At 45.4% G+C, this 71,723-nt stretch overlaps 2 protein-coding genes across 4 annotated transcripts in view; both read right to left on the bottom strand.

Moving 5' to 3' along the window:
- Nucleotides 1-11,243, bottom strand: part of NPDC1 (neural proliferation, differentiation and control 1) — a 70,508-nt gene extending 59,265 nt beyond the window's left edge. The window contains exon 1 of the mRNA XM_048512916.1: nt 11,046-11,243. Within this exon, the coding sequence (XP_048368873.1) occupies nt 11,046-11,145 (100 nt within the window). The 5' untranslated portion in view covers nt 11,146-11,243. The remainder of the gene's footprint in view (nt 1-11,045) is intronic.
- Nucleotides 11,244-16,748: 5,505 nt separating this feature from the next.
- On the bottom strand, nt 16,749-68,973 carry ENTPD2 (ectonucleoside triphosphate diphosphohydrolase 2). Of its 3 annotated transcripts, none has more exons than XM_048513280.1 (9): nt 68,818-68,973; nt 32,203-32,320; nt 28,710-28,860; nt 26,309-26,468; nt 24,285-24,512; nt 23,317-23,586; nt 20,856-20,975; nt 19,948-20,082; nt 16,749-19,336 (listed from the first exon to the last, which is right to left on the bottom strand). In XM_048513280.1, the coding sequence occupies exons 1-9, from the start codon at nt 68,941-68,943 to the stop codon at nt 19,133-19,135; spliced, it is 1,512 nt and encodes a 503-aa protein (XP_048369237.1). In that variant the 5' UTR covers nt 68,944-68,973; the 3' UTR covers nt 16,749-19,132. The 3 variants fall into 3 exon arrangements, with proteins under 3 accessions (XP_048369237.1, XP_048369238.1, XP_048369239.1); XM_048513281.1 differs by lacking the exon at nt 68,818-68,973 and adding an exon at nt 66,576-66,645; XM_048513282.1 differs by lacking the exon at nt 68,818-68,973 and adding an exon at nt 32,425-32,470.
- Between the last annotated feature and the right edge of the window lie 2,750 nt (nt 68,974-71,723).

The following is a 71,723-nucleotide window of genomic DNA, read 5'->3' as shown; positions in this document are numbered from 1 at the left end:
TTCAGATGGTCATTTGCTAGTCAGTTTCACTGCAGAAATTGACATACCCTCTAAGAAACCTAGTTCTATCCCTGAATGCCATCCTTTATATCCATCCTGACCCCTGAGACATACACTGGTTTTCATGAAGCTGGGGTAGGAGAGCCAACAAGACCCCCTTCAATTCCTCTACCCCCTATAATTTTCCTTACCCCTCCTTTCATAGCCCTCCCTTGACATATTCCAGAGAAGAGATGGAAAACACCAGTGCCTAATTTATTGACACAACACTTTCTGATCACCGCACAACAATCCTCCACATATATATCTGTCATTCTTGTGACAATCCTGTAAGGTAGGCAAGTACCCTCACAGCCTGCTGGGAGAGAGGGAAGGGGGCTGGGAAAATCTTTTGCCTACGGTGTGCTCATCACTCCAGCTCAATTGATGCAGACCACGCAGCTATGTGGGCGGATGCACAACAGATTGTTCAGAGTTTTTGCTAGGCTGAGCTGATCACTCACCTCCTGTTACGAAGGGGGAATCCGAAATAGGATTTGATTTTTTTCCAGCACAGACAACTTATAATGGTTTCAGTCTTGCTGTACTTGCTGTACTTGGGGCCGATGGGTATAAACATGCTGCAGAGGTCCACTAAATACTTGGAAGTTTTCAGGGCACTGAAATTTGGTTTAATTTTTTTTCTTAACGGTCCTCTAGTGTGAAAAAAATAAGGAGGCCTTGGTGCAGAGTGGTAAGCTGCTGTACTGCAGTCAAAGCTCTGCTCACAACCTGAGTTTGATCCTGATGTAAGCCGGTTTTAGATAGCTGGCTTAAGGTCGACTCAGCCTTCCATCCTTCTGAGGTCAGTAAAATGAGTGCCCAGCTTGCTAGGGGTACAGTGTAGACAACTGGGGAAGGCAATGGCAGACCACGCCATAAACGTAGTCTGTCTAGTAAACCTGGTAATGTGATGTCACCCCATGGGACAGTAATGACCTGGTGCTTGACCAGAGGACCTTTAGTATGAAAATTAAACAACTTCCCTCTAAGATGCTGGCAGAAGCCATAAACAGAACCCAATGAACTAACTGTTTCATGAGACACAGCAGATACGTTGATACTTAAAGCTACACGCAAACAAAAAGGAGGCTATTCTAGTGGGAAAGTGTTGGTAGGACACACTTGAAAGACAAGAACCCGTAACTCAACTGCATCTTCAGCTAGAAGCCTTCAGGCAGCAGATGCTGAAGAAAACCTTGCTCTGCTTGGGACTGTCTAAGCTAGACCAGTGATACTCCCTCTGTGGCTTGGGAGTCACATGTGGCTTTTGTGGCCATTCTTCCCAATTGACAGAGAGAAATTTTTCTCTTTCTCACAATACTAGAACCAGGGGGCATCCATTGAAAATGCTGGGGGGAAGAATTAGGACCAATAAAAGGAAACACTTCTTCACGCAACGTGTGATTGGTGTTTGGAATATGCTGCCACAGGAGGTGGTGATGGCCACTAACCTGGATAGCTTTAAAAGGGGCTTGGACAGATTTATGGAGGAGAAGTCGATTTATGGCTACCAATCTTGATTCTCTTTGATCTGAGATTGCAAATGCCTTAACAGACCAGGTGATCGGGAGCAACAGCCGCAGAAGGCCATTGCTCTCACCTCCTGCAGGTGAGCTCCCAAAGGCACCTGGTGGGCCACTGCGAGTAGCAGAGAGCTGGACTAGATGGACTCTGCTCTGATCCAGCTGGCTTGTTCTTATGTTCTTAATGTGACACTTGTTCCATGTTAAAGAAAAGTGGGCAAGGCCATCTCCTAGTGGGAAAGGCCATCTCCTTGAGTTAGCAGATGGTTTCCGTCATGAAACTGCAGCTGTAGATCATGAGGGGCAGCAGGCTGCATGCCGAGGATGGAAGTAAACATGGCTAAGGCGGCTCTCCACAAGCTGTGGAGTACATACCACTGAATTAGACATAGCGGCCAAGGATCCCCAAACCTTTTTGAGCCTATGGGCACAACACGAAAATGACTATTGCTGGAGGTGAAGCCAATCACAAATTGATGGTAGCAGAGGCAGGGCTCAAGCACAAAGGAAGTCTAAGGGCAGAGAAGAGAGGCAATTTGAAAATACATTGGGAGAATAAAACCAATATTGCGCTAGCAGTTACTACTAAACAATGCTATTTTAATCTGCACATCTAATCAGATCTCTAGTGGTCAATCAGAAGCCTTTCTGGGCAAGAAACTCACATGACCTCATCCACTTTCTAAAAACACTCAGCAAGCAGCAAGAAAGATGTGGCAGAAGCCACGGCGTCCCCGGGTACCATGTTGGGGCCAATGCAGAGCTGAATAAAGCAAAGATCTGAGACTATACACATATTTGCTTAATTTAACAGTGGAGCTTCTGCTCCGCATGCAGAAGGTCTCACGTTCAAGTTCTTGGTACCACCAGTCAAAGAATCTCAGACAGCAAATGTTAGGAAAGATTTTGTGCTGCTTGGGCCCTAGACCAGTGATTCCCAACCAGGGTTCCGTGGTACCCTGGGGTGCCGTGAGCATGTCCCGGGGGTACCGTGGCAACACTACCAGCCCCTCTCACTTTTGTGGTGTCTCCCACCGGCGCCAACAAGGACATGGAACTGGCCCAGGAGGCAGGGCCTGCCACACGGTCAGCAGCCAATTCCTGCACACACACACACACACACACACACACACACACACACACCCCAGTGCTTCCCTTCACCCTGGGAGGGGAATGTGGGGGTGTGTGGCAAGCAGGGGCACTGGGAGGGGAAGGTGGGGGGATGGCAGGGGTACCATGAGATATGAAGAGTGAGGTCAAGGGTACCGTGATGTTGAAAAGGTTGGGAAACACTGCCCTAGACACTGCCAGTCTGAAGACCTGTTATGGGCTAGGTGCACTAATGGTACAGCTTCATGATTCAGCTTCATGCGCGTAAAGCCACCTTGTTCCTCTAAGTATGGTCAGGGACGTCTTCTCCCATCTCTCCCTAAGCCATGAGATCAGGGCTAAGCAGTGAGCACTAAGCGGAAAGCCAGCATTTGAACGGCAGCCATAAAAAATAATTTTCCTTGTCCTCAAATCCTGTTGGGTCACATGCAAGCCCGCGTGCTATCTCTTTGGCTCTAAACGTTTAGCTCCCTGTGAGATGTTTCAGGAAAAGCAGGTTTGCCAGTACTCAAGATCAGAAATCCAGATAAACGAATGAAGAAAAACAGTGACATGTGTCCATGTTTCCTTATGTACAGATATTTTCCACTTCTCTGAGTATAGAACTCGACCAAATAAGGCACTTCTAAATTTCACTGTAAACCTTACAACAGGACTCCAAGGTAGAGCAGTATTATTATCTCCATGTGACAGATCTGTGGGGCTGAACAGTGTGCATGTCTTGACCTTGATCTTCTCCAATTTTGGTACAGGTAACATTCGAACCAGGACCTCCCAAGATCACAGGCCCTTCTGTAAGCTACTACATCAGATACTGAACTTTCCTCTGAAGTTACAAGCAGACCATCAGCTATCTAGCAGTGCTTACCACCTGACCCCAGCAGTCAGATAGACTGTCCCAGATCATGGAGGTTTCATTCCTGCCTATCATGGCTAGATTACTGATGGTTTATCCTCTATGCCTCTGTATCTGTCTAAAGGCATATGACTACATGAAGGAATTTTGCACTGAGTCAGCCCATCGGTGTCTATCACGATCAATAGATCAGTGTCTATCAAGATTTGACTGGCAGCAGCCCTCCAAGCATTCTTGCATGGACGTCTTTCGCACTTCCTGCTACCTGGTTCTTTTAACTGGAGATGCTGGAGATTAAACCTATGGCCTTCAGATGCTCTGCCACCAAGCCCCTGTCCCTTCACAGCATCCCAATAAGAAATTCACATGCTAGTTGTGAGAAGCACCATTGCTTGAAAGAATCAGGGTAAACAGCTTAGACTCTACATGCACACAGAGCCAATACCTCTCAAGTTTCATCCAAACAAGCCAGTGTGATCTAGTGCTTAAAGTATCCAACAAGGATCTGGGAGAACCAGATTCCGATTCCTGCTCTGCATTGGAAGTTTGCTGGCTGAACTTAAACTAGCCACATACTCTCACTCTAACCTACCTCACAGGCTTGTGGTGAAGAGAACAATGTCCCCATTGGAGAGAACAGAGCTCCATAAATGGAATAAGTCCGTGGTGGCGAACCTTTGGCACTCCAGATGTTATGGACCACAATTCCCATCACCCCCTGCCAGCATGGCCAATTGATGGGCTGATGGGAATAGTAGTCCATAACATCTGGAGTGCCAAAGGTTTGCCACCACTGGAATAAGTAAACAGCACTCATGTTCTGAGAGAGCATCTCAGCTGTTCTCTCACTGCACAACGGTCATGATTTCAAAGACCGCAGTCACCTCTTCTTCCCCATCAGTCTGTCCCCTCCACAGATGAAGAAGCCCACACAGCAGAATATGACAGGGCAGAATGAAGAGGACAGCCAGTGCTAACTCCCACTGTTGTGGTTCTGGCTGACCCTCAAAGTTGATCGGAAAGTTCACTGCCCCACAACACCTGTGCACAAAAACACCCACACCTGCAGCCACAGCCTAATCTTGACCAAAAGAATGCACTACCCAGGCAACACACACACACACACACACACCCCAATCCTGACAACATTCCCTTCTTACAAGATGGATTGCAGGGTAGATCAGAAGCTCCAGGAACATTGACTTTGGGCTCACAACCTTTCCTATACTCAACAGGCTGGCAGAAATGTAGGCAAAGCATTACCCACTGCAACATGGGGGTGATGCTACACAGAGTGATTCCCCACTGCAGAGTCTACCTAGGTTCGATCCGGTTCCTTTAACTTGGGAGTGACCCTCGTCACTCCCCACAGCAACCAAGTTCAACTCAGTTCGTCCATCTTGAACCGAGCTCAGAGGGCAGGATCATCTGTGGAACCACTTTCGCTCCTCGTTTCTGACTGGCTCACGTTTTACGGTGGGAAACGTGAACGTGCATCTTTTTTTTAGTTTTTATACGTCACAGCTATATAGAATTGGTTCCAAAACGTAGATAAACACACCAAGGAGTTATGTGATCGCATCATCGTAGCTTCGACAATAATAGCAGGTTTTTTTAAAGGCGCGCTTTTCACTGTCGCGACTCTCCCGTTCTGCACATGCCCAAAACACATATCTTGATTGGCTGAATGGGGGAGTTGCCCCTGACGATTCCGCATTGTCTATCTTACAACTGAGTTCAACCTAGTTTCATGGGAAAAGCTGTACTTCATAACTGGAATCAGAAATTCCAGTTCTGAGGGGGCCAGAACTGAAACAAAACCAGGTTGAACTCAGCGACAGTGGGGAGTTGCTGTGACGACCCTAGGTAGAACCTAGGTTGACTCTGCCAGTGGGGAATCAAGCTCAATTGGGGAAAGCCAGCAGTGCATTTTTTTTCCTGCTGCTTTCTGAAAGTGCTGAACAGATAGCCATTTTTTATTAAATATGTTGCTCGGGAAAGAGAATTTGACTCCCCTTCTGGTTCTGGCTCTTGTAACTTACAGGGATTAAGTTACAAAAATAAAATCAAACAAATACATATTATGTGGTGTACACAAACAGCAAAAGTAAAAACATCTCAAGTCTGACATACAAACTGCTAGCTTTCCAAAAGCTGCAACAAGACAACTATAACACAATACGCAATATAATATGTATTTGTTTGATTTTATTTTTGTAATTTAACCCCCGTGAATAAGTGTGTACTGGATTAGGGTTGGATCTGTTCCCCTTTTCCTTGTTGGTTCCCTTTCTGATTCTGCCACCTGTGCTAACACCATCAACCCCTTAAACCATTTTAAACTAATCATCATGTGTTACAGTTCCCAACCCAAAAAACAAGGTTGTTGCTGAAGAGCTAAGCAGATCTCTAAGCAGGCAATTGCAATTCCCCCTTTGAACAATGATTGCCAAAGCAAGAGGATAGAATGAGGAAGGCATTGCAAACTAAGCACACAAAAGGATCTTATGGTAGCACAGGCCGGACTGGAGATCTCAAATAGCTTCTTTGTTTAGCCTCCACTCAACCACTATGGAAATAATAACCTGGGGAAGAAGCCTTGCTGGAAATCTCTACACCTCTCCAGTGCAAGTAATAGCAGCTTATAATAGCTGAACTTATAACATTTCAGAATGCCATCAACAAAATATGTATGGTATAGGGACTAAATATAGGCCTTTCCAGACTGTGCCATTCCAAGCAACAAGAAGAGAACTGCCTGATCAAAAGCTGCCATGTGCATGAGAGAGTCTCGGCACATTAAAAAAAACTGAGATATCAAGAAGATGTCTAGTCTTTTAAGGTGCTACTGTTCTGATGTTTGCATGCATTCATATAGGTCTTTCACACACAGACCTCCTCTTGAAGTGGCACTGTCCAAGATGGGTGCTACCAAGCCGCCACTCTGAACAAGTGAATTAGCTGTTCGTCTTCACAAAGTCCTTTAACATAATAGATGTGACAACTCCTACTCTCCAGTCATGTAAAACATGAACACTGAGGGTGGGAGGGGAACAGGATGGTCTCAAATATGCACTATCTATAAAAACAAAGATAAGACAGCAATGTCTTGAAGCTACAAGAGCACACACCTGTTACCTCTTCAAGAAAAAATAAATGTAATTCATTCAGATTTAGATTCTTAGTTAAAGGGGGAGGGGAGAGAGAGAGAGGGAGAGAACATTTGCAAGGCCTTGTAAAAAAAGTTGCTAACACTCAGTGATGATGAAATATTGTTTTAAAGCACCCTGGGGTATTGCCTACAGGAGCAATGAGAAGGTCTATAGGCCACCAGTAAATATGAGGGGTTTAAAAGCTCTGCAACTAATTTTTCCTGCTATTGAAAGGAGAAGCCAAATGAGTTATACATAACAAGCCACCCAAATTTGTCCAGATTTTGCATTTGCCCCTTGATGCAGAATTCTAGCTTCCCTATAGCCCTGAGTGCACATAGTCCTACAAAAATGTCAACATAGTCTCTAGATGAAAGTGATTGGTTCTCCCGGAGAAAATGGCCATTTTGGAAGATGGAGTGTACAGAAGTATAACCTGATGAAGACCATCCCCTCCCCAGCTCCACCTCCCCAACTCAGAGCAGGCAACCCCAATTTCACTTTCAGCACCATGATGCACCTCATTGGATCAGGGAGAGCTTAGTTCTTGGGGTGTATGCCTAGGAATGACTGTTGCCTTGCAAGTAATAGCAGAAGGCAGACAAGGAAGGGAGCCCCAGATGAACAAAGTGAAACTCACAGGTATAACAGAACTGTGTCAAGAACTGGCTGAAACAAATGTAAACACCAAGGAAATGAACGGGCATGATACTTGCAAAGGGAAATGATGTTTCTGGCCCTTGTGCCAATTCTACAGAGACGAAAGCAGACTTTAGAAAAGGGCTGTGGCTATTAGCAAAGAAAGGGGGAGGGGGAGAAATCACCCTCCCAAACCACAGATGCCTGAGGATTACAAGGCATTCTTGGTTCTCACAAGCATCCCAAAGAGGCTCTCCTATCCTTTGACACAGCTAACGCTTAAAAGCCTTCTTCCAATTCCTACTCTGAATCAGCGCTGGAGAACAGCGGCTGCAAGCCCCAACTTAAACCTATCCTCGGCCGTAAATTCACTGCATTCTCTCAGACCCATATCTACAGTATGGGGATGATTCCAACCAACCTCACAGGGGTGGTGGAAACTTTACAATGAAATAGGGCGCACAGAACGACTTGAATGCAGAAAGCGCTGTATAAACGCTACGTATTCTCAGTAGGCAGAACTATAACCTAACAGCAACAGGATCTAAGTTACAAGCTCATTTCTTGCCACAGGCAACCAGAGGCCTCCAGGAAGTCCAAAGGCAGGGTTCATGGACAGCAACCACCCCTCAGTGCTGTCCCCTCCCCAGTCACTGGCAATCAGAAGCGAGCCATTTAGTGCTTTCCCCCCCCCCCTTCTCTTCTGCCCCAAACAGCTTGCAATCTAAACATCAAAATGCAGAAAAGTCAGGATCAGTTCTCCTTTTATACTTGGGCACTGATGAGGCCACCATTTCTGGGATACTTATCAGCAAACAACAACTCCCTCAATTAACCTCTGATCCGAAGGGAAAAGTAGAAAAAGAAACCTCTGCTTGCTGCTAGAATTATCTCAGTCTGGCTAAGGATTCCAGTCTAGGGGAAAACGGAGCCTCGTCTCTTCCCTGAAAACAGCAAATTTTTGGGTGACTGCGCACGACATCAACAAAACAGAATTGCCCAAGGGCAAAATTTTATGCTGCATTAATAGCAAGTTTATCTTGCGCAACAATTCCAACTGAGCTTGAGGCCTGCTAGAACACCGCCAGTAAGAAAAAAAATACATCTAAGGTTCAGCTATTCACTGATAGATGAGGCTGCCTGCTGAACCTCTGCATGATGTACTGCTCTGGCCTTGCCTCCTCCTAACCAAGCCCCTGTTGAGAGTAGTTGGTTCTGCCACAGCTGTGCAGGGGATCAATCACTGACAGATTCATCCTCAGAGGAGACAGCTTGTTGTCTCTCTGATTAAGCCATTGAACTGGGCTGCTGATAAACTGATTAGACTATGCCTCTAACTCACAGGTGTCAAACTTGCGGCCCTCCAAATGTTATGGACTACAGTTCCCATCATCCCCTGCCAGCATGATGCTGGCAGAGGATGATGGGAACTGTACTCCATAACATCTGGAGGGTCGCAAGTTTGACACCTTTGCTCTAACTCATCAAGAAACAAGAGGGCAGGATAAACAAACGTCTATTCACCTGAACTCTAAAAGATTGTTTCGGCAAGTCTCCAATTTTAAATCCCAGAAAACTTTCAGCTATCAAAAAATGTGGGGAAGCTCTGCACTAGTACCACAGTTTCCTAACTATGGAATATTTCCAAAGGTATATTTGTAAGCAAGAGCTAGGAAGAGGCATGGCCCCCATTCTTTTAAGTAGTATCAACACACATATATCAAAGTGAGCTTTGCAAGATGGCACAGAAGAGGCTGCTGCCAGGATTCCGACTGAGAGGGTCAGTTTGATGATTACCTTCACAGGAAGGCGATCTCACAAAATATAGCAAATCAAACAAAAGTGTTACCAGGAACAGCCTGTCATCCAATCAGGTTCCACCCACTACGTCAAGATGGGAAAACAGCAACCCATCCCATTTGCAAACACCACAGGGAGGAGAGCAGGAAGGGACAAACAAGACCGAGGAAAACCAACCACAAATTCCCAATCTGAGGCAAGCCACATCGGAGAGAAGACTGATAAAACTCAGATGCTATTCTAAAGGCACAAAACCACAGACCACGCTACCACTGCTAAACTCCAGAGACCAGGGGAAGGCAGAGTAAATGTGGTCACAAACATGCAAAGTTGCCTTGCACAGAATCAGACTACTGTCCCAATCACCCTGACTGGCCATGGCTCCTCAGACTTGGGAAGTAGAGGGTTTCTCTCAGCTCTGGCCTCACAGAGATCCTTTAACTGGAGACAAGATCTGAACCCAAAAACTTCCACACACACACAGCTCCAGAACCAATGTCAAAAGTATTTTCCACTGTAGTCTTCAAAGTAAGATTAGAAATACCCCATCCCGTGTCTTTTGGCCACTACCAAACAACATGATTGTAGGCCAAATCGCCCAGAAACACCACCTCCCTAATCACCACCCAAAACGATGAATTATTTCCTAACAGTATGCATGCACCACCAATATGTTCTTAAAAGCAGCAATCATAAAATGTAAAGTCGCATTAGCCAGCATTGATTCTCTGATATTCTCATTTTCCCTGTTCAGTTTCTGCTAACAGGTGCTCACCTATCAATTTTTTTTTTTGGGGGGGGAATAAATTTCACAACAGGGGTGGGGATTTGATGACTTGCACACAGTTTCAGTCATGACAAAAAACGTATAAAGGGTACATCACCGTTCCAAGCAAATGACCCACCACCAGAAACTATTTCCAGAGGAAGATAATTTTAAAAACTTGCCCCCTTTTTAAAAAAAGAAGACGACGGTTTCAAACCCACTTATTAGAAACCTCTTCTAAATTAGGTCACAAGGGTGCTGGAATTATAACTCCAAAGAATGGGGGTCTGTGATCAATGAGCACTGGGGTGCAGAAAAGAAAAATAGAGGAGAGAATGGGGGGGGGGGGAATGTCAGAGCTAATAGGTGCAAATGAAGTTGGAGGCCAAGGACAGAAGAACAGGGGGCAACACAGAGAGAACTCAGCAAGAAGTGCGGGAGAGGAGAGAGAAGATGTCACTCCAAAAGGAGAAATGATCCATACATGAATCACGGTCAAGAGGAGAAGTTGGGAAAAGGCCAATGACAGGAAGCGTGTGTGGGGGGAAGATACATAACCTAACACAGCATGTGGAGGGGGGGGGAGAGAGATAATCAGAGATAAGGGAAAGAAAAGAAGAGATGAGATGAACAGTCACAAGCAAAGACGAGTGTTTATGTGTGTGGGGTGGTGGTGGTGGTTAAGAAATAACGGAGTTGGAGTGGGGACATCACAACCAAAGTGCCAAGAGGGAGGCCAGAGGAAGGGACAGTGAACTGTGATCGGACCAAAGTATGATGGGGAAGAGAACTGGTTTTTTGTGGGGAAGGGGAGGGGGAGAATAACCAGAGGAAAATTTGGGTTTTATACCCTGTTTCTCTCTACCTTTAAGGAGCCTCAAAGCGGCTTACAATCGCCTTCCTTCCCCCCAGGAGGGACCTTGTTAGGCTGAGAGAGTTCTGAGAGAACTATGACTAGCTCAAGGTCGCCTAGAATGGCATGTGGAAGAGTGGGGAATCGAACCCAGGTCTCCACGGCCTCCCCACGCTGGCTGGGGATGTCAAGGATGACAATGCCCAGAAAAAGAGAAATGTGGCGGGGGGTGGGGGGCGCACATGAAGAACAAAAGAGCTCCGAAAGGGGGGCCTGGGAAGGGACGTCAGCCCCGAGCGCTTACCGGGCGGGCTAGCCAGGAGGCAGCAGGCGAAGGGCAGCAGGCGGAGGAGCGACGGGAGCAGCGCAGGGGCTCCGGGCCGGTGTCGGAGGGCCACGCTCATCCTTCAGCGGCGGCGCCCCCCGTCGGGCATGGCCAAGACCCAGAGGCGGCCGCAGCGACTCCCTCCTTGGCAGCACCGGAGGCGCAGATGCGGCACAGCTCCGCCGAGCAGAGCCGGAGGGGCGGGCCCAAGGCAGCCGGGAGACCAATGGCAGCGCAGCGCCCGGGCAGGCTCCGCCCCACAACGCCCACCTGGGCATCCCGGCAGGTGCATGGGGAGCCGTAGCCCAGGGCGCCTGCGCCCCGCGCTCCAGCCCCGGAACCTGCATTTTGAAAAAAGGCTGGTTGTTCTTACGGAGATTCATAATCGCGATCAATAAATACCGCGTTTGTTCCACGAAGCCTCGATTAATTTTGGTTTCGTTTATTGCTTTCATTTTTTCAAATGCAGTTTAGTCATTTTTTATAGTCCTTGGGGATTACCAACATTCCCAGCCATGACGCAGCTTTGAGAGACAATTGTGTGCAAAGTGGGCACAGCTGTGCTACTCAGGCATTCGTCCATTTACTGGCATTAATTTATTCGAATTAAAAAATTTTGTTTAGATTTTTTTTCATCTCACCCTTCATTTTGGGAGTCTACGTGATGTGATGAGGGCGTGGCTTGGCTACACTGAGGAAACGCACTCTGCAGAAGCTCAAAGGAAGCACTTGGGGTGGAGTGTTTAAGAAGTTGCAAGCTATACTTACGGCTTATTATTTGACTAAGAATCAATTGGTACGAGGCAAAAATGGTCAGTGAGCCAAGACTGTGGTGGGGTCACTGCTTTTCAACACAGGGACACAGAAAAAACAACACCACCCGTGCACACGATGGCCATACATGGCATTGTTTAATTCAGATTACACGCTACTTTTCTTAGCCAGCTAGGTAATACGCAAAGCGACCCCTTATCAACCAGATTTTGTGACCTGAACGCAATCCAGGATGTTTGTTTATCATGGCCAAACGCTGCCACCAGGTGGCCAATTCACAAAATCCCGAGGGATAAAAGATACAACTACCGGGCCACAGGGAGTAAAATTTAAAATTCCCTCGAATTGCATGTTCAATAGGGGGGAAAGGGAGGAGGACGGGAGGGGAGTTTTAAAAGGAAAAAAAATACACCTTGACATCACATAAACCACTCAGTTCCTTGAAAGGACAATGGAATTTAAATTTAAAAAAATTAAATCAATGGCAATACATGTATAAATCAATGACAATATATGTATAAATCAATGACAATAACATGCAATCTCTGGCAGCTAAGGGAGCGTATGTCTTATTAAATGGGATAATTTTGTGTGTGTCTGACATTGTGTTTGCAATATAGGATCCAAAGACCTCAGTGTTGAATTTAAATAAATTCAGAATGGATTTGGGGCAGTCTCTGGATAATGACACCAGTTCATTGGTATCAGTTAATGATACCAAATCAGTATTGATGGATGCTGAGTTAACAGAAGATGATAAACAATTCATTGCTGAAATACTTAACTTATAATGGAAGGCTGACAGGATAAGGCATTTATAGCACAATATGTAATTGGTGGGGGGCAAAAGTGCTGGGGAGGCAGCGTGACCCCAGTGGCAGCATAAAAGCCACTTGTGCTGGCCTAGAAGCGGTATTTACAGCAAAACCAAGGCACATATGTCGGCGCTGGAGAGTGACACAGGAATGCAACACAGCGGCACCAGCCCCACCATGGCAGCGGCACACTTCTGGTGCAGGGGCTCGACTGGCACCAAGGGGCATGGCTGACATTATTATGCTTTCTGAGCCCTTTTGGGGCCGGGAATGCTCACTGTTTCCAGTGCAAAGCACAGTTATAGTGCATGTAAATATAAACTAAGATACACCATAAATAACAGCTGTTCTGGTTCTTTTCATCTCTTTTTTCACTGGTTGAAGTGAACTAGATGAACAGTAAACCATGGATTGAATTAGTCTGTAGGTGTTCTATTTTATGCTATGTCTATGCTAAATTCTTCTTAGGTGACATGTTCTTTTTCTTTTGTATAGTTGTTATCCATGTTAAAATGTGCAACGTGTAAATAAACGTGTATTTAATTTTTTTAAGACAGGCGGAGAGAGGGGGGCAAAGGACATGGGGGAGATACTTCAAGTCATCAGCTTCTTAAAACAGAATCCAGGCTGTGTTGCAGTCTTAATAGGATTATGGGGTGTTAGATGCAAACAAGCTTCAGGTTGCATGCAGGCCACTAGCACAGACAAGCAGAACAAAGGCAATCATGTTCCCTAGCAGAACATAAAAATCAAAGAAGCCAGACGTTAATCGGGCATCTCCTTTGTTGTCTTCAAGCCATCGGGCAGGACACTCAGGTGTGTTGTGAAGCTCCAGCTGCTGAGCCATAAACCCCTCCTAGGACCACCATTTCTAAGTTGCTTTTCTGGAAGAACCTAGACCTTATCCACACACATTTGGAACACCTTGCCTCTCTTTGGACCCAAGACATTTTAAATAAGACAGGATTGAAGAGGACTGATTTTTAATAGCACAGGAAGTACACATGACTGACTTGGGGTAGCCAGTCTCCAGGTGAAGTCAGGAGTGTTCCCCGAACTGTGCCAGACTTCCCAGTTCAAGTTCCCCTGGAGCAGGGGTCTTCAAACTATGGCCCTCCAGATGTTCATGGACTACAGTTCCCATCAGCCCCTGCCAGCATGGCCAAGCGGTAGGGCTCATGGGAATTGTAGTCTATGGACATCTGGAGGGCCATAGTTTGAAGACCCCTGCCCTGGAGGAAAGGGCAGCTGAAGAGTATGGATTCTACCCTGCTGAGCTCCTTCCCCTCTCCAAATGCCACCTTCCCCTGCCAGCATTAACAACCTTTCTCTGATTCCTGTTCTTCCTATCATATGACTGGGATGTCATGTCCTGATTTGCTCCCATGTGCTTACAGCTGAATAGGTTCCATGCTGTCCTCTTAGGGGTTAAAGGGGGATCCCGGATCAGGAAAAGTGAAGACTCGGTGCTTTAGAAGCTGTGAACTGATCATTTCCCATCATATCCAGAAACATCATGAAGAGTTCGGGAGAATTTGAAAGTTTGCTCACTACTGCTGAGATTTGGGTTGGCCCCAATGAAAAGATATTACACAAAAACGTCTGTCAGTGTTAAGCGTTAAGATCCTCCTTCCTGTGAAATCCACACTACCTTTGTTGCTCGTCGCTACTTTCAGGTGTTCCTGCATATCCCTACCCGGCCTGCTAATGGAGAATGCAAAACCAGTTTCTTTCAGCCCAGTGTTTTGCACACCAGCGAGTTATGAGAGGACCTTGGGAAACGAAGTCACAGCCCACTGGGTTAGGATGCCAGCTTCTACTTCTTCCTCTGGGGCGCTTGGTCTTATGAGGGAGGGAGCAGCCTTGACCCACTCCCCCCTTCTGCCAAATGTATGCACAATTCCATTACCCCTGGGAGGAAAAAAAGGATGCACCAGGATTCCTTGAGGCAGCCCATGTTGCGGTGCCTCCACGGAGCCTCACTATCCACATAGTGACTGCAGGGTTGACAAGGGCTAGCCCAAGAATGAGAAGGGTGACCCTTATTTTCTGTAGGACTGGGTGAAATGTCTGTTACTCGAGTATGACTCCCGCCACAGACACACATAGAAAACCAAGGGCTAGCTGAACTCTTGGTTTTGTCATATGTTTGAAAATAAACATAATAAAGCTAGAGGTTGGAGTAATGCAACTTGCCATGCCTGGACATTGGAGGAGCTATTGCTCTCTAGGGCCCCTTCCGCACACGCAGAATAATGCATTTTCAAACCACTTTCACAACTGTTTGCAAGTGGATTTTGCTGTTCCGCACAGCTTCAAAGAGCACTGAAAGCAGTTTGAAAATGCATTATTCTGCATGTGCGGAAGGAGCCTAGATGTATTATCTCCTTAATGAAATGCCTCTCTTGGTTCTTAAGCAGGGAGCTTCTCTCTGACCTCTCTACTTTTTGGGCTTTTTGTTCTATATTACTCTCCTCACAGCTCTTCATGGAATCAGATGCATCTATAGGTCTTTCCTTTCCACTGCAACATGAATACGAACCAAATCTACCTGAATAAATTTACATTTTACTTTTGCCATATACTTATTGGGAATTTATTCACTGCATATAAGCCCATACTTCTATGACTGGGCAAACTGCTATAGGAACTAATACATATCCCCAGTGGCTAGTCTCTGGAAAGATGTAAGGAAAATGGGAAACTTCTGTTATGCGTTGCTCCGATGCATAATTCAGGATACTTGCAAAAATAACTTGATAAAATATTGATTTGATTTTGATGACTGTAAAGTAAGTTTTGCAAAATGCAAAATTTATCAGTGATCCACCAGGAGTTGTCTGCAAATGCCAGCATCTTGAGAAGGAGGGTTGTTATAGAATGGTGCCTTTCCACTGACTTGTGCCCTGAGATTTTTTCCCTCCAAAATTCTAACTGTCAGTTATGCTTTGACTGAGCTGCCCTTTTGTTCGTCAAGATGCAATGCAGTAGCGTGGATGTGTTAATTTAGACTTTGTGTATACATTTTGCGTTTTCCCACTTTTACAAATTCAATTAAATAGTAAAAATGATCTTTAGCTGTTCAACCAGGCACTTCACAGACAGGAAGATTAGCAGCTCTATAGGGACACCAACATCTTTCCCCTAATGTCAGAAAATAAAATAATAAACTGGCACCAGAGGCTTGTAGTTTAAACAAAGAATCAAAAGTTTTTATTTACAAGAACTAAATCAGGATTTTTTTTCTGGCAAAGGATAAAATTGAAATGATATCTAAGCTCATTTCTGATAAGTCACTATTTTACAAGTTGTTTCAGTATCTTTTTACAGTTGATAAGGTTCGCACAGATCACTATCTTTAGTGCCTTTAAGGTGTTACAGTCACTTAAATTCTCCACAAACTAAAGACTCGCCAGGAAAGGTATTCAATTTTCTGTTTGGCTCTCTAATTAATGTGCTAAGAAAACCTTAATTTCTACCCTCAGGTAAGTATAACCCACACTGTTGCTCAAACACCAACTCTAAGACAGTCTCTCCTCTAGAGTGTCTATCTTACACAGTGCTTATCAGAGAAGGACAGGTGGCTTTCCCAATCCTTTCTCTCTAAAAATTCAACAGGCGCTTCACTGTCTCATATCTGGGTAGGTTCTCCTCAGAGAAAAGCAACTAAGCCACCAGTGTGATTAATCAGTGTTACTGTGTTATAGTTAACTCCAGGACCTTGGCATAGATTCCCTAATTTAAATCTGTCCTTCCTGGCACTTAATCAGAGTAGCTCAGCTCACTTAGAACTGGCCCGCAGTCTCCAAAGAATGGAACTGCAGCAGAACAACAATTCCCTCTGGTGTTCAAATCAGTTCCTTCCTCAAAATTCTCAGTGCTCTGGCTAAGAACATTCTGCAGTTCTCTCTAGCCAATCATGTGGAGTTCCATGATAACCCTTTGGGCTCTCAACATTCCACAACCAGAAGGTGTCTAAGTGACTGTCTATGTTATACCCTCTATCCATTTATAGCCCCCACCAGGCCTTGAAGTGAAGTCAATGCAACACAGCCAATCAAAAACCGCTCAGGAAAAAAGGTCATGAAAAATATTGATAATCCATGAGATTGTTTTATTTTTAAAGCCACTTTTTTCTTTCTTTTTCTTGCAGTGAATAGTTTCCACACAATGTTTTCCTTTTGGTACAATCATATAACATTTTCAGGTACAGTGGAGGTTAGTTGGCATTGGAACAAACACAAAATGCTAGCAAAACACATTTCTGCAAACTGTAAGGATGAAGAAATTTTTTCATGGGAGAAGATTTTGCAAAAGTTGAAACAAAAGCTGAAGATGGGGGTAGGGTAGGGTAACCGAGCCCCTGGCTTCTGTACCTTGTATACAATCTTCCTCCTCCAAGTACAGTTGTGGAGATAGGATGGCTACTAATCCAGTTTATTTCTCTGGTGTAGACATGCCTTGCTCAAAATTTGTCCCAAAGCAGAACATCTTTCAGTTGGCATTTAAATTGAAGAACAACATTAATGGGATGTTGATGTGACACTTGAAAAGATGTCAGTGTGGCAGATAGTTAATCCATCTCTACCTGGCTTTGATCTTAACTAATCAATAACTGTTTACCAAATATCACTTTCTGCTTGTACTGTACATTGATGAAGGTTATTCAGTGACATGGGAAACAGAAATCAAGCTGCAACGCTTGATCTAGAGAAACATTTTCACTCTTTTTGGAACATACAACCAACTGGCTGTCTTAAGGAAGGCTACGAAAAAGTACAGGAAACACAACAGAAAGGACTTTTGTGTTCTTCCTACAGCAAAAAAAAAGAAAAGAAAGAAAAAAGTTCTCCCATAAAAATTTAGCTCTGAAAAAATCTTCCAAGGGGGATGGTGCAATGCCATTGCTTGCTTGCCAAAAAAGGCAGTCGCAGGCCAGCCAAATGCAATCCAGCACCATGAAGAGCATGCATTCTTATTCAGAAGCAAGTTCTTCCATGTTCAGTCAAGTGTTGGAGTTCAAAAGGAGTGGGAGGGATACCAGAACCAGAACAGAGGGACGGATGGATGGATGGCAGCTGTTGCAAAGATGCTACTGTCCAGGGCAACCGACATCAGCACTCGTTGCTATGGCATTGCTACCATGGAATAGCCCAGCCAAAGTACTATAACATCTGGCTCACCCCCCGCCAGTGTAGAGGGAGAGAGACAGGGAACTACACTACAAAGAGGCAACAGTAAAAAATTCAGAGAGAGGCAAAACATGGCTTTAAACTGTTTCCTTTTATGAACATCAGCCTGGGGACAGAGAAACCAGAGATGTCCTTTGCTCCTAGCAGCAACAGCCTCTCCAGTTGAAAAGGGTCTCACTGAGGACTGGAGGAAGGGCTGTGAACTGCTTGAAACCTGGAATAAGAAGTAAAAGGAGGAGGCAAATATACAGGTAGCCAGAGGAAATCTATGAGACAGGAAAATCCCTGGAATTCTCTCCTTCCTCTGGCAGAACAAGGATCAAATGAGAATGAAGGCATTACCAAGACCTTGGAATACCCCCAGGGTGCCAATGATAGACATCCAATCCTCTTCTTGCCCCCAACTGGCAGATCCCACACCCCCAGGTCTCTGGGTCCAGAAGGTGACAGGCATGCTCACCTCTGAGTACAAAATGGACAGACCTAAGTAGGAAGGGCGATAAAGTCAATTCTCAATTTGTCTCTCCTTTGGCTGAGTTGAGAGAAGGCTGTTGTTGTTGTTGTTTTTAAAAAGAACAAAAAAATAAAGGAAGTCATTTCCAGGGGCAGTGGTACCTGTTTTTTGGTAGCCTAACAGAAAGCAGCCATCTTTCTCCTTTGGTGCCCCAAAATCCAATATGGCTGCAGCAGTGAATACAACTTGTCATGATGCCTTTTTCATGACCAAAAGTATTAAAAAGGCACCTCTGTTATTTGAATGAAGGCACAGTCATACCCTGTGGATTTTTGTCACCCCCATTTCCAGTGGTCACAATAAAAAAAAACCAGCAATATTCTCCAAACACAATCTCACACACACACACACAACACTCCTTCATGGGGACTAAAGCCTTACAGAGGTAAAAAAATATTCGCGGCAGGTCCATGGACAATATCAACCCAACTCTACATCCCTGAGCCCCCAAATAAGTAACAAACACAGGTAGAACAGAGGGGTAATGGTCCCAAGGTAGACAGTGCAACTTCCCCAGATGTTGTGCTCCAGGATTTGAAAGATGACATCTTCAAATCCTATGAAGTCCTGTTCTTTTAGGCAGTGTCTTGTTTTTTCTCTCCTGCCCCATCATCATGATTGCCATTATAGAAGGGATGCCAACAAGCCCAAGGGAGAGGTTGAGTCAACATAGTCTGCTTGTTTGGAGATGGTGGGATATCAAGGGTGGAATCTCCTGCCATCCTTGTGACGCCCCACCAGCCTGGATTCCCATCAGTTCACTGGCTGATCCTACACTGTTCCACGCCCCTTGGAGGATCGCAGCACGCAGAACATGGTCCCCAGTGCAACCAGGATGATGGCGACAAAAAGAAGGATGAGGCCCACCCAGGAGCTGTACTTCGTTCCCTTCCAGAAGCTGGTCTCTTCAGCGGGGATCATATTGGTAAGGTTCAGCATGTAACCCAAGGCCCAGCCAATGGATGTGTCTCCAGCCTGTCCAGACAAGGCAAATGGTTCATGGGCATTACAGGTATTGAAGTTAACCCCTCACCCCACCCCTCTCCCAGCTGCAACTTTAGCTGCCTGTGGAAAGTACTCATAGAAGTACCATGGTCAGCAATTAGATCCCTCGCAACTTTTCTGAGTCAAGCCTCCAGCCAGTACAAACCCCAATTCCAGGCAAGCACAGCTTAAGAATGTGAGCTTAGATGGCAAGTTCAGCTGTGAAGCTAAACTTTCTTTTTCCTTTTGGAAAAGATTATTACAATTTCTTTGGTAAGAAGCAGGTTTCCAGGAATTCAGAGTAAATCATGGAAATGTGCTTAATTAGAGCAAAGTACACACAGAGCACATACAGCTGTTCTAAGTAAAGTTCCCATCTTTGACTGTCATCCATCTCCCATTCTCCTACCCTCAGTTTATTGATCCCAAACCTGCCACCTTCCATCTCCATGCCTTTCTTATATCTACCTGACAAACTTTGCCTGGGGTCTATCTTAAAAAGCACCCTCCTTTCCTGTTCCTCGATTGGGCCTAAACCACCCTTACAAAAGCAGTAGCACACAGAAGCCGCAAAACCTAGGTTCCCTCCACCAAATACTCACTTTCTTCTGGAAGGCAATGTCCGGGAATGTGCGCTCATCAAACCGGTAGCCTTTCATGAGCAGAAGCTGGATAAAAACAGCTGTGGCACAGTAGTCGGGCAACCTCTTCTCCTCACCTGGAGCTTTCTGAAGCAACTGGATTTGTGGAAAGTGGCAAAGGAAAAAAGAAACGGCGAGAGAAAATAGAAGATGCCATTAGGACAGTTTGGAAAAATTGCAAGGAAGAAAGGCGTAAATGGCCCAAAGACCTCCCTGAGAGCCAATGTGGTACAGTGGTTAAGAATGGCAGACTCTAATCTAGAGAACTGGGTTTAATTCCCCAATCATCCACATTGAGCCTGCTGGGCAACCTTGGACCAGTTGCAATTCTCAGAACTCTTTCAGCCCCACCTACCTCCCAAGGTTCCCATTGTGGGGAGAAGAAGGGATTGTGATTGTAAGCCTCTTTAAGACTATTTAAAATAGAGAAAAGTAGGGTATAAAAGCCATCTCCTTTTCCTTATTCTTCTTGCTCTAGAATACCACAGGCAAAAGTCAGGATGTCATTTGCTTATTTAAATCCTGCTTTCCCCAATGGGGACCCGAAGGGACTCACAGTTTCTTCCTCCCCTCTTTCATTTTATCCTCATAACCACCAAATGCTGAAGAGAGTGTTACAGGCCCAGCAAGCTTCTATACTCCATAGCTTTCCAAAGTCCTAGTGAGTCTGATGCTGCAATCAGTACAACATGTGAGGACACCATTGTGGAGAAAGACAGCTGGAAGATGTTGAATTAGCCTCCTAATCCCTCCCAGGTTTGAAGTCTCCATCTCAACCTATCAACTTCCTCTTCCTGCCCATATCAAGTCCTGCGAAGTCTAATTTCACACCAATGAAACCAGCACAGACCAGGTGACAAGATACCCACCTCAGACCAAGACGAGTTACAGAGCTCAACCACAGCCTCCTCAAGGTCACCTGGCATGGCAATGCGTCTCTTCATCACAGACTGAATAAAATCCACAGTATAGAAGAACGCAGAGAATGCCTGTTAAAAATGAAAAGGAGTGTGAGGAAGGCTGAGCTGCCAACCCAACAACACCAGAGCCTGGTCTAGGGTCACTGATGTTCACACAACACTGTTGAGCTGAGGTTTTTAACCTTGCCAGTTGCCGAAACATTCCGATGGTGAACCTAATATTTTTTTTTCTTTCCCTGTAATGGGAATGATATAAAAGCAAATGTGAGTGCAAAATAATTACAGAAAATACAGATATTACTTATATATGATATAAACTTGTATAAAGATAAATGTCAAGGAGCTTGGGGGGAAGTCTTTTATATTATTACTCATTTTTTTTCCTTATTTTCTTTCTTTCTTTCTTCTTCCCTTTCTTCTTTCTTTTTTTTCTTTTTTAACTCTAATGCTTCTCACTATCTAGCTACAGGCTATAGCCAAATGTGTAAAATATGAAATTTGCTTTCTTTCAGTAGACTGTAACAAGGAGACTGCAATAACGGAGAAGAGAACACTACTGCAGATAAGCAGATATTTAGTTGTTTGAACGAAACCATAACAAGAGGGGTTTAGGCTCCTTTTTCTTTTTTGTTAATTTTCTGTAACAAATCTTGTTAAATTTTGCAATGTATGACTATATTTAAAAAAAAATAAAAATATTTGGCCAGTGGCATCCTAGGAGTAGCTGGTTGACTACTATCAGAAATGCAATGCAGGTATGGATGGAGCTTTGGTCCAATACCAGAAGGACCTATGTTCTTATGACTGGCAGCATCCAAACTGGATGGTAGGGTGAGGCTGCAGTGGGCTCGTCTCTCACAGAATTTGCCACACTACTGGGAGTGGGAGATGGAGTAAGAATGTGTCAAAACTTCATTTTAAGACGGTGGTCCATAGTTGAGTGGTTATCAGGTCTGCTTTACACACAGAAGGTCTTGGGTTCGAGTCCCAGTGGAACTACTTCTAATTGCTGAGTCCAGGTTAGCCCAGTCTCAGCCAATCTCAGAAGTTAAAAAGGGTCAGCCCTGGTTAGTATTAGTATAGGAGACCATCAAGGAAGACCAGAGTTGCGATGCAGAAGCAGACAATGGCAAACCACCTCTGACATCTCTTGCCTTGAAAACCCAACAGGATCACCATAAGTCAGCTGTGATGATGGAACTTTCCAACACCAAACTATTTTTGAGGACTAGATGGCCAAATTGTGGCTCATACGCCTAGAAAATATTAGTGATCAACATTCAAGAGCCAAGGAAAGGAAGCCATGGCTATCTCATCAAACCAACCAAGAGTCTTCTACTTACCATTTTATATAACCACTTTTAAAATGTATTATTGTTATTACTGCTATGTTTGTTCTGATTGTTATTACTGTTATGTTTGTTCTACTTCTACTAAACTTCTACTTTGTCTTCTTTTCTTTTTCTGTAATTCTTGGTTGATAAAACAAATCTTATTTTTTTAATAAAATACAGGACTTTAATAAAGTCCTGTACTTTCTCCAAGTTTTGTCCTACCTGTCCATAGTCTTATTACAGTTGGCTTTGTGCTGCTGCAACCCAGGGAACATATTCAGCATTTCCCCCCAGTATTATGGTTGCTGGCTCAGAGACCTCCTGAAATTCTACAGGGGATCACCAGCAAACTGCAGGATCCATGTTCAGCATCATTCAACCAGATGCCAGCAGTGGATCAGGCCACTGCAAAGTCTGTGTGTTCTGAAAATATACTTTTGCCAGGACAACTCTCCACAAGGGGGCAGACACTGTCTTTATCTGGGCACTCAAGAACAGACCTTTTCCCACCACAAAATTATGTGGTTGGTCCCTCTGCCTCTGTGTGAGAAGAGGATCAGTCGCACTCAGCCTCCCCTGCCTCACAGGGTGGTGGTTGCTGTGAGGATGAAATGGGGAGGAGGGGACAACAATAACATGTTGCAAGCCACTTGGGGTCTTCACGGAGGGAGAAAAGTTGAGTGCAATTATCTAAATAAAAATAGTGCAGCTGAGATTGGGTTCAAGAAAAGCCTGTTGCCTCCAGCATTAGAGAGCCAGTGTGGTGTAGTGGTTAAGAGCAGGTGGACTCTAATCTGGAGAACCAGGTTTGATTCCCTACTCCTCCACCTGAGCATCAGACTCTTAAATGGGGAACCACATTAGTTTCCCCACTCCTACATTCCAGCTAGGGGACCTCGGGCTAAGCACAGTTCTTCAGAACTCTCTCAGACCCACCTACCTCACAAGGTGTCTATTTTGGGGAGAGGAGGGGAAAGGAGTTTGTAACCCGCTTTGAGACTCCTTGTGGTTGAGAAAAGCTGGGTATGAATCCAAACTCTTCTGAGCTGCATGTCCAGGTCTTTTGAGCTACTCACAATGAAGTTTCCTGAGACACTGGGCTGGAAGATGCCATCAAAGGAGCAGCTCTTGTAGGTGCAGCCTGTGAAGCGGAAGAGGCTGTCCATGCGCTGGCGGCACAGGGCTGAGTCTCCAGAGCCTCTCATGTTCACAATGGCCGTGGGGAAGTAGTTGGTGGGCTTCTCTGCAGTGGTGCACGGTGAGTCATAGATGGTCTCTATTGTGAAATTCCTCTTGTAATCTCTGGGCCAGCAAGGGTTCTCCACTTTCAGGGCATACCTTGCATCCTTGTACAAGTGGAAACAATAATTAGGGCTTGCGACAAGTAATTGGTTAGAAACAAACATTTCGATTGATTAAAAGGTGCCTTTGATCAACAACATTTTATTTTTAATAAAAGCAATAAAAAAAAAGACAGATGGCAAGCATCGTCTTCCAGAAAGGCATTCAAGAAAATTTAAAGTCGCTACAAAAATGCCTGCAATACAGTTCACTGAAAGGGAAGTCGTGGTTCAGAGACTAGGCTGTTGCATTGCACGCAGAAATTCCAAAGTTCAATTCCCAGCATCTTCTGCTAAAAGAATCTCAAGTGTTAGGAAAAATATTTTTTTCAACTTGGGGACTTGAACTGCTGGTGTCCATTACAGCAGACCATACTGCCTTGAAATGTACTAATGATCTAGCTTAGTACTAGGCAGCCCCTTATAGACAATTCATACAGACACAATACATATATGTAGTTAGCGAAGAACCAGAGAGCCCATTCATGGCACATACATTCAATTGCTGATGTCTCCTGTTAAAAGCATCAGGGATGTTAAGAAAAACCTCCTCTGCCAGAGACCCTGAAAGCCACTGTCAGTCAAAGGAGACGGTACTGGGGTAGATACACTGCTGGACTGACCTGCTATAAAACAGCTTAAACTTAAACCACCCACCCCAACGAATGCCCATTTATTCCTGGCTGGCAGCCACCTCTCCTTACCTTCAGCACCTTGGACAGAAGCCTCTTGAGGACCTGATCCCTGCCATAGCACAGAAAACTGTGTGTGTAGACTTTGTATGTCTGTCCATACAGTTGCAGCGTCATTGCACTGTGGGGGCTCTCAATCTCCTCCTGAGTTTCAAAGGTGATTTGGGTGGAGGCTCCCCCCAGATCCATGGCCCCCAAAGTCTTTTTCTTTGGATGGACCCATTGCCCAATCCAGCCGTACTGGAGGAAGGGAAGAAATGGGGCAAAGAGAAGCACAGATTAGTAAAAGCTGCACTTTATTATAGCAAAATCAGAAGTGGCATATCTGTGATTTTCTGTATTTTTTCTGCACTTTATTATAGCAAAATTTCCTGTATTTTTTCTGCACTTTATTATAGCAAAATCAGAAGTGGCATATCTGTGATTTTCTGTATTTCTGTGTGTGTGTGTGTGTGTGTGTGTGTGTGTGTGTGTGTGTGTGTGTGTGTGTGTGTGTGTGTGTGTGTGTGTGTGTGTGTGTGTGTGTGTGTGTGTGTGTGTGTGTGTGTGTGTGTTCTATATATAGAATGGTATAGAATCTATATATATATAGAATGGTTAAACCCCATTTCCTAATATTACCAGTTTGATCAGATGGATCTTCCTGCGTGCTGGCTTTATATATATATATAAACATATATAAAGGACATATATATATATATAAAGCCACCGAAGATGAATCAGATCAAACTGGTAATATTAGGAAATGGGGTTTAACCATTCTTCTTATGTGCTTTTCTTAATGTAAACTGTGCCCACAAAGTTCCTATTAATTTAGCAAGTGGAGGAAAAATACAGCCACATACCCAATACCTTATTAAGCACATCCATGGGCTGTGGTGACAATATGGAGTTTGAGACAGTCGATATGGCCAGGGATATCATGTAACATGTATATGCAAGCCCCTGATTAAAACCCCTCCATTTCTTGTGTTTACTCTCATGCTGACAAAATCAGAATATTTCCCATATATATAGCATTTATATAGCATTTTCTGAATGCTCAAAGTTTTATCCCAATTATTTCAGTTTTGTAACAGTGTTAAATGTTGTAAATTAGCCCTGGGTAAGGATTGGAATCTCTCATGACTAGTTGCAGGAGAGCCAGTGTGGTGTAGTGGTTAAAAGAAGTGGACTCTAATCTGGAGAACTGGGTTTGATTCCCCACTCCTCCACATGAGAGGTGAACTCTTATCTGGCAAACTGGGCTTATTTCCCGCTCCTACACATGCAGCTTGTTGGGTGACGTTGGGCTAGTCATTGTTCTTTTCAAACTCTCTTAACCTCACCTACCAAACAATGTATCTGTTGCGAGGAGAGGAATGGAAGATGTTTGTAAGTCACTTTGAGACTCCTTACAGGAGACAGAGGCAGGAAATAAATATTCTTTTTCATCATCATTCCAGCTCTACCAACTGAAGCCAGGGAGGAATGTGACCCTGCTATTAATTCTCAGCCACATTTCTTGTTTTATTTATTAGTGTTGTTTGTATCCATCCTTCTCACCTCAGATGGAGCCACTCCAAAGCACGATATCTCTGATGCTTAAGAGATTCTGAAATGGCCTCTGTGAGCCACAGGCTTTATCAGCAGTGAGTCAGCCCCTTGGCATTCAAGTTATCTCTTGCCTTTTCCAACACCCACTGAAGTCTCCATGAGGATTTGGAAAAGGTCAAACGGTTTTGCAAAAACACCAGAAATGTCTCTTATGTCCATGGTGGAGTTATCACCTCTAACCACACACTCAAAACAGTGAGGCTCTTTCCGCACATGCAGAATAATGCACTTTCAAACTGCTTTCAATGCTCTTTGAAGCTGTGCGGAATGGCAAAATCCACTTGCAAACAATTGTGAAAGTGGTTTGAAAATGCATTATTTTGCGTGTGCGGAAGGGGCCAGTAAGTCTGGCCAGTGAGGTCCACCAAAAAGAACCCATATTAGTTAGCCTCTCAACCTTTTTGCACCCCCAGAAGAAGAAGCCATAAACTGCGCTCTACCTTAATGAAGTTCTCCAAGAGATAGTTGGTCGTGACCCAGCCAAAGACACCCTCATCCTCTCCTGATAGTATTTTTGCTCCTCGGAAGTCAAAGGGATACTCCTTCAGGGTAGTGGCCACAGCTCCAAGGACATTGTTTGAAGCCTGGGGGTCAGTGAGGCTGTAGGGAATTGAACACAGTAGTCGAGGTCAGGGGAGGGAAGGCAGAATGGCATAGACCCATGGTGGCGAACCTTTCGCATTCCAGATGTTATGGACTACAATTCCCATCAGCCCCTTCCAGCATGGTCAATTGGCCATGCTGGCAGGGGCTGATGGGGATTGTAGTCCATAACATCTGGAGTGCCAAAGGTTTGCCACCACTGGCATAGACTGATCTCATCCAGTCTCAGAAGCTAAGCAGGGTTGCTACTTGGAAGGGAGACCACCAAGGAAGACTCTGCAGAGGAAGGCAATGGCAAACTAGCTCTGCTTCACACTTGCCTTGAAAGTCCCTTGTTGGGGTCATCATACTTGGGCTGTGACTTGACAGCACTTGACATGCTATCTAGATCAGGGGCCTGTTTTCAGGTTCACCTACATATTCCAATGTCTCAGAACTACAGTGGAACCTCAGTTTTCATTGCCTTCGGTTTTCTTTGGTTTTGGTTTTCATTGATTTTTTTCAGTGAAAAATTTGTCTCGGTTTTCATCGATTTGCCTCTGTTTTCATCGATTTGCAGGAAGGCGCAGGGGTTTGTGGAGAAAAATCACCCGGACCAAGCTGTCGCAGGCCGTGTCTACAACTTGTTTAATGACAACGTCTTGCCCCATTTCAGACAAATCTTAAAAAGGCGTCAGAAACAGACCTCTTTGGACAGCTTTCTGGTGCGACATTGGTCCACTGGCTCTGAAGCTGGTCCCAGTGTTATTGTTTGTTACTGTTTTCAGCATTAAACACTATGTTTATTCACCAAAAAAATGTGTTTTTGGAGTGCCTAGAACGGATTAATTGGATTTACATTGATTCCTATGGAAAAGTTTGCCTCAGTTTTCATCGGTTTTAGTTTTCATTGATTCTTTTCAGATGAAAAGAAATGAAAACCGAGGTTCCACTGTACATAAATGTGGGTTGAGCCCTGCCGAAAAGTCCAGAAGCTGGTGCATCAGGCATCCGCTTTCAAGAGTTGGGAAGGGTAGTAAAGAGAGAACAGATTTGGTGTAGGCACAACCCACCAGAAATTTATCCTGCATGAACCCTTTCGAAAAGAACAGGAGCTACACCACAATAGTCCCATTTGTGGTATGTGATCTGCAGTGGGACTTTTATTCATTGAACGTCATGCTGCTGAAGGGATTGGCGAAAACACACAAGTGCAAGTGTGCCTTTCAGACCCAGCCATTACGGAGATCTTAGCAGGTAGCAGAAGAGCATTCCCAGTCATCTGGACCACAGTCAGAAAGGGGGCTTCAAACCCTATGTAGTGGTGCGGTATGTCAAACTGCCTGTTGCAGCCAGATGTTTAGAGGGTGCCGATGTCTATGATCTAACTTACAACAGGTAGTGTGAGAATGCATCCCAGGAATTTTGTTAACATGAATACATACACAAGTATGACTACCACTGTATATTTAAATGGGAGAAATGTTGCAGCCTTACAAAATCACACAAGGCGTGGACAGAAAGAACTTTTTCTCCCTCTCCCTCAATACCAGGACACCCAGTGAAGTTGACAAGTAATACATAAAAGCAGAGAAAAGGAGGAACTTCTTCATGCAACACAGGATTTAACTTGTGGAACTTGCTGCCACAGGGTGCAAGAATGGCCACAAGCACAGATGCTGTTAGAAGGGGAATACAGAAATCTGTGGAAGAGAAGTCCATCAGGTGCTAGTAGCCATGAAGGCTAAAAGCTGAATTCAGAAATGGTTTCTCCCTCTGAACAATAGTAGCCAGGGCTGAGCAGCAAGGAGGGTGGGGTTGTTGTTGGTTTTTTTGCCCTGCTTGCAGGCTTCCCAGGAGTATCTGGTTGCTACTGTAAGAAACAAGATGCTGGACTACATGAAACATTACATTCTTAACTAGCATGATAGCTTAGTGGAAGCAGAGGCAGCATTCCCAGAGGTGGACCGAGATGCTGGAATAAACAAAAGGGGAAGGCCATCCTGCTTATGAGCTTAATAGAAGCACCTGGTGGGCCAATGTGGGGAGCAGCTTGCTTGGCTAGATGGATCTTTGGTTTGGTCCACTGGTGGACCTTCTTGATCAGTTTTGGACCTCTTGAAGAAAGGCAGAACAAATGGACAAGGGATAATAGTTCATGAGAATAAGATCTCAGGATTAAAAGAGAGTGTCGTGATTTCACCACAGGGATCTTTTGCACGTGCCCAAAAGGTACCAAGTCAGCCTGTGAATTCTCACTTCAGCAGCCGCATGCCAGCCGTGGCTCCCAGATAAAGCGGGGTGAGCGCGTGCCTCTCCTTTGGGACATCCTTCAGGGCCTGATTTAGACAGGCTGTCAAGCTCTGCCCAGCAGCTGGGGGGTCTGCAGCATAGCTGGAGATTCCGCCACCTGCAGATTCAAGGGGACAAAGGGAGGTTCTTTTTTTTTTGATTGAAAGATTTTTATATGAAAAAATTAAAAATTGACAAGGGCTAAAAGAAAAAAGATATACCACGGGGGGAAAGAAAATGAAAGCACAATAAAAAGCAGATATATATAAAGAAGACGCTTCTGATTTTCTCAATGACAAATGCAAGTAACATTACAAACTTAACACTTTCTTCATAGCTGCAAAACAGAAAACAACCCTATCTTTTTTCTGTTATCTGATTCATTTTGTTTCTTGATCATCATATCCACAAATCAATAGTTCATTTTTTTTTCTGTTTTGTACAAAAAATCTGTAAAGGGTTTCCAGTCAGTAATAAATGAAGATCCTGTCTTTTCTCTGATAAAAGAAGTAAGTTTAGCCGTCTCTGCAAATTCCATTATTTTCATCAATCATTCTTCTATCATAGGTAATGTAGACCTTTCCATTTTTGAGTAAATAATAATCTTGTTACCATGGGCATGCATAAATACAAATTTCCATGACTCTTTTCTAGTTGTTTGTCCATTAGTCCCCCCACCCCCGCCCCCGCAAAAGCCTCTGGTTTAAATCGAAAATGATAAACATGATGAACTTTATAAAACGGGTGAAATCAATCTATACTTCACAGACAGCACAAGCTCAATCCACAGCAATCCAAAAGTTGGGGGTGGGGCCACTGTGGTGCCACCCAGCAACCTCCACCAGGTAAAATATCTGAGTATTACTTTGACAAATATGAATTTCATATGATTTCAAAATACCTCGGTTAAGTCATGGAATGAAGTTAAAAAAGATACATCAAGACAGGATAATTTGTCATTATCTTTGCTGGGAAGAATATCTGCGATTAAGACGAATGTTTTATCCAGAATGTTATTTTTATGGCAAAGTGAAGGTGAATGTAGACTTTAAAAATCACTTTGGCCCCTTCTACACACGCAAAATAATGCGTTTTCAAACCACTTTCACAACTGTTTGCAAGTAGATTTTGCTATTCCGCACAGCTTCAAAGAGCACTGAAAGCAGTTTGAAAGTGCATTATTCTGCATGTGCGGAATGAGCCCTTGTTAGAGCTACCATTTGGAAAATATGGAGTAAATATAAACTCAGGTCGTGTCTGAAAATATTTTTATAGCTCTCAACATAAGAAACTTTCTTTAGAAGAGAAGCAATCGCTCAAATGCCAACTCAATTGACAAGGAGACGTGGGGGGTGGGGGGGGGGGGGGCTTGGTCCAGTCATTTTCTTGCAACTAACCTGACAAGGCTTTGGTAAGGAGAGAACCAGCTACAATACTGTGGGTTCTTTGGAGGAATGTAGGATGCCAACCTGAAGTGAATCTTCATACCACCCCGCAACTGAGGGCATTTTCATATCTGGCTGCCTGTGAAGTATTGCTGGCATGCCTGGACCTAGCCAAAGCCCCACTGGCAGCTGTGCTCCCCACCCATCTGAGCTTCCAGCTCTCGCTGTGTGGCTTTCTCCCACCACTAGCCTGCTACAGGCTTTTCCAGGAAACTGATGCTCCTGTTGATACAGCACTTGCTTCGGAAAGACTGTGGCTCAGCCAGGATTAAACTGAACTTCAGGCACCGCTGAGTCAGGTTTTGGGGAAGTTTTCTTCAGATCTTGGTGCCAGCTTTTGGTCTGGGAAGGGCAGTGTGCCCAACCGAGGGCGTGTGGTTGGTACTTCCTTACCTCTCCTCTTTTCACTATTCACATTCTATTATGTTTTTCAGATCATCATCTGGGCCTTTTGTGCCCTATTGCTCAGCCAATGCCAGCACGAGGCTATTGAGAATTTGCTTTCAAGTTGGCACTACCCAGGAGTCCTTTGTTTAAGACTCCATGGGAAAAGGGAAGAGAACAAAGATGGATGGGGTGGGGATGGGCAACCCCTTTTGTTATGTGGGAGGTGTGGCCGGGCGCATCCCTGAGCCAGCTCCCCTCTCATGCTGCCACCAAAGGTGCCTCCAGTTTGCCAACTCAAATGCATGTTACGAAACCAACCAGCACAATTATGCAGTCATGTTCTGATGGTGTTCCTTTGTGTATCATGAAAGAACTGCCCAAGAGCCATGAGAAATAGATCAAACACAAAGTGATTAGGCACCTAAACCCAAAATGCCCATTTACACAGAAGCCATATGGAATGCAAATTCTTAATTAATGCTTGTTAAAAACAGGAACCCACATAACTAGTATCAAAACAAAAGCCAGCAACAGCTTCAAAAGGGCATGAAAACGTTACCTCTCCAAACCCCTTGCCATATCCAAGCAAATAGCATTATTTTGTGCACTGATAAGTGTCATAAATTACTGAGCTAATTTAGATCTCATATGCAGTTATTTGGTTAATAGTTTTGATTAATTAGTAATTTATAGAGAGGGTTTTATTATTGTTTTAAAGATTATGTAGATTTTTATTAGGAATTTTAAGTCTTATTTGATTAATCATGGGTATCTGGTCTATGACTGCATTAAAATTAAAATTAAATCCTTTGCCAAAAAAACCCCCAACTCTGCATACCAAAAGCCTGAAGAAACAGGTCTTCAACTAGCACCTGAAACAAAACACACAAGGTGCCAGCTACCTGCCATCGTGGGCAGGCATTGCAAAGACTGGGAGACACTGCAAGAAAGGCCCTCCTCAGTTCTGCCAGCCAAGCACCCCAAGAAGGACTTCTGATAAAGAGCATAGTTCTGAAGCAGAGGCAAGAGGCCCTTCTGCCAGGCCCCAGGTGGCACATGGCTGAGAAAGCGGACCAGCTGTTTGCTGTTTGCTAAACTGGGGCAGCTCAGACCACAAACCAGAGAAAACCCCTTACTGAGCCACGCCCACGGCCACCCACCATCAAGCCCCGCCCCTAGCTTCTATACAGGCCAGCAGAGCCTGGGGAAGGCAAAAGCCAGCCTGCAGGGAGGCGGGGTGGTGGTGGTCGGGGGTCACATGATGGGGGTTCCCAGTGCCCCCCCCCACGTGACCAAAAGGTATGCGCCCAGGGACCCAGGTGACCCCATGTCCCTATATAGGCCTCTGTCACAGACCTTTCATGATTTTCATCCCACTTGCAAGACCATTTACGGGTCTGAACAACTGTGATTGGCTCACAAGCCACCACCGCTTGAACGAGAGCGGCTATTCAAAGCAGCTGCAGCTGCTTACGTGGAATCTCTTTGCCACCAAATGCATCTTTAGAATGAACTACCGCCTGCAGTTCCAGCCCCCCCCCCCCTCCCGTTTATCACACCTACAACAAGATGTTAGATTTCCAACCCAACACCTTTTGTGCAAATGGATGCCCAGCAGAACCTCTTACCTTTCACATCACACATGCTGTGCTCACTGACAATCCCTGTGTTGTTCTCCTTGCCAGCTGGCCATTTATACACAAACATGGCGGTGTGGGAAGATCCAGCATCCAGAACAATTCCATACTACATTCATGCAGAGAGAGAAAGAAAAGAGGAGTTAGATTGGTTTGCCAGTCTCCACGTCTGGATTACAGATCAAGGCATGAAATGCAAGGAGTGACTTTCACTTGAGGCCTGAAGCATCCCACAAGGTTGGTTCATAGTCCAATAACAGAGCTCTGACTTTGTGAGTGGAAGGTTCCACATTCAGTTCCAAGCCTTGGGTTGCAGGAATTGGGGAAGACTCTTTCTCCCTACCCCCACCCTCTGAGATAATAGAAACCCCTGTCAGAGTTGATAAACCTGAAGGCCAAATAAGGTCAGAGAAGATCCAAGATTAGAATATCTCGTGCCTTTCTACAAAGCTAAAAGCAATGGTTAAGGGGAGAGTCGAGTCAGACTCGGGAAAGAACTTATTAGGCCTTCCCTAATGTTTCCACTGTCAGAGGCTCGAATGTTTCCACTGCCACAGGCTCCTTGTGGAAGGATACTAAAGCCCCAGAATGAGAACAGGGTACCACTCCAGATACAAAAACATTTTTATAATCCATTGATGAACCCTTAATACTGCAACATGCATGGTCAGCTTTGTGCACGATGGAGGAACTGGGCAGCATCTCAGAAAAACATGATCCTCGTCTTTCATTTCCATTTTTTCCCCCAGATGAAAAAATCTTGGAAACCAGAAATGAGTTTTGCTGGGGGGCTGCAGAGAGGTACAGGCAGGTATGAATTAGTGTGCACTGAAGGGGACGGTTTGCCTTCCATTAAAACCACCACCACCCCACACACCTGTTTGAGAAAACAGGCCTGCAAGAGCAGTAAGCAAGGCACTTGCAAGGGAGGAGCATGGGATAGCTTAACCCCTTGTTTGCCCCCCACCTCTTGCCTGTAAATGCCCCTTTCCCAGGAGTATGCATCATGGAAGAACTGGATAGCATGTCACAAAATCATGGTCCTTGTCTTCAGTTTTTTCATCCAGATAGAAACCATCTTGGAAATCAGAAGTTAAATTGGCAGGCAAAGAAAGGTTTAGACCCCTCCGGAAATAAGAGAGGGATTACTAGGATCCAGCAATATCAAGTTCTGTCCTCTACGTACTAGGAAGAGTGACTGGATGCTCAGGGTTATGGCTGGCTGTATTTTGGAACAATGGCAGAGTTTCAGAGCATGTGCAGAGTGTTTCTTAATGTATCATGCAATACAGGATACAAGGTCACTCCAGCGTGAAGCTGCTGTGCCCATGCTAATTTCCCAGACTTTGTCCTTTGGTGGAGAGCAAAACCAGGATTTGGCTAGCTCCTTGGCACAACTGGCAAGGGCTTTCTGGTGGAAAAAGATCACCTAGGAGGAGACACACAGTTCTTGAGAAAACAGAGTGCGCCAAACAAGGGCATGGATCCCAAGCATGCCTGAGCTTTTGACCATCTAGGGATTTACCAGCCATGTTCTATAAATAGAGCTTTTATTTACCAAGAGTCTCACCGTGTGTTTCCAAAGATCAGGACACCGGAGTAAACTTTGCTTTTAATCACAGCATCGCCATGCCAACAAGAAAAAAAGGGAACACCTGATTGGGGGGGGGGGGAGTTCATTATAATTCTCGTGCTCTGTTTTTTGCTCACAAAGAGTCACAACATTTCAAATCCCAGCACTATTTATTGTTAAAATCATCTGTCGATTACGTTAAACTCTTTAAATTTTTAAAAGCACTTGACAACCGCCAGGAGAGGCCAGCAGCCAGAGATCTAGCTGGTGATCTGGATGCAACATATGAAATCTGATTCTCCACACTTTTCCCAGCACTGGCAGCGTGACACCACTCCTCTCCCTCCAAGCAGTTCCCATATAAGTTTTTGCTGGGCCTCACAGCATCTTCCCTCTTTTCCAGATGAGGGACTGCCTGTCAAAAGCCATCACCAGCAGCTCACAGCAGATGGAAGGAATCGTGAGCTCAAGTTTCTCTGGACCAAGGCCCACCTCCTTTTCCACCCACACCGGCAAAGTGAAACCTCTAAAGAGGACCCTCTCAGGTTCTCCTACTCACCCCTGTTCTTACTTTAAGGAGCACAGAACCAAGAGTTTCCAAAACTCCAAAGTCAAGGGCACCAGAGCAGAGAATCCCCAATGCCACATTTGGCCATTGACAACAGAGCACACGAAACCTTTCATCAGTTTGGGTCAAATGGGATGCGGGGTGTACCACTTGGTACAGAGAAGCCATAGTATCTCTTGTTACTATGTTTAAGTGTGAAAGTTGGACAGTGAAGAAAGCGGAACAGAGGAAAGTGGATTCCTTTGAAGTGTGGTGTTGGAGGAGAGTTTTATGAATGGCATGGATTGCCAAAAAGGCAAATAAGTGGGTTCTAGATCAGATCAAGCCAGAACTCTTCCTGGAAGCTAAAAGACTAAACTTTGGTCACATTGTGAGAAGACAAGAGTCAGCAGAAAAGAGCATCATGCTGGAAAAGGAGGGAGACCTAACATGAGAGGGACTGACCCTATGAGAGAAGCCACAGCCTTCGGTTTGCAAGGCCTGAGCCAGGCTGTACACAATAGGACATTTGGGAGGACACTGATTCTGCCACCCTGAATCAGAAATGACTTGATGGCACCGAACACGTGCACACAGGGCAGTGGAAAATGGGGGCGAAGAGCAATTCCTTCCCGAATGCTTCCTTCATTTTTTTCTTGAGTTGTATACTAATCCAGCTTCAAAACACAGAGAATGCAGAAAAGTGTGGGAGGGAGGAATAATGCAGTGCATTTGCTTCCTCCCCTTTCGAGGCCAGTTCTCGATCCAAGCAACTGCTTGTAGCAGTACGTGGAGGGTACCAGTGAATTGTTCTCAGTCACCAGCTGTACAGGAGCTCAGTATCTCCTCCAAGGTCTGTGGAATTGCCTAAAATTTCCAGCCTCCAGATGGGGTCTGGATAGGGTTGCTAACTCTGGAGATTTAGGCATGGGAGGGTGGGGTTTGGGGAGTGGTCCATTCCCTCCCCAACCTCCCCTGGAGTTTGGCAACCCTAGTCCTGAAGATTTCACAGAATTAAAACTGACTTCCAGTGCCTTCCAGGCAATGGAGAATAGCTCTCTTGGATAAAATCGCTGTTTTGGAGGGTGGGGTCTATAGCATCACATCTCCATGGAGCCTCCCCAAATTCTGTCCTTCCCAGGTGTCACTCCCATGTTTCCATGAATGCCCCAGTCTGAAGTTAGCAACCCTGGTATTGCTATAAGGTCTTGGTTTGGACCCAGCCAGTAGTGGTGCAAGCCCAGCAAGGTGTATCCCATGCTCTGGGCAACAAGAAACTTGCACTCTACCTGAAGATTCTGTACTGAATGTATGACTGGCAACTTAGACAATATACTTGTTTACAAAGCATCATCCTAGTTCACAGGACTTTGTGAAAGAAAAGAAATAAAAACTGATCTCTTCCCAAACAGAGGCCAGCTGGATCATCTGGACATATTTTTTCCATGTTCCCCTAGCCTCCCCAATTCACACAATAAACCTACTGATAATACAGGCTGTACACTGCTTGGCTGCAGCCATTTGCCTTGGCTCTGTAAAGCAGAGGAGGCAAGATGTTATTAACAACTCACTCTATGCAGGCCTGCCTTTAAGACTGATCTGGAAACTATACTCTTTTTCTCTGAAAGACAAAAAGCAGAATTGTATATTAATCCACCACATCCTGGATCTTCTTTGTTCCAGAATGCTCTACTCGGGTCCAAGTGCCAATCTAGTTCTGCCCCCAAGGCACTAGGACACAAGCACAGCATTCTAGAACAAAGAAGATCCAGGATGTGGCAGACTAATATACAATTCTACTTTTATCTTTCGGCAGAAACGAGTATAAAACTGGTCCAGAAAGCAGTTGTGGGGCTCCTCGCCCCACATCCATATTATGCCAGCTGCACTGGTTACTGGTTGAATTCCAGACCATATTCAAATAACTGGTTTTGACCTTTAAGACCTTGAGCAGTTTGGGGGCCCCATATCTTCGAAACCACATCTCCCCACATCACCCACGGAGGACGCTCTGATCCTCCGACAGTAATTTTTTTGTTGGTCCCAGCCCTAAGGATGTCCAGGTGGCCTCAACCAGGGCTTTCTCGGCCCAGGCTCTTGCCTGGTAGAACTCTGCCAGCTGCCACCAGGCCCTGCAAGACCTTATTTAGTTCCACAGGGCCGGTAAGACAGAGACGGTTCACTGGGCCTTTGGTAGAGGCCATTCTCTGAACCTATGATGTTCCAACAGGAATTGCCAGCCTCCCGAAACATGAATCATAAATGACATCTTGTGCACAAATTGCATTCTGCGTTTTGCACAACCATTGCCCCCTCCCCCCATAAATAAGATATAAAGATTGGGGTGGGTGGGTTGTGTTTATTATGCATAGGTTTTATTGGCTGATTCGGCATTGACATCGGAATTGCATTTTAGAACTGGGATATGTATTGTTTTCAGATCTAATTTATGTACACTGTGGATACTGGCAGTTTTAACCATATTTGCAAGCTGCCCTGAGCCTGACTTCGGCCAAAATCTAATGAAATAAATCTAATAAAATCCAATAAAATCCAATAAATCTAATAAAATAAATCTCAACCCTGCTGTTGCTTTGATAACGTTGACTCACAGGACACCCTCCACCTCCAGCTCCCCAATAACTATGTGTGTTAGTTTGGATCCCATATCACTACCTTCTGGCATAGTGGGAGGTAACCACCCATAAGAGAAGAGATGAGAATCTCTGGGCAGGGCCTGGACATCCCCAGGAATATGGTTGTTTTAGAGCATAGGTGTCAAACTCACAGCCCTCCTGATGTTATGGACTACAGTTCCCAGCATCCCCTGGCAGGGGGTGATGGGAACTGTAGTCCATAACATCTGGAGTGCTGCGAGTTTGACACCTGTGCTTTAGAGCAGTGGTTCTCAACCTGTGGGTCGGGACCCCTTTGGGGTCGAACGACCCTTTCACAGGGGTTGCCTAAGACTCTCTGCATCAGTGTTCTACATCTGTAAAATGGATAAATGTTAGGGTTGGGGGTTTCCACAACATGAGGAACTGTATTAAAGGGTCGCAACATTAGGAAGGTTGAGAACCACTGCTTTAGAGGATAAGACTCCGTGGCATTATAAACCCTGCTGAGGTCCCTCTACTTCCTCAACCCTACTCTCTTTAGGCTCCACCCATAAATCTCCAGGGATTTCCTAACTTGAAGCTGGCCACACAACCCACAGGGGTATTAAGGGACCTATTGGTGCAATTAATATTTAAAGACAAATTAATCCTATGAGTTTATTGATTTACTTCATTTGTACCCTGCCTTGCTCCCCAGTGGACGCTCACAGCAGCTTACGTTATTTCTTCTCGCCCTTTTATCCTCACAGAAGCCCCCTGAGATAGGCTGAGTGTGTGTGTGACTGGCCCAAGGTCACCCAGCAAGCTTCCATGGCAGGGTAGGGATTTGAACCTGGGTCTCCCAGATCCTAGCCCCTTTCTGCATGGGCAGAATAGAGCGCCCCAGGGATGGTAAAAATGCCCTGGAGCGGCATGAAGCCGGTGCTTTAAACCTCGCTCATCGAACCGCACCGCTGGAAGACACCATTTTCCCCCTTCCCTCCACTCACCGCCCCGTCCAGCTGGGGAACACGCCCACGCTGCCCTCTGACCTCCAGGGCAGTGCTGGATAGGTCGGTGAGTGGAGGGGGCCGATGGAGAGACGGTTCTGTGCAGAGCCACCTCTCCTTCTGGGGAGAAAGTTGGGGCTGTTTGCACGCTGCTGTGAAAGCAGTCCTTGAGACTCCACCGGCACAATTTATGCTGGTGGAGGGCCTTTCCGTGTGTGTGTGGAATCAGACCTAGTCTAGCACAACCTCATCACTATATAAACAAAAGCAGATATGAAGGCAGGAAGCCAGCAGGGGGATGGGGGCTTCCCAGTGTTTTGCACTGAGTGTCACATGTATGACTATCTGCCACTAGGCCAGAAGTCGTGGGTGTGCCCTCGCTGCAATGAGCTCCTGGCATACAAGGAACGTGTCCGTTCTCTTGAAGCCAAGATGGCAGACCTGGAGAAGCTGAGAGAGGCAGAGAGGGCAACAAACAAGGCTTTCAGGGACCCAGCAGCCGGGTCCCACTCCCAAGGTGACATCTCTTCAGATGTCATGGAGAATGAGAAGTCTGGGTGACAGAGGGTGCCAGTCTGCTTGGGTGGGGAAGATGTTCCCTTAGATGGGACCCCTTCCTTAGTTGGTGGTCAGATATCCTCTGCACTGAGGATACCCCTGGGAGGTGGGGGAGCTCCTTGTAGTGGGTGAATTCGATCATCAGGAATATAGAGAAAGTTGGGTTTGTATTAGGCGTGCAAGTGACCCCGACATGGTGACTTGCCTGCCTGGTCTGAGAGAAAGGTGTCACGGATGTCCTTCTATCGTCTAGATAGGCTGTTAGACAGTGCTGGGGTGGAGTCAGCAGTTGTAGTCCCACATTGGTACCGTAATGACATTGGGAAATGTAGCTGGGAGGGTTTCTGGAAGCTAAATTTAGGCTGCTAGGGAAAAGGTTAAAATCCAGGACCCCCCAAAGGTGGCATTCTCTGAAATGCTACCTGTTGTTCCGCAGCGCTTGGGAAGCTGCGAAAGCTAGGTAGCGGAGATACAGGAGTCTCCAATCACGTGGATTGAGAAAGGTGAGGTGCAAGGCAGAGGGTTTTTCAGATTTGTCAGGAACTGGGAACCTTTTGGGATAAAGAGCAGGCCACACTGTATGCAAAAGGGACGAGGCTTCATGCTTAACCAAGAGGAACCAGGCTGCTGAAGCTCAACATTAAAAAAGGTGTGCAGAACAGCTTTTAGAACTGGATCCCTGGGGAAAGCGACCCAGGAGCTGAGAGTGACTTGATTCGAATACAGAAGTCCATGGGGGATGCAGACAGAGAGAAGGAGGTTTTTTTTTAAATTAACCACATACAAAGAGTAGAGAGCACAGCAATGTGATAAGTGATAGGTGTCTACAAAAGGCTAAGAGGCAAAACACATAAATCCCAGGTTAGGGACACAGAGACAGAGTATACAAGGTGTCTCTATGCTAATAGTAGAAAGCGTGGAGCCTAAAATGGGGAGGGCACAGATACAGAGTTTTTGAAGGAGGACATTGATATAAGTGGGCATCACAGAGACATGGTGGTGGAATGAGGAGAACCAGTGGGATGCTGTTATCCCAGAGTTACAGGCTCTACAGGAAGGATATGGACAGAAGAGTGATTGGGGGGTGGAGTGGCCCTCTACATCAAAGAGAAGGCATAGTGTCAGCTATAAAAATAGACAATGCAGGGAGGAGCTGATTCCCCTACAGAAGCAAGCACTGTGGGATATCCAATACCAGGGGGGTAGAAGCCATAGTTTAGAAACATTAGGAATATATTATAGTCCCCCTGACCAAAGCAGCGCGACAAAAGAGGATTCTAGAGATGGAAAAAAGAAATTAGAGAGGCCAACAAAAGCAAAAAATGTAATACGTGTGTATTAAGAAGTGCATTTTAACTATCCCCATATAAACTGGAAAAAAATGCATGCTCAGGGAATAGTGTGAAGAGAACATTCCTGGATATGCCTAAATGACCTGTGGCTTAGAGCAAGATGGTTGGCTAGGAACCAACCAGGGGAGGAATCATGATCCTAGATCTAAATTCTATGTGGGACCCAGGACCTAGACGCAGGAGTGCGGGAAGTGCAGTGTTGTTGGGCCAGTCGAGTAGGGAACAGCGACCACAATGCTGTCAGATTCAGTATCTCTGCATGCACGAACAAGTGACAACTACTAATGTGAAATTACATGTTGCCTTCCAGAAGAATTTCTCAAAGATGAGGGGGGGATAGTGCATGAGAGAGGAAGGCTGAAAGGGGAAAATCCAAAGAGAGTCAAAAATGTCCAAGATGCTTGGAAGGTTATTTAAAAACACAGTCACGAAAAGCTCAGCTGGAATGTGTTCACTTGAGTTAGGAAAGAGCAGCCCAGATCCAAAAGAAAGCCGCCACCATGGGGTTAACAAAGGGGCGTTGAGGAAATTATTAGGAAAAAAAAAAAGATGTCTTTTTAGAAAATGGAAGTCCAACTTTAACTTCGATAAAAGAATACCAGAGAGAACACAAATAGGTGGCAAAAGAGAAGCCAAGTTAGCAGTCATGTAAGGGAGGCAAAAAAAAAGGATTATGAGGGAACACATGGCTGTGAACATCAAAACCAGCAACAAACAGTTCTTCAAGTACATCAAAAGCAGAGGAAGCCAGCAAAGAAGGGAAGGTAGGCCCGTTAGATGACAAAGGAACAAAGGGTGTGCTTAAAGATGACAGGGAGATTGCAGAAAGAAGCTGAATGAATTCCTTGCATCTGTCTTCACTTAAAAGAGGAGGTGAGGAAAATTCCTGCACCTAGGAACCCAGAAAAGCTTCTTAGGAGGCTGAGATCCGAGGGAACTAACAAAGAGATGAGAGTGAGTAGCAGACAAAAGGAGGAAGAGGTTCTGGCAGCAATACATTGATAAACTAAATGTTACCCAAATCCCCTGGCCCCAGATTGCATTCACTTTAAAGGAGGTTCTTAAAAAAAAAGAGCTCAAGCATGAAATTGCTGATCTTCTCACTTTAATGTGGCAGCAACTTATCCTTGAAATCAGGCTCCATCCCTGAAGACTGGAAGATGGCCAATGTCCACACCAATCTTTAAGAAAGGATCTAGGGGGGACCCGGGAAATTACAGGCCAGTCAGTTTGACATCTGTTCCTGCAGTAAATTAGTAGAATCTGTCATTAAAGATAAAATTATTAAAACATGTAGAAAAGCAAGACCTGCTGAGAAAGAGTCAGCATGGCTTTTTGCAGAGAGGCAAATCCTGTCTTACAAACTTACTAGAGGTTCTTTTGAGGGATGTAAACAGGCATGTGGATCAGGGGAACCAGTGGACCATTGTCTACTTGGATTTCCAAAAGGCTTTTGACAAAGTTCCTCGCTCACCTCAGAGACTATTAGTGAGAAACTCAGCAATGAAAGGGAATAAGAGGGGGGAAGTCCTCCTGCTTGGGATTTAAAAACTGGTTGAGAAACAGGAAGCAAAAGAGTGGGTGTAAATGGGGAAAATTTCTCACTGTGGAGAGATGCTTAGGGAGGTGGTGTCCCCAAAGGATCCGTATTGGGACCAGTGCTCTTTAACCTATTCATAAATGACCTGGAAGTAGGGGTGGGTAGCGTGGTGTAGAAGTTTGCAGATGATACCAAATTATGTAGGGTGGTGAGAACCACAAAGGATTGCGAGGAGCTCCAAGCTGACCTTGATAAATTAGGGTGAGTGGGCTAAGAAATGGCAAATGCAGTTCAATGTGGCAGAATGTAATGTGATGCGCATAGGGGCAAAAAATCCAAACTTCACATACATGCTACAGGGGTCAGTGCTATCAGTCACAGACCAGGAAAGGGATTTGAAGTCTTGGTTGATAGTTCCATGGGAATGTCAACTCAATGTATGGCAGCTGTGAAAAGAGCCAAACTCTATGCTGGGGATAATTAGGGAAAGGAATTGAGAATGAAACTGCAAAGATTGTCATGCCCTTATATAAAGCTGTGGAGTGCGACCGCGCGCAGGTGCACTAATGTTCAGTTCTGGTGGCCACATCTCAAAAAAAGGATATCGAAGAGATAGAAAAAAGTGCAGAGAAGGGCTGAATGCGGGATGATTGAGGGACTGGAGCACCTCTCCTTATGAGGAAAGGCTGCAGCGTTTGGGACTCTTTAGTTTGGAGAGGAGACGTCTGAGGGGGATGTAGTTGAAGTCTATAAAATTATGCATGGGGTAGAAAATGTTGACAGAGAGAAATTTTTCTCTCTTTCTCACAATACTAGAACCAGGGGGCATTCATTGAAAATGCTGGGGGGAAGAATTAGAACTAATAAAAGGAAACACTTCTTCACGCAACGTGTGATTGGTGTTTGGAATATGCTGCCACAGGAGGTGGTGATGGCCACTAACCTGTGGATAGCTTTAAAAGGGGCTTGGACAGATTTATGGAGGAGAAGTCGATTTATGGCTACCAATCTTGATCCTCTTTGATCTGAGATTGCAAATGCCTTAACAGTCCAGGTGCTCGGGAGCAACAGCCACAGAAGGCCATTGCTTTCACATCCTACATGTGAACTCCCAAAGGCACCTGGTGGGCCACTGCGAGTAGCAGAGAGCTGGACTAGATGGACTCTGGTCTGATCCAGCTGGCTTGTTCTTATGTTCTTATGTTCTTACTGTCTTGAGGACACTTTGATCCCCAGTAAAGAGATCTAGGCAACTCAGGAGCAAGTTCCTCTGGGAAAGAGCCAAGCTAACTTGGAAGGAGCACGCACCAAACCATGCCAAACCAGCACAATCTTAAGATCCAGGGCATCATTCAGAATGATTGTTACTGCTATTTATATAATGCTATCAATGTGCTTAATGCTTTACAGAGTCTAAGACAACCACTCCCTACCTTAAGGAGCTTACAATAAAAAACCCCCCACATTTTAAAACCTTCATCTTAGATTTTCATTCAGAGCTGTAAGTGAGCCCATAGACCAGTGGTTCTCAACCTGGGGGTCAGGACCCCTTTGGGGATTGAACGACCCTTTCACAGGGGTTGCCTAAGACTCTCTGCATCAGTGTTCTCCATTTGTAAAATGGATAAATGTTAGAGTTGGGGGTCACCACAACATGAGGAGCTGAATTAAAGGGTCACAGCATTAAGAAGGTTGAGAACCACTGCCATAGACAATGACTAGTGGAACAGCCTTCAGTGGTGGCTAGTTGTAAACAAATGATCATGTGCAAACTGACATCTACAGGCACTAGCAGGTGTGAATTCACCTGAGTGGCATCACCACCTTCAAAAGTAGCCACATAACCATGCAAGCTGCTACAAAGCTGCTAACATTTCTCCAGAGATTAGCCCACAAAGCAATGGGGGCAGGCAGAAAGGCTAAGGGGATCCAAGCTCATTGGAGTGGTCCCATGGCCCATGCAGTGGTCTAGTCAGAGGGACTTCTGGGACATTTGCAATGGCCTTTCTGTTGGAATTCCAGCTTGGGGTGGGGGGTTCATATCACTCCAGGCTTTTTCAACTGTCTGCTGAGAGGCAGATTCATCCTTCGTTTCAAGGCAACAAATTGATTGTCCTGCACAGATGGAAAGTTGCCAACCAGACTTCAGTGCCAGGCTGGCAGACATGATTTCATTCCTTTGAGTTCTGCAGCCCATCAACAAACATCAATTCTTGTCAGGGCTTGTGCACTGCTTTTCTACCAATAAGCCAGAATTCTTGCTCTCTTTCCAAGGGATATGTCTGCATTGGCCCTTTGTACGCAGTCGACTCGATCCTTCACAACACTATCTGAAAGACATTTTACACTTGTGATGTTTACGTAGTTGCTTAGCCAACAACGTTGAACATGCATACAGCCCTTGAAAGTGTTCAGAACTCTTCCCACGTGCTATTTTGGGGAGACTTGTACCGATCAGCCCCATATTGAAGCTAGGAAGCTGAGGCACGCAGTGGCTTGCCAAAATCAATCTGCTAAATTCACATGGAAAGCAGGACCTGAAATGAGGACTGTCCCAGCCCCAAGATGCTACATACTCTGGCTCAGGTTCTCTTGGCAAAGAAGAAAAAATTCATATATCTCGGAATCAAGTAAGAGATGCCTCGGAACAGGACACTTTAGGCAATTCATTTCTGCCCTTGAAAACTCAAGCTTACTCCATAATTTCCTGTACCACCTCTGTGGGCAAATACTCATGCTCATAGCTTGAGCCACTGTGGAAGTACACTCCCCACAAAGGTGCTGGATGAACAATTTTCTCTCCAGAGCTGAGTTCAGTTTTTGTTTTCGTGGACAGGGCTGGCTGAACAGTGCCAACTGGCATGCGACTATGCTGTTATAAAATCATTTTCTCCTATCCCTTCACCTCCATTTAGCACTTTTTTAAAAAGGGAGGGTTGCTCTGAACATCTGAAAAGAATGGGCAGTTTGCCCAAGACAAGGGAAGAGGAACAAGACATCAGATTTATCTTCCTCCCATCGCCCCAGAGGTGTAGCTCTGGAGGGGGGCGATGCACCGGGCGTGTACCCCTGTGGGGGTGTGGTGAGGGGGTTCTGGGGTGTGGCAGGGGTGTGGCAGGACGGAGCAGAGGACACACTAGTGCACTGGGCGCTCTTCTTCCTTGCTACGCCTCTGCGTCACCCAGAATCTAACCCACTTCTGCTTTGTTCAGCCCATGGGAGTAAAAATCCAGGTGAGTTCTTTTTAAGGTATGTTGGGTCTGAAGCACCCTTCCTGGAAATCCCAGGGCAGATGTCAAAAACTATGGCTAGATTTTAACACCCAATAGCAACCAACCATGTGCAACCCCTCCCCAAAAAAAGTTATGGTGAGTCCAAGCAGCTCGTCTCTGGGAAGGTGCCAGGGCCTAGTCAGTCCCTGTAGGAGAATGAGGCCCTGTTCAAGCACATGAGGATTTTTAAAGCTCCCCTACCCAGATAAAATCTTCCCTGCATATTTAAAAAATAATGTTATCATGGAGAAAGGAAAATGTAATCCAGCCTGTTCTTAATTGTGCTAATTTTTTACTGGGAGTGGAAAACTGGGACGGATTCAAATATGGCTTCCCCCCATATAAAATCTGTTGACCAGGATCTTCAAGACTGCCTCTCAGGTGAATAAGAAAATTTTTGCAGGTATGGTTCTCAGCAATCCTGTATGACCAGTTCCCTCTTTACACAACTTTTAGGAGTTTTTGAGATTGGCTGATCCTGCTTTGGGTCGTACATAGATCCTCAAACTCAATTTTTTCCCCTTTGTTGGAGCTGCGCTACTACTAACACATTCAGTTCAGGTAGATAAAATGTTTATGAACATTCCATAGGATTGTGATGGGTCTGTGTGCTGAAGTGGAAATTTGGACCTGCTTGTCTTTCGGTACCTTTCAAAACTTCATAAAAGGAAAATCAGAGAGGAGAGACCATTTCTGCTATATCTCCATGATCTGCATTGGTTATGCTACTTGCTGAAATAGGGTCACAGGCTTTCTTATAATTCTTGAACATTCCAACATAAAGGGCGACTCAAAACAACGGACCCATCCTTCCCTGCACATCTGGTATTAATTGGTGCATCTTAATAGCTCTTCTCCATTTCTACACTCAGTTCCCTTGGAGCTATTCAGCTATAGCCCTGCAGGATTAACGTTTCTATAAAGATCGCCTTGGGACCTATTGCTATGACAGTCTAGTTCTCAAACATTAAATCTGTAGCTGAAACCTCTGCCAGACCCTGCCCCCAAATCAATTCTCCCATAGCTCACGCATGAGATCCATCTCCCACAACAATTTGTGGGGATTCCAGAGGTGCCATCCTTGCTCCAGCTTGCCTCAAAGGTGCACAGCCAGATTTTTTCCACCAAGCTCCATGTCCCAAGACCTCTGATTGCCAGATGCAACTGATCAAGAGAAGGAATCAATGTTCAGCTCCAGGAACATTTCCTTATGCAAAGTAATTCCTTTCTGCAAGCCAAGTTGCAAGAAAAAGAACGAGCCGCCCAACTCCCCTGAGGACAACTGCCAATAATTCATCGTATGTGTAAACCAAGGTTGATATGCATAACAGACACATGGTTTTTGTTACAATACATCCTAATTTCATTATAATTTAATGTTCCCAACTTCCCCGGCGAAAACAGCTTTTTACATTTGGATTTTCCCCACGAGGAAAAAACTCTGGAGATTCAGAACAGTTCTGGTACAATTTGTTTATTTACAAATATACATGCTGTACAGGGAGAAAGCACGTACCTAGCAACTCATGCAGAGACGCAATGGGTGTCCTCCTTTGAAGGTCAGTCATTCTGCTGTGCATTTATATTGCAAGCAAATAAATGTTCCAACTGTATTCAGTGCGGCACCTGCTTCAGCAGACACTAACTTCAGAAGGAGGTGAAGCCAACATGTATCACGCAAAGATGCAACAGGCAATCATCTCTGCTGCTGGATATATTAAACTCACAGAAGGCCTTAATGATGTAAATTATTTCTCAAAGAACACTCCCTTGTGGAGGCACCTCCGTGTGCCGGGGATGCTCTTGGGCTGCTCACACCTCAGCGTGTGAAGAGCCTCGGGCCTCCACTGGCATCATATATGCGGTGGGAAGCCGCTTCCCTGGTCCAAACAGTGTTTCTGACCAGTTTAACAAGACAGAAGAAACTGAAACCCCAAGTAGTAGCCAAACACAGTTGCAGAACTTTGAACCTTTTCAGAGATTTCATTATTTAGCATACTTGTGATCATTCTATGTCTTAAGACCTAGGCTGTTTTTTGAGCAAGATATGTCATTCTCTAAAGTGGTCATTTACTCCGGAAAGTTGCTAGTTAGTTGAAGAGCAGCTAATCTGAAAACGTCTTTTCTTCTTCATCATACTAAGGCAACGGAGTCACAAGGACATTAAAAAATACAACAGCTCAAAACACAACAGTGTAAATGGAAATTAAGATTAAAAAATGACACCAAAATTAATCAATTGCCATTTCTTGTGATCTCTTCTGCTAGAAGTTTTGATGCAAAATTCCACTTCAACAAGCAAACATTTTGCTGGCTTTAGAAACAAAGTGGCAGGGACTGATGGGAATTGTAGTCTGTGAACATCTGATGTGCCAGAATTGGACACCCCTCAGGGATGGAGCAAAGGGGAAGTGCGGCCGGTGCATGCGCACACCCTGCACCCCTCCATGACCCCGGAGCGCCCCCTGCCCCCACACCCCCGGAACACCTCCGCAGGGGCACGCGCCCAGTGAGTCCCCTCCTCGCCCCCTTGGCACTATGCCTCTGACACCCCTGCTGTAGAATTTTCAAGACAAGAGACATTCACAGGTGGTTTGCCATTGCCCGCCTCCGTATCTCAATCCTGGTAATCCTTGGAGGTTGCCCATCCAAATACTAACATTATTGTCTTCTTCAAGTGACCCTTGTCTTCTCATTATGTGACCAAACTAGGACAGCCTTAGTTTATCAATATTAGCTTCTAGGGACAGTTTGGGCTTGATTAGATCTAGAACCCATTTATTTATTGAGCAGTTCATGGTATCCATAACACTCTCTCCCAAAAACACATTTCAAAGATGTGCAGTACCACATTTTCATCTCTTTTTTCCTGTAAGGTTTCTTCGTTGCCCAGCTCTCACACTCATACATAGTAAGAAGAAATACTACTGCGTGAGTTAACTTAATCTTGGTTGTCAGTGACTCATCCTGACACTTAAGAAACTTTTCTCGGTCCTTTGTGGCTGCCTTTCCTAGTCTCAATCCTCTGATTTCTTGGTTGCAGTCTCCTATTCCTTGGAATCAAGGAATAGAAAGTCTTTTGACAGTTTCAGTTCCCTCATTGTCCACCCTACAGCTGAGTAACTCTCCAGTAGTAATTATTTTTGTCTTCTTGAAGTTCAGCCACAGTCCTGCTTTGGAACTTTCTCCTTTCACTTTCAACAGCAGTCATGTCAAGTTACTTAATCGGCATATCTCAAATCAGTCATTTCAAGTCATTTCATCAGGATCTCTCAAACTGTTAAAGTTCCTCCCCCCCCCCCAATTTTCACTCCACCTTCATATAAATCTAATTTAGCTTTCCTTATGATATGTTCTGCATACAGATTGAAGTGTTAGGGAGATTAAAAAGAACATTCCTGTCTAACTGTGAAAAGTCCAAGGTCACCCAGCTGCCGTGTGTGGGAGTGCACAGGCTAATCTGAATTCCCCAGATAAGCCTCTACAGCTCAGGTGGCAGAGCGGGGAATCAAACCCGGTTCCTCCAGATTAGAGTGCACCTGCTCTTAATCACTATGCCACTGCTGTTCTCTTTGACATAGTCAAAAGCTTTGCTGTAATCTGTGAAACGCAAGCTGATTTTCTTCTGAACTTCTACTGTATGCTTCAGTAACCAATGTAAATTTGCACTGTGATCTCTGCCTTTTCCTTTTCTGAATCCAGCTTGAAGATCAGGCATTTCTCATTCCATATGTGATAACAGCCTTTGTTGTACTATTGTTGTGCGTCACTTTACTCGCAAGAGAAATTAATGGAATGGTCCAATAGTTGCTGCAGCCTTTGATGTTGTTTTGTTGGGGATCCGAATGTAAAACTGACTGTTTCCAGTCTGTGGGCCATTGTTTATTACAAAGGAGAGAGGTGATCTCAACAAATTAAAGAACAGAGGCACGAACTATCTGACCTCTGATCTATATATCACTTGCCAAATCCTTGGTCTTTAAATAAAAATGCATCTTGGAGCTTTTCTTTCTGCTTCCTCAATGAGTAGGATATGTTTTTAACAGTGTTGGCAAAAGCCCCACTATATGTAGAACAGCATGTTCACAACAAAATTCACTGAAGACACTGCATATTCACGTGACACAACATGCACAGAAGTGTTCCAGCTCTGAAACTGAACTTCAAGAATGCTTTCTTCTGACAGCTACTTTTGCCAAATCATTCATCAAAGTCTCCTTGGCCACAGCCTTGACCTTCCTTGCGATGCCAACCTCGATATATAATTAATATGACAAAATGAGTTTAATCCTGGTCCTTCTAAAACAAAATGTTCAACCTTATAACAGTGATTCATACAGAAGCACAATAGCCTGTCCTCCTATCCCAGTGGTGGTGAACCTTTGGCACTCCGCCTGTTCTTAATTGTGCTAATTTTTTACTGGGAGTGGAAAACTGGGACGGATTCAAATATGGCTTCCCCCCATATAAAATCTGTTGACCAGGATCTTCAAGACTGCCTGTCAGGTGAATAAGAAAATTTTTGCAGGTATGGTTCTCAGCAATCCTGTATGACCAGTTCCCTCTTTACACAACTTTTAGAAGTTTTTGAGATTGGCTGATCCTGCTTTGGGTCGTACATAGATCCTCAAACTCAATTTTTTCCCCTTTGTTGGAGCTGCGCTACTACATTCAGTTCAGGTAGATAAAATGTTTATGAACATTCCATAGGATTGTGATGGGTCTGTGTGCTGAAGTGGAAATTTGGACCTGCTTGTCTTTCGGTACCTTTCAAAACTTCATAAAAGGAAAATCAGAGAGGAGAGACCATTTCTGCTATATCTCCATGATCTGCATTGGTTGTACTGCTGAAATAGAGGGTCACAGGCTTTCTTATAGTCTTGAACATTCCAACACAAAGGGCGACTCAAAACAACGGACCCATCCTTCCCTGCACATCTGGTATTAATTGGTGCATCTTAATAGCTCTTCTCCATTTCTACACTCAGTTCCCTTGGAGCTATTCAGCTATAGCCCTGCAGGATTAACGTTTCTATAAAGATCGCCTTGGGACCTATTGCTATGACAGTCTAGTTCTCAAACATTAAATCTGTAGCTGAAACCTCTGCCAGACCCTGCCCCCAAATCAATTCTCCCATAGCTCACGCATGAGATCCATCTCCCACAACAATTTGTGGGGATTCCAGAGGTGCCATCCTTGCTCCAGCTTGCCTCAAAGGTGCACAGCCAGATTTTTTCCACCAAGCTCCATGTCCCAAGACCTCTGATTGCCAGATGCAACTGATCAAGAGAAGGAATCAATGTTCAGCTCCAGGAACATTTCCTTATGCAAAGTAATTCCTTTCTGCAAGCCAAGTTGCAAGAAAAAGAACGAGCCGCCCAACTCCCCTGAGGACAACTGCCAATAATTCATCGTATGTGTAAACCAAGGTTGATATGCATAACAGACACATGGTTTTTGTTACAATACATCCCTAATTTCATTATAATTTAATGTTCCCAACTTCCCGGCGAAAACAACACATTTTGGATTTTCCCCACGAGGAAAAAACTCTGGAGATTCAGAACAGTTCTGGTACAATTTGTTTATTTACAAATATACATGCTGTACAGGGAGAAAGCACGTACCTAGCAACTCATGCAGAGACGCAATGGGTGTCCTCCTTTGAAGGTCAGTCATTCTGCTGTGCATTTATATTGCAAGCAAATAAATGTTCCAACTGTATTCAGTGCGGCACCTGCTTCAGCAGACACTAACTTCAGAAGGAGGTGAAGCCAACATTATCCTTAAGATGCAACAGGCAATCATCTCTGCTGCTGGATATATTAAACTCACAGAAGGCCTTATCCAGTCTTAGAATTATTTCTCAAGAACACTCCCTTGTGGAGGCACCTCCGTGAGCCGGGGATGCTCTTGGGCTGCTCACACCTCAGCGTGTGAAGAGCCTCGGGCCTCCACTGGCATCATATATGCGGTGGGAAGCCGCTTCCCTGGTCCAAACAGTGTTTCTGACCAGTTTAACAAGACAGAAGAAACTGAAACCCCAAGTAGTAGCCAAACACAGTTGCAGAACTTTGAACCTTTTCAGAGATTTCATTATTTAGCATACTTGTGATCATTCTATGTCTTAAGACCTAGGCTGTTTTTTGAGCAAGATATGTCATTCTCTAAAGTGGTCATTTACTCCGGAAAGTTGCTAGTTAGTTGAAGAGCAGCCCAATCACTAGGCGATCTTTCTTCATCATACTACGGCAACGGAGTCACAAGGACATTAAAAAATACAACAGCTCAAAACACAACAGTGTAAATGGAAATTAAGATTAAAAAATGACACCAAAATTAATCAATTGCCATTTCTTGTGATCTCTTCTGCTAGAAGTTTTGATGCAAAATTCCACTTCAACAAGCAAACATTTTGCTGGCTTTAGAAACAAAGTGGCAGGGACTGATGGGAATTGTAGTCTGTGAACATCTGATGTGCCAGAATTGGACGCACCCTGGGGATGGGAGCAAAGGGAAGTCGCCCCCCGATTGCATCGCGCGCACCCTGCACCCCTCCAGAGCCGGGCCTGCCCCACACCCGGAACACCTCCGCTTGGGGAGCAGCCCAGTGAGAGTCCCCTCCTGCAGCCCCTTGGCACTATGCCTCTGACACCTGGCAGAATTTTCAAGACAAGAGACATTCACAGGTGGTTTGCCATTGCCCGCCTCCGTATCTCAATCCTGGTAATCCTTGGAGGTTGCCCATCCAAATACTAACATTATTGTCTTCTTCAAGTGACCCTTGTCTTCTCATTATGTGACCAAACTAGGACAGCCTTAGTTTATCAATATTAGCTTCTAGGGACAGTTTGGGCTTGATTAGATCTAGAACCCATTTATTTATTGAGCAGTTCATGGTATCCATAACCTTTCTTCCCAAAAACACATTTCGGGAAGATGTGCAGTACCACATTTTTCATCTCTTTTCCTGTAAAGGTTTCTTCGTTGCCAGCTCTCACACTCATACATAGTATAGAAAATACTACTGCGTGAGTTAACTTAATCTTGGTTGTCAGTGACTCATCCCTGACACTTAAACTTTCTCGGTCCTTTGTGGCTGCCTTTCCCTAGTCTCAATCCTCTCTGATTTCTTGGTTACCAGTCTCCTATTCATGGAATCAAGGGGCCGAGGAATCTTTGTTTCAGTTTCAGTTCCCTTCATTGTCCACCCTACAGCTGAGTAAAATCCTCTCCAGTAGTAATTATTTTTGTCTTCTTGAAGTTCAGCCACAGTAGTCCTTTGCTTTGGAACCTTTCTCCTTTCACTTTCAACCTTGATCATGTCGCAAGTTACTTAATCGGCATATCTCAATCAGTCATTTCAAGTCAGCCTTCATCGGGATTCTCAGAGCTGTTAAAGTTCCTTACAATTTTCCTCACCTTCATATAAATCAGTAATTTGAAGCCTTTCCTTATGATTATGTGTCTTGGCATACAGATTGAAGTGTTAGGGAGATTAAAGAACATTCCTGTCTAACTGTGAAAAGTCCAAGGTCACTGCCAGCTGCGTCAGTAGGGGAGTGCACAGGCTAATCTGAATTCCCCAAGATAAGCCTCTACCACGAAGCTCAGGTGGCAGGCGGGGAAATTCAAACCGGTTCCTCCAGATTATAGAGTGCACCTGCTCTTAATCACTATGCCCTGCTTTATTCTCTTTGACATGGAAGTCAAAAGCTTTGCCTGTAATCCTGTGAAGCATAAGCTGATTTCTTCTGAACAACTTCTACTGTATGCTTCAGTAACCAATGTAAATTTGCACTGTGATCTCTGCCTTTTCCTTTTCTGAATCCAGCTTGAAGATCAGGCATTTCTCATTCCATATGTGATAACAGCCTTTGTTGTACTATTGTTGTGCGTCACTTTACTCGCAAGAGAAATTAATGGAATGGTCCAATAGTTGCTGCAGCCTTTGATGTTGTTTTGTTGGGGATCCGAATGTAAAACTGACTGTTTCCAGTCTGTGGGCCATTGTTTATTACAAAGCTGAGAGAGGTGGATCTCAACATTTTAAAAGAACAGAGGCACGAACTATCTGACCTCTGATCTATATATGACTTGCCAAATCCTTGGTCTTTAAATAAAAATGCATCTTGGAGCTTTTCTTTCTGCTTCCTCAATGAGTAGGATATTTTTTAACAGTGTTGGCAAAAGCCCCACTATATGTAGAACAGCATGTTCACAACAAAATTCACTGAAGACACTGCATATTCACGTGACACAACATGCACAGAAGTGTTCCAGTCGAAAGTCTGAACTTCAAGAATGCTTTTCTTCTGACAGCTACTTTTGTCAAATCACATCTATCATCAAAGTCTCTTATTTTAGCCTTGACCTTCCTCATGCGATGCCAACCTCAGATGTATAATTAATTATGGACAAAATGAGTTTAATCCTGGTCCCTCTACAACAAAATGTTCAACCTTATAACAGGGATTCATGCAAGAAGCACAATAGCTCACATCTTCCTATCAGTGGTGGGTGAACCTTTAAAGCACTCCAGATGTTATGGACTAAAATTCCCTTATCGAAGCCCCTTCAGCGTGCTAGAACTGGCCCATGCAAAAGGGAAGGGACTGATAAGTATGAATCCTAACATCTGGAGATGCCATAAGAGTCGCTCCCTACTAATCTATCCCATGACAGCAAATTATTCTGCTGCATGGGGAATGGCCTATTCAGACAGGGCAGAATTTTTCACCTCCAGCATACAGTGGAACCTCGGTTTTCATTGCCTTCAGTTTTCATCGGTTTCAGTTTTCATCGATTTTTTTCAGTGAAAAATTTGTCTGGGTTTTCATCGATTTGCAGGAAGGCGCAGGGGTTTGAGGTGAGAGAAAATGCAATTCGACCAAAGCCAGCCGCATGAGGTCCGATGTTCTACAACTTGTTTAATGACAGCGTCTTTGCCCTACTTCTCAGACAAATCTTAAAAGGCGTCAGAAACAGACCTCTTTGGACGGCTTTTCTGGGTGCGACATTATGGTCCACTGGCTCTCTGAAGCTGGTCCCAGGTGTTATTGTTTGGTTACTTGTTTTCAGCATTAGAAGCACTATGTTTATTCACTTAAAAAAAAAAATGCTGTTTTGGGAGTGCCCTAGGAACGGATTAATTGGATTTACATTGATTCCTAAGTGGAAAAAGTTTCTTGCCTCGGTTTTCATCGGTTTCGGTTTTCATCGATTCTTTTCAAACGGATTACCAATGAAAACCGAGGTTCCACTGTAGACACAACAGGCAGCCTCTCTTGGACTTGGTCTTCCCAAAGCCATCCCGATTTCTCCTCCCCAGCACATAAGCAGACCTCTCGCAGCAGACAGTTTGCAAATGGCTGCATCGGTCAGTTAATTGCACTGACTCACTTGTTTAAACCTCCAGCCCTGAACAATGAGTAACAGATAGCACTGGGACAGGACTCTGAGCAGAGAACATTCCTCAGCTGAAATCACTTGAAAGGAAGCAGGCACACAGAGAATTCAAAAGGGCCTCATTAAAATGGTGCCTCTTGCTTTCCAAACAGCCTCTTGATCTCTTAAAGATTTCCTGGCACTCAATCAGCGGCAAAGCAGGGTTTTTTTCCGCCAAGCTCAGGGATGGATCATTCTGGCAGCGGCTGAATGCTCTTTGCAAAGCACAACTCTGGGGTTCTCAGAACATATGCTGCAGACGTTCCTTGTCCCGATTTAACCCCACAGTCAAGGTAAGCGGTTGAAAGAGTGAACAAAAGGGCAGGGCTGGCTCTGTCACCAAGTCAACCAAGTGGTTGCTTGAGCCAGCACAATGAAGAGGGAATCAATCTACAGCAGAGGCTGTACTCATCCTTACACATCAGGGACAGTGAAGGATACTGGCATGCCTTCCAGGGTCCAAATGTCTCCAGGTTTACCTTTGGAGTTACTGGAAGGATTCACAGCAATCATCAGCTACAGGTGGCAAATTGTGCAAAACACCACAGCCAAGTACAAAACAGCAGTGCTTAGGTAGGTTCACCCACCAACATATACCAATCTGATGTTGCTCTGTGGGGCACTAATTGCCTTTTTGGGGAAACCAAAGAGTATTCCGTCATGAAACTCTCCAACAGAACAAATAATGGCATTCCCCCACCCCTCGCCCCAGGCTATTTCAGGTTGCACCCATTTTGCTATACCCTTTTCCACCAAAAGAACTAAGCAGATTCGCCACATGCTGGATCGTCTTGGTTGTAGAATGCTCCGCTTGGGCCCTAGTGCCTACCTAACACAACTAGGTAGGCAGTAGATTCCAAGCAGAGAGTTCTAAAACAAAGACAGTCCAGCACGGGAGGGATGAAGTTACTTAATTCTTTTGGTGGGAAAGGGTGTAGAAGGGGGAAGACTTAAGCCCCTGCTCTCCATGCACCACAGTCCTGAATTCGGCTTCTGCCTGCCTGAGAACAGATTTCCCAGTAGGGATCTTGATGGGTGCTTCAGGCATTTTTCAGCCTCCTCCCTGGGGTTCTCCATAGGTGAATTTGAATGGCAGGTGAGGGGGAGCAACACAGCAAACTTTTCAAAATAAAAAAAATCAGTTTAGAAGGTTTATGACTAAACAAACAAGCAAGCAGAAGGGGGCCACAATGTGCAGGATTAATCTAACTTCCCCCCAGGAGATATCAGACAAATCATTAATCACAGCTGAAAGCCCCCCCCCCCCCAATCTGCAAATGTTGTCAGACACTGACAAGAGGATTCATGAGAAGAAGGAAGAAGCTTCATCCTCTGACCACATTTCAGGATGGCCTCAAGAAGGAGGGGAAGGTCACCTTTAAGGTGAATAATCAACAATATGTAAATGCTTCCTCCAGAAATATTCTGACCCATCAGCTACCTTTCCAAGATCATGAATGTTTTGCACTGGGGGAAGGGGGCATGTCTAGATGAGGGTCAGAGGAGAGGACAGAATCCCATAATGTCCCCAGGGGATGAATTCCACAAGTGTGGCAGTTGACTAGGTGCTGATAAGGGAAGGCTTGGGGGCAGATACAGAAAAATTCAAGATAAAAATGTTTCCATTCCCCCAGGACTGTTTTTTTTTTTCAAATAACAATTGGCAGTTTGGGGAAGCACTGGCGCAAACAACTCCTACGAAACATTTTCTTTTTTAGAATGAGAGAGATGTTTTCAAGACAAGGTTTAACTCAGTCCCAGCTCCATTCCACGGATGAGGAAACCTATTTCCAGCCAACCTGGGAAGCATATCAAACAACACCCTCTCCTCATCACTCCTTGACACCAAACATTTCAGTACCAAGGTCAAACTCGGTCTTTCCAGGATCTCTCCCCCCACTCCCACCCCAATCTTCTGATTTCTCATAGTTTTGTTTCAAGACCTCTCCCTTGGGAAAGGGGGGAGGTAGGAACTCAAACTCAAGATATTTATAGGGACAGCAGTGAGCGGAGAGTTCCAGCTGGAAGCGGGGAGGGAGGAGAATGTGCAGTTTACGCAGCTCCTAAATGACTTGAATGTTAATCTGGAGAAAGGAGGAAGAGAGGTGGCTGAGAAATCTCCACACTGGCAGAAGCAGAAGGGAAGAGGCACGGGATTTCTCCAGGGATGACTCTCAGTTGTTGAAGAAGCAACTCTAGAGCACAGTCTGGTTGCCGGATGTTTCCCTTCTAGATCACAAAGCACATCTCAAGCCACTTTCCTTGGACTCCTTAACTTCTTTTCAGTGTATTTTGCAAACCAGCCATTGGCAAGGGACAAAGGGCAGAGAAAAGGCTCCTATTTGTGGGCAAAAATAAGGCCTTGCTCTGTGCCCCCCAACCTCTGGAATGTCAATGGGATGAGCATAGGAGACAGAGTCATCTTAGCTGCGGCAATGAAACTTTGCAACACCTTCCTTACAGAAACTCATAGGCCCCCCAAAGGAAACTGGCTTGTCAAAGCTCTTTTGGGCATCCACATGAAATTTTACAGCCCCCCCCCCTTTTCCACTGTGGTATTCAAGTGGAGATTCTATTTCTGATTCTCCTTTGTTTCCAGGATATAAAGCCATACTTCCACTCACACAAATTCACCCCCCCCCCCCCTTGAATGACTAAACTCTCTCTTGGCTTCTTTATGCTGTGAGTTTTTAATTGACGGATCATTTTATTGCACTAGATATGATGTTCTATTTCTGGAACCAACTCTGTTTCTATGTTCTATGGGTACTGTGGCTTCGTTTGAATGTATTTTTACTAGTTCTGACCAATTCAAAAATCACCTCAGGGATACAACCATTAAGAGGAGGGATATAGAACTCTTAATAAACAAAGACATGTTTCGGACTGTTTTGCATATCCTCACTTCGTTCAAAAGATTAAGAATTTATGTTTTTAAAATCTTGCCTGCTTGAGAGGTATGTGTGAGCCATCCCAGTCTATTCACTAACAACCCAGTGCCAGAACTAGATAGGAAGATCACTGGCCAGAACATCAGCATCTTCAATTTTCCACTTTGTGGCATGGGGGCAATTTGAAACAGCATTTCGGCTGCAGTTATGTCTTGGATTCAAATCCCACTAAACTCACTTTCCTTTACTTGCAAGCAAATACATTTAAGAGCAGGTTCTTAGCAAGAAGACAAAAAGAACCGAAATTCATCATTCAGCTTCCTCTGACCAGCATGCCCATCTGAGAGACAGCGACAATGTGATATAGTGGCTAAGGTGCTGGACCATGATCTGGGAAAACCAGGTTCGAATCCTCACTCGCTGATTAATCATTCTCAGACTCACCCTTGGCAAGTATTTAGATGGGAGACCTCCAGGGAATACCAGGAGCGTGTCGCAGAGGAAGGCAAACCACCTCTGAATGTCTCTTCCCTTGAATACACTATGCTCGTGGTGGCGAACCTTTGGCACTCCAGATGTTATGGACTACAATTCCCATCAGCCCCTGCCAGCATGGTCAATTGGCCATGCTGGAAGGGGGGCTGGCTGGGAATATCGAAGTTCCATAACATCTGGAGTGCCAAAGAGGTATAACCAATTACCTACTGGAACATAAGTTGCCATAAAGTGAGCAAAGTTGTCACTTCAGAGCAACAAAACCCATAAGCACACAAAAGGACTTGTTCTGACCAGCAGGCCCATCTAGCTCAGGAATGATTGACAGAGGTCCAGGTCCCAAGACTTTCTGAACATCTGCTATTTAAGACACTACCGCTGGGGACTGAACCTGAGGGTTTTCCCATGCAAAGCCAGGGCCTCTGCCCTCCTCCCACCACACAGAGAGTTGGCTTCCTAACACCAGACAGCCCAGCAGGCTTCATTTGGATTGAACAAGATTCCCGCCAGACACTTAAAAATTGGGGCAAATCAACACTCCAACCTTGGCTAGGGAATGCCCAATGGATTTAAGGCAGCATCAAAGTGTGCTATCCAAAGAGAGTTTTTAAAATTACATTTAACGCATTGGGTGCCGCAGAGTTCCTGTATTGTGGAATAGGGAGATTTCAGTGATAGAGGGTAGGGAAGGCATGATTCTCAGTAAGGAAAAGCCCAGCAAAAAGATATAGAAAGAGCACTGCTGGATCAGACCAGTGGTCCACACAAGTCCAGCAACCCGTTTCACACAGTGGCCAACCTGGAAGGCCAGCAAACAGGACACAGAGGCCCAGGCCTTTCCCCTAGCACTGGTGTTCGGAGTTCTGCTGCCTCTGACAATGGAGGGTCTCTCCAGTCACTCATCATGGCTAATAGCAACGGATGGACCTTTCCTCCACGAAATCTTCTGATTTCTTTTAAAACCATCTGTGCTAGCATCCCTGAATACCTCCTCCAGCAGTGAATTTCACAGTTTAATTACGGGTTGTGTAAAGAAGCACTTTACTCATCGAGTAGTTAAAGGAGAGAACATCCCCCAAAGCTCCTAGCAACCAAAACTGTGAGCATCATCAAGAGCAGAAATTTTGGGGGGAGGAAACTAGGAGGGCGAAGGGACTGCTACTAACACTGGCATTCATTAAGGGTCCAAGAAGGCTCACCACCATTGTCTCACAGAGATGAGCGTCACCCAACCACAAAACCAGGAAGGAGCTTTACAGCCCCTTAAAGATTCAGATTTGCAGAATGAGAAGCTTCCCTGGGGCAGAGCTTCCAGGCACAATAAATCTGTTAAATGGCATATTGCAAAACTCCTTGTTATCCATTCATTATCTCATCATTCTTTACAATGACTCAATCCAAGTTTGCCTTTTGTCTAATGCAAGCTAGAGGGTAGCCATTTGATGAAGGCCACCCCCCTGGCCTTAGGCTTTCATTGGAAATGCAAGATCCAGACAGCATACCCTGTCAGCCTTTGCCCTGACTTGGTGACCTAGTTTAGCAGGCTGACTTTCATTGAAGTCAACCTGCACCCAGGGCTGTACATATCAGGTGATCACAATATGGCACCTAGCCCTAGCTAGGGAGGTTGGCTTCAGAATGAAAACAATGCCTGATACAATCTTTGATTCCAGAGAATGGGGCCAAGCAGGACTGGTAAGTACAAACAGAGTGCTCCACACAGCTTCTGATGATGACATCACAGCTGACTGATTGTTACCCGGTTGGAGACATTCAGAGGTAGTTTGCCATTTCCTGCCTTCATGTCATGACTCTGATACACCTTAAACGTCCAAATACTAGTGAGGGCCAACCCTGCTTAGCTTCCAAGGTTCAACAAGATCACCAGTGGCCGTGCTGGCAGGGGCTGATGGGAATTGTAGTCCATGAACATCTGGAGTGCCACAGGTTCGCCACCACAGGACTAGCCTGAGCCATAGTGCCATAGGTTCACCGGAGGAGGTATTCAGGGATGCTAGCACGGATGGTTTTAAAAGAAATCAGGAGATTTCATGGAGGAAAAGTCCCTCAGTTGCTATTAGTCATGATGGGTGACTGAAGAGAGCCTCCATCGACAGAGGCAGCAGAACCTATGGAGTGCCATAGGTTCGCCACCATTGCAGGATCCTAACCTTGAGCTATTCAAGTGTTAGGATGCCATATAGCCCTTCCTAAAAGAGAAGGATACAAATTGTTTTATTAAATCAAACAAGAATGCATTTAGCCCAACATCCTGTTTAGGACAGCCAGATGCCCATAAGCAGAGCATGAAAGCAGTAGCTACCTCCAGTCTGTCTCCCAGCATCCACAATTCAGAAGACTGCCCTTGGATATGGAGGGTTCCATTTTAGAATCTTAGTTAAGAGCTGCTGGCAGACACTTCCTGCACACCATGAAAGCTTCTACTCTTTTTAAAGTGCTAGTAGTGACCATCACAGTCTCCACAGCATAGCATAGCGGTAAGATTGTTCAACTAAGACTATGGAAACTTCAGCTTGAATCCCTGCTCAGTCATGAAGCCCACTGGGTCATCTTGGGTCAATCTTCCAATCTCAAGCCAACCTGCTTCACAGGGTGGTTGTGAGGATAAAAATGGAGGGAAGCATGCCGTCCTGAAGGATGCGCCAGATAAAATATAATATGCACATAGAGTGAACCTTCTACACTTAACTGCATTGTGGGAAGCAGCCACAGTAAAGCTTGCATAAATTACACAAAATAAGGATAAGTGGGCAAATTTTCTTACTGTAGCTGGCAAATTGGCCTGTTTGGGTACCAAATATGGATGGGGGTGTTGTTGTTATTGTTGTCACTATCATTCTTAAAGGAAGGAGAGGCCATGACTAGTTCAAGCTCCAGTTTGAACTCATTGCCATACAATCCCCCAGTTTTCAACTCAAATCTATCTAAACGCGCTATTAAACTTGGTCACTGCATACAAGTATGGCATTTTTTCATGTGTCTACCATGTTTACAAATGGCTGCTATTTCTCCCTCCCGTTAACTTCTTTCCGCTAAGAAAAAGATAGGTGTGTGGACACGAAAATAAAATTAAAAACACTGGAGCACCGGTCTAGATCTCCCACAGTTCCTCAGGCAAGATTTACTTAACGGTTGGAAGAGAGAGGGATGCAAAAAAAAGCAACTTGGCGAAGGTTTTACTATGCACCTTGACTGGCATAGGGTTTCCACCAGGGAGATTTCACCTTCTGACTGAAGTTACGCTTTTCCTGCTAGGAACATTAGTCTTTAGAGGAACACAAATATTTAGCGTATAACGCAACAGGTATCGTCTCCACTGCTTCAGAAGTTGGCGTTCTTGGCCCTAATGGTGGAAATCACCTGCTTGGCACATACTGGGGAAAGTCCCAGGACTTTTTGGACTAGGGTTGCCAATCTCCAGGTGGCAGCTGGAGATCTCCCACTCTTACAACTGTCTCCAAGCAACAGAGATCAGTTAGGCTGGAGAAAATGGCCGCTTTTGCAACTGGACTCTACAGAATTATACCCCATTGAAATCTCCTCTCCAAATTCTACCTTCCTCAGACTCCGCCCCATAGGCGGAGAAACCACAGGGCAGGGGGGCAACAAATGCCCCAGGTGTGGAATTGCTCCCCCCACCCCTCCCTTCAGGCAGCTTCCGCGGCCTGAAGGAGCAGCAGTGGCATAGGAGGTTAAGAGCTTGTGTATCTAATCTGGAGGAACCGGGTTTGATTCTCCGCTCTGCTGCCTGAGCTGTGGAGGCTTCATCTGGGGAGCTCGAATTCCAGCCAGTGCACTCCCACACACTACGCCAGCTGGGTGACACTTGGAGCTAGGCCCACAGCTTTTTCAGGAGTTTCCTCTCAACCCCACCCACCTCCACCAGGTGTAAGTTTGTTGGTGAGGGCAAGGTGAACAAGAAGTGTAAGCCCCTTTGAGTCTCCTACAGGAGAGAAAGGGGGGATATAAATCCAAACTCTTCTTCTTCTTCTTGAGCAGCTCCCACGGACCAGAGGCAGCTGCTCTTTTAACTTTAAAAAGGTAAGTGAGGTGTGTTGGGGGGGGGGGGGGCAGAGCTTCTATTTTGCCCTAAAGCCATTTTTCCCCTTCCTCTAACGGCACTGTCCTTTCCACCCCAAATTCCTTCCAGGCATTTCCCAACCTGAAACCTTGGACAGCAAGGTTTCCTGGCTGAGGCCCTGGAGCTATTGTGGCTCAGAACAGACAACATGGCTTGGTGATTACAATTGCCAACTCTGGGTTGGGAATTACCTGGAGATTTGGAGGGTGCAGCCTGGGTGGAGTGGGATTTGGGGAAGGGAGGGTCTTTCGATGAGGCAACAGACAGCCGTGTAACAGCGAGTCCACCCTCCAAAGTAACCATTATCTCCAGGGGAACGGATCTAGAGGGTGGCAATTGATGCTGTGGGGTTACGGCAGGGTCATAGGTCCAAAGAAGGAACTGTCACACTTCAAAGAAGGAAGTTGCAGGAGTGAAAGAGGATCCAGAAGCAAGAGGACGCTCTATTTGAGCTTCGAACTTCTTGCTTCTCATAGCCCCTTTAGTCCCAATATTCGGATCGGCGCTGCTGGTTTTGTTAGACCTTACAGCAGCGTTTTGATGTGGCTTCCAGTCGACTTCGACTCTTTTTTTTGGCCCCACCGCCTGGCCGCGTTTCCGGAGTCGCGCGGGCATTGTCCTTCAATGGATTGCAGCTCTGTTCCTCCGGAGCCGGCGCCAGCTGAGGTAATGATCGCGAGGATCAAACCTCCCGAGGAAGTGCCCACTTCATTGTGGTGTACCCCAGGGGGCCTATGCTCCAGCTATTATTTCAACATCTATATGCAAACCACTTGCTCAGTTGGTACTTTCGGAGCTTTGGGCTGATCTGTCATCCAGTATGCCTATTGAATATCACTCAGCTCATTCTGTTGATGGAGTGGGAGGAGATTTCTGTCATGGCCCCTGCAGCCTCTAAGCAGCATTGTTTGGAGAGGCAGTTGCTGGTTAGTTGCGACAAACGAGGCTGAAACTGGAATCCATTGAGGAACAAAGAGATCGCTGGCTTAAATAGGCCGCAGGGGAGGTGCAGAGGATTTCCAGCCGCCGAGTGGGAGGGGCCATTTTGGCGCCGGCCTCCTCCGGATCCGCAGTCTGAGGAGTCCACCTGGATTCGGTCTCTTTCAATGGGGAGACCCAGGTGGCCCTTGTAACTTCGGACTGCCTTTTTTCCACCTTCCGTTGCCAGGTCCTCGGTATTTCCCTTCCTCTCTCAGGCGGACCTCAGCCACAGTGATCCGCACTTAGCGGTCACCTCCAGGTTGGAGACTGATTGTAACTTCGCTTCTGGCTGGGCCTTCCCGCTGCCCGGTTGATTTGGAAACTGAAACTGGTCCAGCATCGCGCTGGCACGCCCTTGCTCACAGGGAGCAACCTTTCGTGATCATATCCAACCTTGTGTTGCACCAGCCGTACACATTGGCTCCCAGTGGAATTCCGAATCTCATCTTAAGGTGTGTGGTTTTGACCCTTTCTATAGGCCTTACGCTGACCTGGGGACTCCCTGCATCTTACCTGAGAGACCCGCGTACCCCATATAAAGCAAGCCTTACTTTCGACACCTCTGCATTAGGCAGGAGGCCAATTTACTAGTGGTTCCTCGAAGCCCCTCAATGATGCGTAAGCTGGCCTCCACACGAGCTTTCAGGACCTTCACGGCCCTGGTTCTCGGCCTGATGGGAAACACTCTCCCTCCAGCTGTCAGACACCCTCGCGGAACCTCACGGTGAATCTCCGCGGGGCCTGTGGGCAAGACGAGTTGATTCGCCGAGGCGTTTGGAGTGTCCAGTCACTGAGGTGCGCCCCGTTCCCTCGCTGTAGCTCCTTGGGCTTTTTTGTTCCTACTATTTTTTATACTCTTTTATTTGTATATTTATTGCTATTTTAAGGAAGCCGTTTGTAGCTCGCCTCTCTCTTTGGGAGTAGTTCTTAAAGGAATACATGGGGCTACTGGACATATCACCATCATTACTATTGTTATTGTTTCTGTCCGCTGCTTAAATGGTTTTAATTGTTTTAATGGATTTTAGTGTATTTGGTCAGTATCGTGACCCTTGTTATGTTTTGCATACATAGTGTTGTATACCGCCCAGAGCCCCTTGGGGATTGGGCGGTTTATAAATTTAAAAAATAAATGAATGAATGAATGAATGAATGAATGAATGAATGAATGAATGAATGAATGAATGAATGAATGAATGAATGAATGAATGAAGGTGCCAGGTCTGGACAATACCAAGCATCTGATCGACGGAGCTTTTCCACAAATGTTTGCAAAAATGAAAAGCCTTGCAGGATCTGACCAAAGGTCTGTCTAGTTTAGCATGCTGCTTCCCACAGTGGCCAACTAGATGCCTTCTAGAGAACCTACCACCAAATGAAAGCCAAAGCCTTCTCTATTGCTGGTTACCAGTAACTACCAGAGGTATACTGCCTCTGAACATGGAGGATCCATTTAGTAATCATAGCCAATAGCCACTGATAGATTTTGCCCAGTCTTGTAGCCACTTAAACAGGTGGCCACCATCATGATTTCTCACAAGTTAATTATGCTTTGTGTGGCAAAAAGATAATTTGTCCTCTGTCTGCTGCCCCTCAACTTCATTGGGAGCTTCTGAATTCTAGCATTATGGGAAGAGAGAGAAAAAGCTCCATCTAGTCGCTTCTTCCATCCCATGTGTAATTTTAAATAGTTCCTCAATGCATTTATTCGTTTTGGGGAAAGGATGCATGACCTCTCCATGGAACCTACCCATGGTGGTTTACAATATAAACATGAGTAGAAAAGGTGTTCCCACTCAAAGCACCCTATCTTTGGAATTGCCCGCCTCTCCTTTGCAGGCCACAGCCCGAGGGCTAGGATTCTGAGAAAAATCAACTGACCAGTTGGATGGTGCAGGAGGAAGCTGTCCTTCACATACTAACTCCATCTCTATATCAAGTAGCCCCAAAACTCCTTAACCTTTTCTAAAGCCTTCCTTGTAAGGGAAGCTCCAACACCTTGATCATTTGGGTTATCCTTTTCTAAATCCTTTCCAGTGCTTCTCTATCTTCTTAGAAATGAGGCAACCAGAACCAAACACCATCTTCCAAATCCAGCCACACTATGCAGCGGTTTGAGTACCTATGTCTTTCAGATACCCCAAGACTCTCAGAAAGAAAGGCTGAAGGGATTTCCCAAGTTGAATGGGAACAGATGCTTCTGATTAACTGTGTTTCCGTGCTTAGTGGTTACTACTCTGCTGTGTTTGCCTTAATACAGATTACCTTGACAGGAACCAGCCTTCTTGGCCATCTTTTTGGGGAGAAACCAAATATATTTAATAATACATGAAATAACCTTGATAAAAGAACAAAGGGGCTAAGGGATGATTTGCTGATAAACTTCCAAAACAGTGAAGGATTTGGGAGAATTGCAGGGTGGATATTGTATCCTCATCTGGCTTCTCTTTTCAACCATCCACACTGTCTTTTTTGGCAGGTAGGTCACCTCTAAACTAAACTGCTTCACAGGAAGGGAAACTCAGCACCAAAAGGGGGCACCTGATCAGCAAATGCACTGTGATGAGAAAGATGTTCTCCCAGGGCAAACTCTTTAACCACTAGGCAATGCTACCTTATTGTCGTCCTTGCACGTTTTCTAAATTTATTCCTTTTTCAGCATCATAGGAGACAGACAAAAATGCCTTGCTATTAGGTTTCCTTATTCATCTCTGTTGATTCCACACTACTCACTCCCCTTGTGATTCAGGGAACCAGAATATATTCTCTGGCATTTAAATCCAAGCAATATGGCCCCTTTCGGTTCCTACTGGCTCTTTTAAACAATTCGCATCTCTGAGTGAAGATCTGCCCACATGTTCTACTCCACCCACCTCCTTTTTTCTTTGAATACCAACATGCAAAGAAGAGTTGTATGTGTGTGTTGCAAACTCAGTCTGGATTTTAGGTGCTTCTGTAGTGGACAAATGGCAGCCAGAAGGATGTAGAACCAAGTTCAAATCTCAAGACATTGTTTTCCATAAAGGGGAGGGAAGAAGTTCATGACTGGATTATCTGCAGGTCTATCTTACCTGAGCTCAACAGACTGAATGTCTGTTTCTCCCCCCCCCCCCCATTTTTTTTGCCTTAGCTTGTTATACTTCACCAGCCAGTCCCAAGCTTAACACAAGCAAACCATGTACTGGAGTCTGCCCAAGAGCCAGAAACAGGGTGGGAAAAGATCTTTTTTTAAAAAGCTGTTGGTGGCTAGATGGGAAACCTACAATCATTATGTTGTTGTTTTTTAAAGGAAGGAATGCATCCCAATCTAGAAACATTGTTTTTCAATGATATGTGTTAGGTCTTGAATCTTGAAGCAATAATTGTATTGTTGATCAGCAGCGTTTATTGATAGGCATTGAAAAGCACCCAGCTGGACCAAACCAGTTCTGGGGAACCTGGCTTTTGCTACCTGTTTTATTCCCATGTTCATCCCACCCCACTCCCATTTTCCCAAGGAATGTGAGAAAAGAGTTGGGTGGAGCTAAGGCTGCCCCAAGGTCTGCAACAGATAGCGATAAAGCCACCTGGCATTCTGCCCCCACAGGACAATCCCATTTCCCATGAGACAAAAGTGTCAGGGGAAGGCCTAGCTTTCTACATGGCATGTGAAGCCATAAAGCAAAGAAGCAAAGATCAAGGAAAGAATGTCCCAGAGCAGCAGTGATAACGTATAGCAGGCTGGTTCCATATATCTTGTAGCAATTGCATTGATCTAGGAATGCATCTCAATCAACTAGATACGATCCCCTGACAATATGGGAATTGAGCAGGCTACAGTTAGTCAGAGGCGAAATGCCCTCGGCATGTGGTCAAAGGCATTCACACGTTTAATTATTGTTTGTGCTACAGCGCAGCTGTGATTTAACACTGAAAACAGGACAGGAGACAAATCAGACTGTGGTTTGTATTAAATCAGTCTAGACCAAGTGGCGAAGAAACTCCTTCACAGCACCCACCTCCGCTGATTCAGCTTGGATTCACCTCATATTCCCTTCTGCCAGGTGAGAAATCTTTGGAGGAAGGGCCCATTTAGCAGAAGGAAACAATCGGGTCCAGTTCCTATTGTTTTCAACTGCACATGCAGCCCACTTCACAACACTTGACATATGATCTGCACGTTTGGTTTATTCTCATCATACAAAAGATATGTTTTCATGCCAGGATCTGCAAAAATCAGGCATACATGCTTGAATAGGACAACCAATAACAAGATATTTGGTTCCTCTAACAGTACAGAAGTTCATCATTTGAAGAATAACTGAATGCACAAATCAATTACTTTGGCACTAATATTGTGTGTGTATGCTGTCAAGTCACAGATGACTTATGGCGACCCCACAGGCTTTTCAAGGGAAGAGACAATTGGAGGTGGTTTGGGATCAGACAGCTGCCTGTGGTGCCAGGGATAGGGAAAAGAGGAGGAGGAGTTTGGATTTATACACCCACCTTTCTCTCTTGTAAGGAGTCTCAAGGTGGCTTACAAGCTCCTTCCTCTCCCTACAACAGATGCCTTCTGAGGTAGGTGGGGCTGAGAGAGTTCCAAAGAACTGTGACTAGTCCAAGGTCAACCAGCAGGAATGTAGGAGTGCAGAAACACATCTGGTTCACCAGATAAGCCTCCGCCACTCTGGTGGAGGAATGGGGAATCAGACCCGGTTCTCCAGATTAGAATCCACATGCTCTTAACCACTACACCACGCTGGGGAGGGCAGGGGGTGGGGAATCAGAGGCTGAGCTGGTCCATGTCCCTTTGAATTCTCTCTCCATCAGACAGCCAACGCCTCTCGCCTCTGCCAACACTTGGAGTGTGTGTGTGTTTGCCGCTTGACTTTTGGAGGGAAATTTAAATACTCAAAAGCCCCAAGGCAATAGGTGCTAATTTTAGTGCTCCTTTTTTGGAAAATGTCTCCCCCACCCTCAACCTCTCAGAATAATCAGAAACATGTTTAGAAGCACAAGACCTTGCTGGATCTTGCGACAACAGAGAAGGGGGAAGAGAGCTTGGAAGCCGTCTCCTGGTGACCCAAACTTCAGGTCATGACACCAAATTACAGCATCACAAAACTAGAGCACAATCCTACCCACCTCCCCTTTAGATCACCTTTCTCCACACGTGTTCATCAGAAAGAAAGGTGGGGAAAGTGTGATATAAGCTCCCCAGATGTTGTCCCCTCAGCATCCTATACGGGAATCCTACTATTCCATCTGTTCCACCGAGCCTTTCTGGAATGGGGTTCAGCACCCTCCCTGCCCCACCCCCCCCCCCCCACACTTCATGCAAGCACAAAACTGGTCAGGGAGGGAGTGAAGGATGAAACCCTTCGATCCAAAGCCTTCTACTGAGACGTACAGCTCTTCCAATGAGTTTGCAAAGGAAAAGGAGAGGGTGGCTAGCCTTGAAAGACCCATGGAGGAAGATCAAAGTCCTATTTTGGTTTGAGCAAATTGTCTGTTCAACCCCCAGCCATGGGTGCTGGGCTCAACTGCACCTAAAATCACCTTCTCTAACAACCCTCCTCCCCACAACTGTAGATATACCAGGGGTGAACTGTGCTTTATGCCCTGAAACATTTTGTAAAAGGATTAGGGAAATTCTGAGGGACATCTAGCAACAACTGTAAACCCCAACAGTTAAATGGAACCTCCATGTTCAGAGGCAGTATATCTCTGATGACCACCTATTAGGAACCAGCAACTAGAGAAGATCATTGCCCTCATCTCTTATTTGGGGGCTTCCAATGTGCATTTGGCCGGCCAGTGCTGGAACCGGAAGAGCGGACAAGGCATCCCTTGGTCTGACCCATCAAGGCATGTCTGCATTAAAGGGGAGATCAACTTTGCACATGCTCTGTTGCACTCCTCTCTGGAGTCTTACCAGGGCTCAAGAAGCCCAGTCGGAGAAAATAAGTTTTGGAGACGAATCAGGGCAACAGCGAAATAAGTTCTGGAGCTGAATCAGCGCCCCCGCCGCCCCCTCAAGGTATAAGGATCCAGCCGGGCAGAGAAAGTGGATTTGAATGGAAAAGGGAGAAATCCAGCCAGACAGTCCCAATGGCTGTCCAGTGCCAGATGAAAAGTCCTCGACTGGGTCCCAATCGGCGCAGCAGCTCCCGGCTGGGGAGCGTGTGAACCCTCCCAGCCCGCAGCCGCACCGGATCTGGCTTCAGGCCGGAGGTGCTCGGCGCTGCAGAGGCTTACCTTGAAGGCGGGCGCCTCGCGGAGGTCCCTGTTGGGGAGGCAGAGGAGCAGGAGGCCGCCCACGGCAGCCAAAGCCACGGCGCCCAGCACCGCCGCAGTCACCCTCTTGCCAGCGCCGCCGGCCATGCTGCTGCACCGCCGAGCGCCGGCTGGGATCTGCGGTTCCGAGAAGCCTCGAGCCGCCGCCGCCGCTCCGCCGCTCCGCCTCTGGCCCGGCTGGGCGGGGCCGGTCCCGTGGCCAAGGAGGCAGGTGAGCTCCTCCCGCCGGCGCAGTCACCCGGCCGGGCTGGTGAAAGCGGCGCCCTTGCAGAGCAGGCGTCTGGGAGCAGCAGCGAGAGCGGAGTAGAGCCTCCTTACGCAGAGGCAGTTTACCGCTGAGTTACCAGCTGCTGGAGGCAAACGCCACGGGGAGGGCTGTTGTCCTCCTGCCCCGTTTGTGTCAGCATTCTTGAGACACCCGGCTGGCCACTGTGGGAAACAGAGCTGGACCTGTGGTTAGATCCTATGTCCCTGATCCCCCTTTTTTTTATGTAGCCGATCTTTGGAAGGTTTTGCTCTGTTTGCTTGTGTGAGAATCAACGTTGTTTCAATCTGCACACATGCTGAAGGTATCGAAGCTGAGCTGCCTTAAAAAATGGCCACACAATCAAGGCACAAAACCCCCAGACATGCAAAGAGTGCTTGATAGCATTGAAAGCATCCATTTACACCATCTCAGTAATGCCTAAAACAACCCTGACAGGTAGGCGACGGCTATTAACTATTTGCATTAGGTGGAAGTTGGCTTGCTTTTGGTTCTCTGATGAATGCCTGGCAGGGGCACCATTCGAACTCTGGGCTTCTTCCTGGTCCACAGTTCTGGCTCGTGGTTGCTGCTTTGTACTGGTTCTCCAAAAAAAAAAAACACGGAATGTCCCATTGGCTTGAGGTGTGTCTTTTCTGTCTTTGTTCCCTGAAAAACGAAAACCATGCCAATCTAGATGCTTGAGGCCCTCTGGGGCGTTTCTGGCAAAAAGAATTGTACATAAAGCATTGGTCCAGTGTGAGCATTGCCAGTAGTAAAACAATACACCCAACAGCAAAAACAGAGCCAGAGACTTTAAAAACAAAGATTGAACAACATTCTTATAAACCATGTTTTTCATTATTTTTTTAAAAAAATATTTTGGCTTTGCAACTGTGACATACGTTCCTTCCTATTGGCACCTCCCGTGTAGGAGTAACCCTTCTTTTTTTTTGGACAGAGGTTTTGTCTAGAGGCTAAAAAGCAAGAGGGGTTGACTGGGGCCTAACTTTTCCCTCAAGAATGCAAAAGGCAGGAGCCCTCTAACATGTATAATAAATAACCACAGGCATGTGGTTGTTGTGGGTTTTCCGGGCTGTGTGGCCGTGATCTGGTAGATCTTGTTCCTAACGTTTCGCCTGCATCTGTGGACAGCATCTGCAGAGGTGTGTCACAGAGAGAAACACACTTCTCTCTGTGATAACACCTCCGAAGATGCCAGCCACAGTTGCAGGCGAAATGTTAGGAACAAGATCTACCAGACCACGGCCACACAGCCTGGAAAACCCACCACAACCAGTTGAATCCAGCCGTGAAAGCCTTTGACAGCTACAGACATGTTTATTCATTCAGTGTGACTCTGTTTTTAAAATACTGCCATGCTCTTCTAAAAATAACTTTTGAGGGTGGCTTTCAATGAGATAAAAATACTTGAAGCTGCCTTCCACGGAGCCAGACCCTCCAAGATCCCTACTGTCTACTCTAGCTAGCAGCAACTCTCCCAAGATTTCAGATCCAGTTTTCCTATTACCTACAGCCTGATCCTTTGAATGGAGATGCTGGTGATTGATCCTATGACTTCCTGGGCAAAAAAGCACTGAGCCACACACAGTCTCTCCCTGATTCAAGATTGTACAATATCATGCTTTAAAGGCAATAACACTTTAACAACAGGAAAAACAGGCTGCAAACAAACGAAGCAACCGTATTTCCAAAACCAGGTAGATGCAAGTGAACAAATTCAGTCACATGGTCAGTTGGTCAGTGTGCTCTGAGAACCAGAGTGGTGTGGTTTCAGAGGTGGATGGGCTGGACAGGCCATTTAACTTACCGTATATACTCAAGTATAAGTCGAATTTTTCAGCACATTTTTAATGCTGAAAAAGCTCCCCTCGACTTATATGCAGGTCATTAATTAATTTTGTGTGTTTTTACTTTGCCGGCCAGCAGGGGGCGCAGTTTTTATGCTAGAGTCACCAAAATTTCAGGGTACCCTCAGAAGACACTCCTGATGGTACCAGCCAAGTTTGGTAAAGTTTGGTTCAGGGGGTCCAAAGTTATGGACCCCCAAAGGAGGTGTCCCCATTGTTTTCAATGGGAGCTATTAGTAGATGGGGCTACCCTTTTGAGGGTCCATAACTTTGGACCCTCGGAACCAAACTTCACCAAACCTGGCTGGTCTCATCAGGAGAGTCTCTTTATGATACCAGCTAGGTTTGGTGAAGTTTGGGTTGGGGGATCCAAAGTTATTGACCCCCAAAGGGGATGCCCCATCCCCCATTGTTTACAATGGAAGCTAATAGTAGATTTTTCATTTCTGATAATATCCCTCTTAAAATCTAAGTTGGGTTACATTTGGACATACAGTTGATGATGAGGAATCCAGTTTTGAAGGATTTTAACTCTTGTGTTTTAGCTTGGTTGCTGGTTGAGCTAAGGTTTTTGTACTTTTAAAGTTATTGTTGATACCATACTGTTCTTGTTGACCCTCTTTTCCACTTACAAAGCCAGTTTACTGTTTTTCTTTGAAGTAAATATTCAAAAACATTTAACCTACTGATGCCTCAATTGATGCTGCATTTCCCACCCTCGACTTATATGCGAGTCAATAAGTTTTCCCAGT

The sequence above is a fragment of the Sphaerodactylus townsendi genome, linkage group LG12, assembly GCF_021028975.2.
Source record: "Sphaerodactylus townsendi isolate TG3544 linkage group LG12, MPM_Stown_v2.3, whole genome shotgun sequence".
NCBI classification, from domain to species: domain Eukaryota; kingdom Metazoa; phylum Chordata; class Lepidosauria; order Squamata; family Sphaerodactylidae; genus Sphaerodactylus; species Sphaerodactylus townsendi.
Note: the sequence above shows the minus strand (reverse complement) of the source record. Positions and strands in the feature narration are given on the sequence as shown.

Excerpts from the sequence above, each read along its gene's own strand:
- ENTPD2 (XM_048513280.1), bottom strand. The coding sequence starts at position 68,943 with ATGGCCGGCGGCGCTGGCAAGAGGGTGACTGCGGCGGTGCTGGGCGCC. Across the intron at positions 32,321-68,817 it reads GCGAGGCGCCCGCCTTCAAG|TATGGAATTGTTCTGGATGC; the intron begins GTAAGCCTCTGC and ends GCATGAATGTAG. Across the intron at positions 20,083-20,855 it reads GTAACTCGTCTTGGTCTGAG|TTGCTTCAGAAAGCTCCAGG; the intron begins GTGGGTATCTTG and ends CCACAAATCCAG.